Source organism: Lathyrus oleraceus, chromosome 2 (genome assembly GCF_024323335.1).
Source record: "Lathyrus oleraceus cultivar Zhongwan6 chromosome 2, CAAS_Psat_ZW6_1.0, whole genome shotgun sequence".
Lineage (NCBI taxonomy): Eukaryota > Viridiplantae > Streptophyta > Magnoliopsida > Fabales > Fabaceae > Lathyrus > Lathyrus oleraceus.
In genome coordinates this window covers 389,383,655-389,455,743 of record NC_066580.1, presented here as the reverse complement: position 1 = coordinate 389,455,743, position 72,089 = coordinate 389,383,655, and positions in this window count along the sequence as shown.

Genomic DNA, 72,089 nt, shown 5'->3' with positions numbered 1-72,089 from the left:
ACAATACATCCACTTTGAAATTGATACCACGAACTACGAGACTTTGATCCCTCATTTTTATGTTGGTATGTACGCACAATTCCAAAGGTCTTGTCAAACACAAAAATGTAATTAATGAATTCTCTTCTCATCCCCACACTCTATTTATTGCAAACATCACTTTGTAGAAAAACACATATGCACACAAGAAAGGGCTCCCTAGGAGTACCTAGGACACTTTGGGTGTTAACCCCTTCCCTCTGTGTAACCAACCCCCTTACCTGTAATCTCTGGCATTTTATTAGTTTTGATTTGAAAACTTCTTATTTGTAGGTTTTGTTCGTACTTTTTCCTTTTCCCTTGGAAACAATAAAAGCATGGCGGCGACTCTTGTTATTTGCTGTCCAGCTGACCCATAGCTTGATGATCATGAATTCACCGCTACAGTTTGCACCTAATTTTGCTTCCATGCTGACATCTAGCCCGATCATGTCTTTTCCGCCTCTAGTGGTTCATACTCTGCCTCATGTTGAGGACACCATCTACCATTCTGAGTCGTCTGAGGGGCCTGATGTTTATGAAAAGATGGACGAAATGAAAGACAAGTTCCTTGAGCTGCGAAAGGAATTGAAGACCTTGAGGGGAAAAGATATGTTCGGTAAGAGTTCCGCTGAATTTTGACTAGTGCCGAATGTCAAGATCCCGATGAACTTCAAAGTCCCTGACTTTGAAAAGTTTAAGGGAAATACCTGTCCACTTAGCCATCTCGTCATGTATGCCAGGAAAATGTCAATAGAAACTGATAATGATCAGTTATTGATTCACTACTTCCAAGACAGTCCGACTGGTGCCGCTCTGAGGTGGTACATTTGATTGGATAGTGCAAGTATTCGCACATTCGATGATTTGGGCGAGGCTTTTGTGAAGAAGTACAAGTACAACGTGGACATGGCGTCCGTTTTAGAGTAGCTGAGGTCAATGTTGGTTCTATGTGTTGGCATCAATTTTGGTAAAACTTAGAGTTATCACAAGTTGTCACGCGTGTTGCCTTGACATGTGATATCAGCCTCCTGCAGGATGTTTAAATATGGTTGTGTAGGATTTAGCTAAGATGTCAGACCCGATGTTAAGACATGTGTATACAGAACATTCAGTCTGAATGTTATGTATTTTAATGTTGCGTTTTTCATGCAAATCTGTGTGTAATTATATGGAAATTGGATGCGCTATTCAAGGAGTAATTTGATTTAAAACCAGAATGATCTATGTTCCAATAAGGGATGATTAGCTGTCGTTAATAAGAAGATACGCAAGGAAAATAGATTTAGGGTTTTATGCTGCCCAGGCCCATTCAAAAGCATCTATTTAAAGGCCATGTTAAACCTGGTTTAAACACACAAGAAAAGAACGAAAGAGTGATAGAGTTTTAGGGTTTTAGTCTTGTGTGAGCTTGTGTATTGTGAGCCATTCATTCATCTTATTGATGTTTGAATTGGACTGACTTTTATGTTGTAATTTGTCCACTCTAAGCTTTGAAGCACGAGTGTGTGTTTACTTGGTTGAAGCTTTTAAGCAAGATCAAGTATGTGTCTTTGAAGAGTGTCTTCTTTCTTTGTAATATTTGTTTTTATATCACTGCTATGATTGAGGGGGAGTGAGTAGGGTCTCATATCTAAGAGTTCTTAGGTAGAAGTCACACGGGTAGAGATTAGGTGAAAAGACTGTAACTTGAAGTTGTTTACTGAGAGTCTTTGAACTAATTCTGTTTAGTGGATTTCCTTCCTGGCTTGGTAGCCCCCAGACGTAGGTGAGTTCGCACCGAATTGGGTTAACAATTGCTTGTGTCACTTGTTCAATTGTTTCTTTGTCTTTTATCCTATTTATATTTTAGTTGTTGTTCAGATATTAGTATTGTGACATTACCTTCGACATCTCATATCTGATACCAGAATTTCAGTCAATGTCTCAGAACGATAAAGAGACATTCAAAGAGTATGCCTGGAGGAGGAGAGAGCTTGCCGCTCATATCAATCCCTTGTTGGAAGAGTAAGAAATGACCAATATTTTCCTTAAGACCCTGAGATTGTTTTATTACAAAGGAATGATTGCTAGTGCCCCCAGTGATTTTACTGAAATGGTAAACATGGGGATGAGGTTAGAAGAGGGTGTTCGTGAGGGACGTTTGTCTAAGGAATAAGTATCATTGAGTAAGAAGTATGGTAACAGTTTCGCTAGGAAGAAGGAAGGCGAAACTAATGCAGTATCAGTGGGGAGGCAGAGGAGGCCTCGTGTCAAAAGAAGTTCGCAAACGCATCAACATCATCATCGAGTTTCATCCATTATCCCGGTATTTTCTAACAATCTATCAGTTCCAGTTCAACAACAACGTCAACAGCAGCCACAACAAAGAACAAACAACTACAACAACAACACCAATAATCAGCAACAATAGAATTTCGAGAGTAAGAAGGTCTCTTTTGACCCTATTTCTATGACCTACACCGAATTATACCCGTCTTTGGTTCTCAAGAACCTGCTTCAGCCAAGGAATCTGCCACAAATTCCAGAACCACTTCCATGTGGGTATAAGTCTGAACTCCGATGTTCCTTTCATCAAGGAGCTCCCGGTCACGATATAGAGAACTGCTACCCTTTGAAGTATGAGGTCCAAAAGCTAGTAAATAGTGGGATGGTATCCTTCGAGGATCGTGCGCCGGATGTGAAAGCTAACCCGTTGCCCGCTCATGGTAATTCCTCTGTTAATATGGTAGATGGTGGTCCGGGAAGTTTCTGAGTGTTTGATGTGAGACATATCCGTAGGTCCTTGGTGGAGATGCATAGGACTTTGTGTACCATCAGTGATTGTGAGCACGACCATGACGGTTGTGCAATTTGCAGTGTAAACCCCCATGGGTATTCAATCGTCAAGAGAGATATCCAGAAGTTGATGGATGATAATGTAATCCAGATTCAACAGTCGAAGGATATAGATGATGTCATTGTGATAGTACCAGTGTTTTAGACCTCTGAGCGGGTAGTGATTCAATTTGATAGTAACAGCAGCAACAACATCAATAGATCGGTATCGTCGTTGGTAATACGGTTAATGGGCCCAATCCCGTATGCATCCGATAGACCTGTTCCATATCAGTATAATTCTACAATGGTGGAGAATTGTCAAGAGGTTCCGTTTCCTACGACCAATTTTGTTGTGAACATTGTCGATATAGCGAAGGTGACTCGTAGGGGTCGTGTTTTTGGTCTCGTTTTCCCAAAAAATGTAGAAGATGTTGGTAAGAAGGTTGAGGTACCTGTAGCAAATCCAATTAGTGCTCAATAGTGTCAGCCTGGTGAGTCTGGAAATTTGAAGCCTAGTGATAATGATGAGGTACTAAGATTGATAAAGAAGAGTGAATTCAATATGGTGGATAAGCTGCTCCAAACTCCTTTAAAAATTTCAATGTTGTCTCTGCTTATGAATTTTGAAGCGCACAGAGAAGCATTGCAAAGAGTATTGGAGCAAGCTTATGTTGAACATGATGTAACAGTGGATCAGTTTGACCATATTGTGGCTAACATCACTTCCTACAACAACTTGAGCTTCTCTGATGAAGAACTTCCCGAGGAAGGCAGAAATCACAACCTAGCACTGCATATATCGATGAATTGTAAGGAGGATGTGTTGTCAAACGTGTTGGTTGATACCGGTTATACGTTGAAGGTACTCCCAAAATCATCTTTGTCCAGATTATCACATCAAGGCGATCCTATGAGATACAGTGGTGTGATCGTCAAAGCTTTTGATGGTTATCACAAGACCGTTATTATTGAGGTAGGCCTTCTAGTGAAGATAGGTCCGAGTGATTTCCAAATTACTTTTCAAGTAATGGACATCTACTCGGCCTATAGCTGCTTGTTGGGAAGGTCGTGGATACATGAGGCTGGGGATGTAACATCCACTCTGCATCAGAAGTTAAAGTTTGTAAAGAATGGAAAGCTTGTCATCGTGGGAGGAGAGAAAGCATTGTTGGTGAGTCACCTATCGTCTTTCTCATATGTGGAAGCTGAGGATGAGATTGGAATTCCGTTCCAAGATCTATCTATTGCTGAAGAGAAGAAAGTTAGGGCACCTATGTCCTCTTTTAAAGACGCTCAGAAGATTATCGAAGATGGTAGTTCTGACCAGTGGGGTCGTATGGTAGAGATCGCCGAGAACAAGAACCGAACCGGTTTGGGTTTCCAACAAGGGATGTCTGTTGTCAAGGCTGAAGATATACAACCTAGTTTCCATAGCGGAGGGTTTATCCATGGTAATGAACAACACTCAGCTACAGTGATCGGGGAAGATGAAGATGAAGACTGCACCAATCTTGTGACGCATGGAAAGGCTTACAATAATTGGACCGCCGTTGATGTTCCTGTTATTGTTTATCGCTTTAAGTAATTGTTTTTATTATTTTTGAAAATCCTTCTCCTATGCCTAAGGGAGAAGCAAACATTGTTGGGCATATTTCAAATTAATCATCAATAAAATGCAATTCTATTCATCCACATCTATGATGTTTTATTTTTACTTTTTACTTTTCTGAAAAATGGTAATCATATAAAACATAAATAAATAAATAATAATTATCCATCTGCATAATATTTGGCCATAATTCACTTCTCTAAAATCAAAATATCAAATCATTATGCAGGTTGGTTTCTAAACCCATTGAATACAATGATCATACTCCTTCTCCAAACTTTGAACTCCCTGTGTTTGAGGCTGAGGAAGAAAGTGATGAAGAAGTGTCTGATGAATTGCCTTGTCTACTTGAGCACGAGGAAAAAGCCATTCAGCCATTCGATGAGCAGATTGAGCTAGTCAACTTGGGTTCCGAAGATGATGTGAAAGGGTTAAGAAGGGGTTGATTGATCTTCTCCGAGAGTATTCAGATGTATTTGCATGGTCTTATCAAGACATTCCATGTTTGGATTCTGAGATTGTGGAGCATAGATTTCTGTTGAAGCCAGAATGCCCGCCAGTCAAGTAGAAGTTGAGGAGGACTCATCCCGATATGGCAGTAAAATCAAAGAAGAAGTGCAAAAGCAGATCGATGCCGGTTTCCTTGCTACTACTGAGTATCTGTAGTGGGTGGCCAATATTTTGCCCGTTCCAAAGAAGGATGGAAAAGTCTGTATGTGTGTTGATTATAGAGGTTTAAACAAAGCTTAGTCCGAAAGATGATTTTCCTCTGCTACACATTGACATGTTGGTAGACAATACAACTAAGTTCAAAGTCTTTTCATTTATGGATGGATTTTCCGGATATAATCAGATTAAAATGGCACCCGAAGATATGGAGAAGACCACATTCACTACACCCTTGGGAACATTCTGTTATAGAGTGATGCCTTTCGGTCTAAAGAATGTTGGTCCAACATACCAGAGAGAAATGACCATTATTTTTCATGATATGATGCACAAAGAGATCAAAATCTATGTTGATGATATGATTGCTAAATCCAGTGATGAAGAAGAACACGTTGAGCATTTGTTGAAACTATTCCAGCATTTGAGGAAGTACAAACTCTGCTTGAATCCCAATAAATGTACATTTGGTGTTCGTTCTGGTAAGTTGTTGGGCTTTATTGTCAACGAGAAGGGTATTGAAGTTGATCCTGCCAAGGCCAAAGTAATACAAGAGATGCTTGCACCCAAAACTGAGTAGCAAGTCAGAGGTTTTCCTAACCGCTTGAATTATATCTCAAGATTGATTTCGCATATGACTCCCACATGTGCACCTTAATTCAAGCTTCTTTGGAAAGGTCAGTCTTGTGATTGGACCGAGGATATCCAAAAAGCTTTTGACAGTATAAAAGGGTATCTGCTTGAGCCTCCGATTCTGTCTCCGCCTATAGAAGGAAGACCATTGATCATGTATTAGACTGTACTTGAAGAGAGTATAGGTTGTGTTCTGGGTCAGCAAGATGAGACTGGAAAGAAAGAATATGATATTTACTACCTCAACAAGAAATTCACCGACTTTGAGACTCGGTATTCTATGCTTAAAAAGACTTGTTGCGCATTGGCTTGGGCTGCTAAGCGTCTGCGTCAGTATATATTGAAACACACCACTTGGTTGATATCCAAATTGGACCCAATCAAGTATATTTTTGAGAAGCCTACTTTAACTGGGAGGATTGCCCATTGGCAGATGTTGTTATCAGAATTTGATATTGAATACCGAGTTTAGAAAACAATTAAATATAGTGTCTTGGTTGACCATTTGGATCCCCAACCGATTGAAGATTATCAGTCAGTGCAATATGATTTTCTTGATGAAGAGATATTGTCCTTGAAGATGAAAGATTATGATGAACCATTGCTAGAAGAAGGGCCAGAACCTAGTTCCCGTTGGGGCATGGTATTTGACGGAGCTGTTAATCAGTACAGTAATGGCATTGGGGAAGTGATTATCACTCCTCAAGGCACTCATTTTCCATTTACAGCTAGATTAACTTTCAAGTGTACAAATAATATGGCTAAGTATGAAGCTTGCATTTTTGGGCTTGAAGAGGCCATTGGTCTCAGAATCAAATATCTTGACGTCTATGGAGATTCAGCTTTGGTTGTGAATCAGATCAAAGGTGAATGGGAGATGAATCAACCCGGTTTGAGACCATATAGAGATTATGCGAGGAGGATTTAAACTTTGTTTACAAAGGTTGAGTTTCATCATATCCCTCGAGATGAAAACCGGATGGTAGATGCTCTTCTAGCATTGGATTCAATGATAGTGGTGAAGTTTTGGAACGAGGTTCCTAATTTGACTGTGATGCGTCTTGATAGGGCAGTGCATGTGTTTGCCGTTGAAGAAGCTAAAGATGAATAGTTGTGGTATTTTGATATCAAATGTTTCCTCCAAAGTCATATTTACCTGCCTGGGGCATTTTAAAAGATAATAAGACTTTGAGGAGATTAGCTGGAAATTTATACCTGAATGGTGATGTGCTTTTCAAGAAAAACTTCGATATGGTTCTGCTCAGATGCGTGGATAGACGTGAAGTAGACTTGTTGATGACTGAAGTCCATGAAGGTTCCTTTGGTACTCATTCCAATGGACATGCTATGGCTAAGAAGATGTTGAGATCAAGTTACTATTGGCTGACAATGGAATCTGAATGTTGCAAGTTTGTGAAGAAATGCCATAAGTGTCAAATATATGCAGATAAGATTCATGTTCCTCCGAAATTGTTGAATGTCATTTCCTCTCCATTTCCCTTCTCCATGTGGGGAGTTGATATGGTTGGCATGATTGATTCCAAAGCTTCAAACGAACATCGTTTCATTCTGATGGCTATTGACTACTTCACAAAGTGGGTTGAAGAGGCATCATATGCAAATGTAACCAAGCAAGTTGTTGTGAGGTTTATCAAAAATCATATTATATGCTGGTATGGTGTGCCAAGTAAGATTGTTACTGATAATCAATCTAACTTGAATAATAATATGGTAGAAGCTCTTTACAAATACTTCAAGATTGCACATCATAATTCTTCTCCCAACATACCTAAGATTAATGGGGTTGTTGAAGCTGCAAACAAGAATATTAAGAATATCATCCAGAAGATGGTTGTGACGTACAAGGATTGGCATGAGATGCTCCCATTTGCTTTGCACGGGTCTCGTAGATCCATCCGCACTTCAACAGGGGCAACCCCTTTCTCACTTGTTTATGGTATGGAAATTGTGCTCCCATTAAAGGTTGAAATCCCGTCATTGCGTGTTTTGATGGAAGCTAGGTTGATAGAGACTGAATGGTGTCAGACCAGGTATGACCAGTTGAATTTGATCAAAGAGAAGAGGTTGACTGCCATGTGTCATGCTCAGTTATATCAGCAAAGAATGAAGAAAGCATTTGATAAGAATGTCAGACCTCATGTGTTCAGAGAAGGTGACCTTGTGCTCAAGAAGATTTTATCCTTTAAACCAAATTCTAGGGGAAAATGGACTCCTAATTATGAAGGCCCATATGTTGTTAAGAGAGCCTTTTCAGGCGGTGCTTTGATTCTTACAACTATGGATGGTGAAGAGTTCACTCGTCCTGTGAATGCCGATGCAGTCAAAAAATACTTCTCCTAAAAAAAGAAAAGAACAACTCGCTAAGTTGAAAACCCGCAAGGGCAGCTTAGGCAAAAATGAGCGTCTCAGTGAATTGAAAACCTGAAAGGGCGATCAAGGCAAAAGTTAGAGACATAAAACAAAAAATTTATCCCGATAGATTAAGTAACCCACCTTGGGGAAATTTATGCAAAATTAGGGATCATGGCAAGCAACTGGATCCTACTGATCTTCAGTATTGAAAACTTTCTTGAGCATAATATTTGGTTCTAATTCTTCTTCAACCAAAGCCAAGAGCATAGCGGATATTGAAGGCGGTAGAAAGACTAGTGATCATTGTATTCAATGTAGCCCTTTTCCATGTAAACTACCATTTTTAAACTTTCGTAAAGATCTATGGAGTCTTGTTATTTGCAGACTACCATTCTATTAAATAAATTTGAGCTTTTTATCCAATTGTTTCTACTCTTGCTTATTTCAGCTAAATAGATTTAAATTTTTATGGTGATCATTTTTAAATTAATTTTTAAATCGAAATCATATTTTCTTAAATAATAAAAGCTAATACTTTAAGAGCAATTGATTTTATTTAAGGAATATCAACAACGGTCTGAAAAACGGTAAGCCTTAAAATGCGAAGCATTTTTTGGTTTTCCCTAAGCAGTTGGTGTCATCTCTGTTTCACCCCCAGCGGCATTTCAGCATCTCCAACCGGATTTTTATTGGTTTCTCCATCTGAGTCAGCATTTGGCCTCCCGTGAATTGTAGGCACGTTTTCTCAGTTTGCGTAGATCCGGAACCAAAGTCTGGTTTCCCTTCAGGTCTCCAACGGATTTCATGCAGCACTGATTCTAGAGAAGTATGTTGGATCCTCTAAAAAGTTGTCTCCTATTAGATATGGTATTGACTTAAAATTCCCCGCAGAGTTGGTAGTGCAGCTCCTCAACAGATCTTCCCTCTTCTCCAACCAGGGTTGAGCCTTTGATAATGTTAATTCATGTTCGTCCTTTACCTCTCTTTCACCAGTTGATTCCCTTCTGTTGAAATTGGCTGAGTGTTGTATTGATGATTCAGATCGGTGACGTTTGTATCCTTTGTGATCGTTTTGTCAATATAATCATCATATATATAATTATATATATATATATATATATATATATATATATATATATATATATATACATATACATATACACATACATTCATAGATTTCGTTATTACATTATTACGCTTTGTGATTCATTATTTCTCTGATCCTCTACTATGGTGGTATCCTTTCCCCCGCGCAGATTTGGTATGTCTGTCCTCTTTCAATTATAGAGTGTCATCCCCCTAAGCAGAATGATTTTTAACCTTTCTCATTCCCCACTAAGTTATTTCCTCGTGGATGATTATTATTTAAGTTTCCTCACTAGTTGGTTATATGGATGGAACCACTCCCTCTAAGTTATGTCCTCATTGGGTTGAGTGTTTGATTGACCGTTTCTCTCTAGATCTTACCTAGATAGATGCTTTTGGTCCCCTTGAGAGTCTATTACCCAATAATTGGTAATATTCTTCTCGATTTGCGAGTATTTTACTTTTACCCAATACCCGACAAGAGTAATCTGTTTCCCCAGCAGGTCTGTTTTCACGTTTCTCTAGGAAGTTTATCCTTGATATGTTCATCCTAACCGATGACGGATATTTTCTTCCCCTGCTTTGAGTCTATCCTTGATATGTTCATCCTAATCAGTGACGGATACTTCTCTTTATGGTATTCTACCTAGAAAAAAGGTAGTTGTAATCCCTATTTCATCCCTAGAGGGTTAATCCTTAATATGTTTATCCCAACCAATGACAGGTTTCCTCCTCTTTGCGGTATTCTACCTAGTAGTCGGTAGTTGTAAATCCTGCTTCCCCTTGCGGAGTCTATCCTTGATATGTTCCCTTTAATCGACGACGGATATTCTATCTTTTGGTTTTCTATCCAGTAATTAATAGATGTAATTCCTATTTCTCCCCTCAGAGTCTATCCTTGATATGTTCATCCTAACCGATGACGGTTATCCTCTTTTAGGTATTCTATCTAGTAATTTATAGGTGTAGTTCCTGCTTTTATCGGCAGTCTATCCTTGATATGTTCATCTTAACTGATGATGAATATTCTTCCTTTTAAGTTTATCCTTGATATGATCACTTTAGCCACTGAAGGTTATTCTCTCTCATTGGTTTTCTGCCCAGTAATCGTTAGTTGTAAACCTTATTTTGGCTTTTCCTAGCAAATTATTCTTACCCAGTAACTGGTAATGAATACACCTCTTATTGCCCTTAATGAGTCATCCTTGATATGTTTACCCTAACCAGTAACAAATGTCCTCTATGTCAGAACTTGTCATCCCCGTACCCAGTAACCGGTAGTGGATAATACGTTTTTGTTACTCCTGTGTTAAAGATTATCTATTCCCTAGTTGAGTTTTGTAGCGGTAAATTCATGACCATTAAGCTATGGATAAACTTAACGTCAATAAAACCAGAGTCACCACCGCGCTTTTATTGTTTCCAAAGGAAAAGGGAAAAGTACGAACAAAACCCAAAGATAATAAGTTTTCAAATCAAAACTAATAAAATGCCAGAGATTACAGGTTAGGGGATTCGTTACACAGAGGGAAGGTGTTAGCACCCAAAGCATCCTAGGTACTCCTAGGGAGCCCTTTTTTATGTGTGTATGTGTTTTGGTATAAAATGATGTTTGAGAAAAACAGAGTGTGGGGATGAGAAAAGAATTCATTGATTATATTTTTGTGTTTGAGAAGACCTTCATACTTGTGCCTATGTACCAACATAAAAATGAGGGATCAAAACCTCGTAGTTCGTGGTATCAATTTCAAATTGAGTGAGTTGCTTTGAACAAAAATTTAAGTTTAAGAGAGGCACAAAAGGCCTAAAATAGTTTTAATAAGTGTTAGTTCTTTTTTTCTTTTGAAATTTTATGTCAAATATGGTTAAGTTCATTTACAAATTTGATTAAGAACAGAGGTTTAAAAAAAATCAATGGCATAAGGCCAAAGTTTCTAATTTGCAATAAAGTCAAAGTTTAGAAATCACAAACAAAGAAGGTTTTTTAAAAGAGGGAGAGATTTGAAATTTAAGAAATGGGAGGAGATGAAGAGACTAATCCTAAGCAAAAATTTAAAAGTTAAGGGTTGAAAAGATCTGACCAATGGGACGCAATCCAATAGACAAGAATGTCATATAGAAACCCAATTTTCCCTTGGACTTTAGGATCAAGCAATATCAATACACAAATAGAAAGATGAAGATCAAGGTATCAAATAAAGATAGCCACGTCCAAGTTAGCAACTTCATAGTCTTCTTCATAATCTTCCCCATGTATCAGATGACATACTCCTTGAATGGCTCAGAAATAGGCATTAGACACAGGTTAAAAGTAACATTTGCATCAAGACCGTGTAGCAGATGAACTCAAAAGGGATCTCAATACTTGCAATCATATGAAAGTTCAATTCACAATGACTTGGCTTCAGAAAAGTTGGCATTGGCCAAGTCCTTTTGCATAAGGAGTGTTGCTTAATTCTAAGTCCAAAGCTCAGATCAAATCCAACAGTCCACACAAACATTTTTTAGGATTTTTGTTGTTATTAGGTATTTTAGGGGTCCTAAGACCACAAACACAAACAAGATACACAAACAAATATATGCAATCACAATATATGGCTCAAATGAGCAAAGGGAAAATGGCATAAACATAAACAAGTTAAATGATATGTGTAAGACCCCAATTTTGACCCTAAGATCCCTCATGGCATCATAACATTGCATTTGCATTGCCTCAAGGATCTTTAGCATCTTGGTTTCCTTTGCCTTTGGGTGGGACTCCTTGTGATTGGTTTGAGATGACCAAGCATGCTTGAATTATATATCATTGTTTCTCTTACTTTTGTTTACTAACCAAAAGCACAAAAATGTGTCACTAACATCTTTTGTTTGAAGCTTGAGTATCATCCAAGACGCTTTGTGGATTCTATTCGGGTGATCAGTCAATACAAGGGAATGACGTGGGTCACTTCCAACATGTTCCAATGGGGTCTATTCATCATTCAAACACTAATCTTGAAGGAGCGAAAAGAAGAGCCTGAGCTGTCATGCTCGCTAGGCGAGCAGAATGGTTCGCTTAGCGAAGAGAACTGTCATGCTCGCTAGGAGAAGCGCGCACATTTTGGGAAAATAACAGAAAATTTTGGGCTTGATTCTGAGCCCACCAAGTCACCAATATTAGGCTATAAATACTAGAGTTTCATTGAGACAAAACCCGAGAGGAAAAGAGAGAGAAAAGAAGAGGAAGGGAAACCTGCGAACAAATTTGCAGCAACCTCCAAACAGCTCTGAAAAGTTCACTCTGACTCACACACTTCACCTCCATCACACGCAAACGCTGACATTGCCTTGCAAACCCAGCCGTGCCGTTCGAGTTTTATCGGTCTCTCTAATCAGGTTTGCCCTTATCCCCATTACTCTATGCTTTTAATTTGAATACTCTGAATGTGTGAGGTATCGTTCAGTTTTTGCCCATGGGTTTAGATATGCATGAATATGTAAAATAATGCTTTGAATGTCTGATCACTTGATTTCTGAAAGGGATACCATAGGGTTTGGAGTCCCTAAAATCATACTGTTATCAATGGGAAATCTAGAACCCGCAAGCCTTCGCTAGCCGCTTCGCTAGGCGAGCTTGCAGCGAAGCCTCGCTAAGCCTTCGCTAGGCGATGCAGTAGCGATCGCGACAGTAGTTTCTTTTTCCTGTTTACTCTAACCTGTTTTGTGTTTGTTATGGCTTTGTTTTCTCCTGATTCCATCCCGTTGCTTTAACCTGTTCGTTGAGTTTTTGTGAGGACTCACATACTTTTGCAGGGATAGCTTGTTTGGTGTTCCACTTTATTTGTGGGATACCACCTGGAGGTTTATTCCGATTACCTGTACTGACTGACTTTCTTTGACGGTGCCAGCTTGAAAGATCTTTGGTTTTCTTACCTCTTAAATTGTTGTTGCTTCGGATCTTTATCCGCGTGGTACTTTTACATCTTTCCTGCATTTTACCGCTTTCCTAGCTGGAAGACCTCGATAGGAGGCAATGTTTTGTGTGTTTATTGTTGTGCCTAAAGACCTCCAAAAAGAGGCACCAGTGCTAAAGACCTCCACGGGGAGGCAATTTACGGATAAAAGGGATTAGTAATCAATCCCCCGTTATTCGGTGCGTCGTTCTTTAAGATCACACTACGTGTCGATGCTTCAGAACAAGAGCCCCAGATCTTTTGTCCGGTCGTCAGTGGAGAGGGTTCCACCTTTCTGAACCCCCACGCCTTGTCATGAGCTCACCCAGTCCAGGGTTAAGAGCTAGGAGGTCTTATCCTCATTACCCTTTTGATCTGCTCACTCTAAAGGTCAATGTCAGTGGTTAAGAGCCCGTTTGATTACCCTTCCATGCCTTGTTTATCGAGGTTGATATGACCCCTCTTGACTAAAGCCCTACCCATGTATGTTTGAGCCCCTGCTGGCGTGTTTACTTTATGCATGTTTGTTTTGTATGGTTTGATAGTCTCCCGTTTGCATGTCTATTAAGGTAGCGCGGTTCCTTCGTCTAGGACTGCCTTTTTGCATGAGCATCCCCAGAACACCCCAACTCATTGATTTTTCTTCTCCTAAGAACACGTTATCTCCTTCTACTACAGGCGAGTAAGTCTCCAAAGGTCGAGCATCCGGTAGATTGCGTAGTAACGTCGTTCACCCTAAAACACACCCCTCTTTAACCCATAGGTAGTCGAGCTACGAAGACTCTGATTCTCAGATTCAAATGAGATACGTATGAAGTGGATGCGACATCCGTGCGAGTCATTTTCTTTTGACCCTTCTTTTAGTAAGTAGTACATTAGATAAACATACACGCTTTTCTCATCCCTTCAGTCATGTTTGCACAAATAAATTTTCACAAAAACAACAACCTTTGCAACAAATGTGAAAAGGGCTCCCTAGGAGTACCTAGGATGCTTTGGATGCCTAACACCTTCCCATTGCATAACCAACCCCCTTACCCCGATCTCTGACATTTTTACTAGTTTTTGATTCGATAAAACTTTTAGGTTTTTGTTCGCTTTCTAACCATTCCTTTGGATAAATAGAAGTGCGGTGGAGACTCGACTTGTATGATTTACCTTGGATTTAGTCAATATCTCTAATGGTAACGAATACCCCGCTACAGAAAAGTGGCGACTCTGCTGGGGACTTATTTTCCCTAGTGGGTTTTACCTACTTTTCATATTTGTTGTATTGTATTGTATATTTTTTGTGTGACATATTTTTGTGCAATTTGGGATTACTGTATTGTATGTAATGATTGAATTGCTTGAATATTAATTCCTTGTATGCTTTGTGACCTTTGTGAGATGAGTTCTATACTCGAACTCGAGTGCACTCAGGATAGGAGAATCGCATAGTCTTGTTGACTTGTGTGGAGTTATTCCTTAGCAAGTTGACTTGCAAGCCCATTCACTTGGTGGAGGTCATGTTGGGATCAATAATGTCACACAAGTAGTTGTGGTTAGACATTACTTTTTCCAATATAGACCTTAGAAGCCAAGGACCTTAGTTTACCAAACCCATCTTGGCCTATTTGTAGGAAATAGTGCGAAAGTCGTTCAAGTGTAAGATTTGATACGATTGTTACGTGATACTACACTCATAAGATTCTCTCTTGAGAATATTTTTGGAATACGAGTAGTCGTTTCTCCGATAACATCCAAAAGATGGGATGATGACTATGGGCACCTTTTGTAGAACATGTTTGGCAGGTTTAAACCTTAGTACACTCTCTTTTGTTGGTTCTTAACCTAAACTCCATGCTCGTGACTTGCAACAAACCCTTGATACATGGTTGATCCATTCAGGTCTCCTTAATATCAATGGAACTTGGGTGTTGATAAGGTGTAAACCATAATCTACCAAAATGGATGGTTGATATTAAGGATAACATGACCCATCCCATGACCTTTGTTTGGGGTGCTTTGCTTGATCCTTGAGTGTGATTGTTGCATTCATGCATTCATGCACCCATTTGCATTCATATCATCAAAATAATGAGAAACTTTTCAAGGAACTTAAGAGGTCTATTTGCAAAATTTTCAGACATGGAAAGACAAAGAAGGAATACAAAGAAGTACAGTTTCAGACAAACAGACTTGAAAGAGTTAAGGAATTTGACATCTTATGTATTAGATCCCTTGGGTTTCAAAGCTCGTTTTGGGAAGCTTCTTCCTCTTCTGACTACTCAGGTGGATGAAGGATTGATGAGTGTATTGGTGCAGTTTTACGATCCTTTGTACCGTTGCTTCACGTTTCCGGATTTTCAGCTTTTGCCTACACTTGAGGAGCATGCTTATCTTGTGGGTATACCTGTTCTGGATCAGTTGTCGTTCAATGGCTTGGAAAGGGTTCCCACTTCTCAAGAGATAGAAGACATGTTACACATAGATGAATCTCTGGTTAATGCTCATATGACAACCAAAGGGGGAATTTAAGGTCTCCCTTCTGAGTTCCTCATTGCTCAAGCTACTATGTATGGGAAGGCCATGAGTGAGGACGCCTTTGAGGCCATATTTGTACTTCTCATCTATGGGCTAGTGTTATTCCCCAACATCGACAAGTTTGTGGATGTGAACGCTATTAGGATTTTCTCTACTCTTAATCCCGTTCCGACTCTGTTGGGCGATACCTATTTCTATTTGCATATGAGGAATGCAAAGGGTGGTGGCGCCATTGTGTGTTGTTTGCCTCTGCTGTATAAGTGGTTTATTTCTCACTTACCTCAGACGGTCGCTTTCAAGGAGAACAAGGAATGTCTACGGTGGTCCACGAGACTTATGTCTCTCACTAATGATGATATCTCTTGGTATAACCGTGTGTATGATGGTGTGCAGATTATTGACTTTTGTGGCGAATTCTCCAATGTACCTCTTCTTGGTACATGTGGTGGGATTAACTACAATCCTGTTTTGGCACGTCGGCAGCTAGGGTTCCCCCTAAAGGATAAACCCAATAACATTCTGTTAGAGGGTGTATTCTTTCAGGATGGTAAAGATCCCCAAGGCTTGAAAGCTAGGATGGTCCGCGCTTGGCGCAAGATTCATAGGAAAAGAAGGAAAAAGTTGGGTCCTAAGAATTGCATCGCTTTGGAGCCTTACACTGTTTGGGCTAGGAAAAGGGCGTCTGAGTATCTCATGCCTTACGAGTATCCGAGACCTACACCTATGATTATGGTTGGGCCTTCAACCCTCCCTAATCAAGGAGTAGAGGAGTTGAGAGACGAAGACCGTTCACGTGCCTGGATCCGTGAACGTGAAGAGTTGCTTCAGCAGATTAAGAAGAAGGATGCGTTGATTGAGTTTATTGAGCATCAGGTTATTGATGACCCTGATAATGTATGGACTTCTCTACTTCCTCAGTCTTCTAAGTTCTGGAAGAGGAAGTATGATCGACTCGCCAAAGAGAAGGCCGATATGGAGGCAGCCTATGAGAGGGAGGTGAAGAGGCTTCGCGCATCTTATCTTCCTGTGTCCCGAGCTTTAGATGATTGTTTCTAGGGATCCATAAGACGATTATTTTCCTTTTCTCTTGTATCTGATCGACGATGCTGCACTTCTTTTCCCTGATATTATTTGATAAGATATTTCCATATGTGATAAAATGCTTAATATTTCCAGAATTTGCAAATAAAACTCTAAAGTTCCTTTGAAATAAAAAAACAAATCATATGCACAAGCATTGCATGCATCATATGCATAAGAAGGTTTTGTTTCTGGTCCCTTCCCCTGTGGTCTAACTCTATGTCCTTCATTTATTTTGAAGACAAGCTGACTCACCGATACTACACTAGAGCCAACATTTCAAGACTAATGGATCACTTAGAGCAAGAGAACCGCGAGCCGAAAGAGGAAGTGGCCAGATTGACTGCCCTAATGGAGTCATTCATGGCTGCCCATAGCCAGTCTTCTTCGACACCTTCAACTCCTCCCCAGAGGACAGTAATCTCTGAGATTGTCTCCTCCACTGTGCCTGCTGCCAGTGCACACTTTGTTCCAACAGCCATGCCAACCGGGTTCCCGTGGGGGATGCCTCCCAATTTCATGCCTGAGGGTCCTGTTCCCACCTTTGCTTCTCTGCCGGCATCTAGCCCGGTCCTTGCCGTTCCTCCTCCTGTCGTGCATACTCTGCCCGGGGTAGACGACACCATCTATCATTCTAAGCCGTCTGAGGGTCCATATGTTTATGAGAAGATGGATGCTATGAATGATCAATTTCTTGAGCTTCGCAAGGAATTGAAAACTCTCAGAGGGAAGGATCTTTTCGGCAAGTCTGCCGCCGAACTCTGCTTGGTTCCAAATGTGAAGATCCCTGTGAAATTCAAGGTCCCTGATTTTGAAAAGTACAAAGGAAATACTTGTCCTCTCAGCCACCTGGTCATGTATGCCAGGAAGATGTCGACTCAAACCGATAATGACCAACTACTCATCCACTACTTTCAGGACAGTCTGTCCGGTGCCGCTTTGCGTTGGTACATGGGTTTAGACAGCGCGAACATCCGATCCTTCAATGATCTCGGTGAAGCCTTCATCAAGCAATACAAGTACAACGTGGATATGGCTCCCGATAGAGATCAATTGAGAGCCATGTCCCAGAAGGATAAAGAAACATTTAAGGAGTACGCCCAGAGGTGGCGAGAGGTGGCAGCACAGATCGTGCCTCCGCTAGAAGAGAAAGAGATGACTAAGATCTTTTTGAAGACTTTAAGTTCCTTTTATTATGAGCGAATGATTGCTAGCGCTCCATCTGACTTCACCGAGACGGTAAATATGGGGATGCGTCTAGAAGAAGGGGTCCGTGAAGGATGGTTAACCAGAGAAGAAGGCTCTTCTGCCAAACGTTATGGGGCATTTGCAAAGAAGAAAGATGGAGAGGCACATGTTGTGACTTCCCATGAGAAACCAAGAAGACCCTCTATGAGGAGGAAGACTGTGCGTCCCGCCAGTAACTAGCACCAGGTGGCTCATATAGCACCTGTCTTTAGAGATAATCAACAGTACCAGCATCACAACAACAATCAGCAACCACCTCAGCAATATCAGCCACAACAGCTCCGTCCACGACAGCAGGCCTACCAGCCTCGCAACAGTAATCAGACCAGCACAAGTCACGAGAGGAAAAGGGTCACCTTCGATCCTATTCCTATGACGTACGCAGAGTTATAGCCCTCTTTGATAGAGAGGAAGCTGATTACTCCGAGAGACCCACCGGGTATACTCGCTAACCCCAAGTGGTGGTATAAGCCCGAGTTACATTGTGTTTACCATTCTGGTGTTCCCGGCCACGACGTGGAGAATTGTTACCCTTTGAAGACCAAGGTTCAAGACCTTGTGAGGTGTGGTATTCTATGTTTTGAGGACGTATGCCCTAATGTGAAGAAGAACCCATTACCCGAACATGGGAAATCTGTCAACATGGTCCAAGGTTGCCCTGGCAAATACAAGGTCAAATATGTCAGTCATATTCAACAATCGCTGGTCGAGACGCACCGTTTATTATGTAACTACAGTTATTATGAGCATGACCATGATAGATACCGAGTCTGCTCTGTTAACCGATTGGGTTGTTGCCAGGTGCGCAAGGATGTACAGGAAATGTTGGACGAAGGAGTCATTGAGATCCTTCAAAACAGGAATGTTGATGAAAATGAGCCTGAGGTCAATGTGATCTCCCCAGTGTTCCGGATACCCGAGCCTGTTATCATCAAGTACAATGGTAGCAAGCAGAAGGCTTCTCCCGCTCTGATCATTAAGCCTACTGGTCTTGTGCCTTACTCCTCTAAAAAGGCAGTTCCCTATCGCTACAACGCCGTAGCAGTAGAGAATGGGAAAGAGGTGTCCTTGCCCTCTTCTTCTGTTGTGAATATTGCCGATGTTAGCGGTTTGACCCGTAGCGGCCGTGTATTTTCAGCACCGCCGAAGCCTCAAATTAATGCTGATTTTGTTGAACGCCCGATTGGGAACGTTGTGAATTCTCCGAATCCGAAACTTACCGTTAAGCCCTCCTCCGTACTGAAAACTCCTACTTCTGTTGGCCCTAGTGGCAATAAGAAAGAAGACTATGATGAGATGCTGAGACTCATCAAAAGGAGCGAGTACAATGTTGTAGACCAGCTTCTACAAACGCCATCCAAAATATCTGTGTTATCCTTACTCTTAAATTCAGAACCACACCGAGAGGCTCTGTAGAAGGTGTTGGATGTGGCATATGTGGATCAGGATGTCACTTTGGAGCAATTCGATAGCATTGTTGCAAACATTACTGCTTGTAACAACCTGAGCTTTTGTGACTCTGATCTCCTTGAGGAGGGAAGAGACCACAACTTGGCATTACATATATCTATGGGTTGTAGAGACGATGCCATGTCCAATGTACTGGTGGACACCGGGTCATTATTGAACGTATTTCCAAAGTTCACTCTCTCAAAGCTATCATATCAAGGGCCTCCCATGAGGCAGAGTGGAGTAGTTGTGAAGGCTTTCGATGGGTCTCGCAAAACTGTGATTGGGGAAGTTGATCTCCCAATCAAGATCGGACCAAGTGATTTTCAGATTACCTTCCAGGTTATGGACATTCACCCATCGTATAGTTGTCTCTTAGGTAGACCATGGATTCACGAGGCAGGCGCCGTGACGTCCACCCTACACCAGAAATTGAAATTCGTGAAAAACAAGAAGCTGGTGGTGGTAGGGGAAGAAAGGGCTCTCCTGGTTAGCCATTTGTCTTCCTTCTCTTATATAGATGCTGAGGTTGAAGTTGGAACTCCTTTCCAAGTGTTATCTATTGCTGAGCCTATTGAGAAAAGAGCTCCTTCATTTGCTTCCTACAAAGATGCAAAGCTGGCCATTGAGCGTGGTGCAACCACTGGCTTAGGAAAAATGATTTAGTTAGAAGACAACGAGTCCCGGGCTGGCATAGGTTTTTCTTTTAGTACTTTCAACAAGCAAGGGTTATTCAAGAGTGGAAGTTTTATCCACACCGGTCAGGATGAGGAGGCTGCTGTCTTGGAAGAGGATGCAGAGGATTCTGGTAATTTCATCATCCCTGGAGGGGTCTGCAACAATTGGGTCGTTGTGGATATTCCAACAGTTGTCCATAAGTCAACATAATGATCACTTTGTTTAAAAACCCTTCTCCCATGCCAAAAGGAGAAGTGATGACATTGTTGGCGCATAAATACAATGATATTTTCATTCAATAAATTCATGTTAAATGTTTGTTTTTCCATTTATTTTCCCTTTTCGCTTTTCGCATGAAATTGGTGATCACATAAAACCCTAAAAAAAATAGAATAAAATCGATCTTTTCATATGCATAATGATTTGCCTTGTTTGAATTCTAAAGCTTTTCATATCCAAAAATCATTATGCAGGTTGATCTCTAAACCCATTGAACATAATGACCCAACACCATCTCCCAATTTTGAATTCCATGTATTTGAGGCAGAGGAAGAAGATGTTGAAGAGATTCCTGATAAGATCACCCGGCTACTTGAGCATGAAGAGAAGATCATTCAGCCGCATCTTGAGAATCTGGAAACAGTCAACTTGGGGTCTGAAGATTGTGTGCGAGAGGTAAAGATTGGGGCACTTCTGGAAGAATCTGTTAAGAATGGGTTGATTAAGTTGCTACGAGAATATGTTGACGTCTTTGCCTGGTCATATGAAGACATGCCTGGTCTAGATACTGATATTGTGCAACATTTCCTACCTTTAAAGCATGAGTGTGTGCCTGTGAAGCAGAAACTCAGAAGAACTCATCCTGATATGGCAGTAAAGATCAAAGAGGAAGTTCAGAAGCAAATTAATGCGGGGTTTCTGGTGACTTCTACATATCCTCAATGGGTGGCGAATATTGTGCCTGTGCCTAAGAAAGATGGAAAAGTCCGGATGTGTGTGGACTATAGAGACTAGAATAAAGCTAGTCCGAAAGATGATTTCCCTCTACCACATATTGATATGTCGGTAGACAATACAGCTAAATTCAAAGTCTTCTCGTTTATGGATGGATTTTCCGGATATAATCAGATTAAAATGGCACCCGAGGATATGGAGAAGACAACATTCATCACACCTTGGGGAACATTCTGTTATCGAGTGATGCCCTTCGGTTTGAAGAACGCCGGAGCCACGTATCAACGAGCTATGACCACCTTGTTCCATGACATGATGCATAAGGAGATTGAGGTGTACGTTGACGATATGATCGCTAAGTCAAGATCGGAGGTTGAACATGTAGAGCACCTATTGAAGCTTTTTCAGCGCTTGAGGAAGTACAAGCTTCGTCTGAATCCCAACAAGTGTACATTTGGAGTCCGTGCTGGCAAGTTATTGGGCTTTATTGTCAGTGAGAAAGGTATCGAGGTTGATCCTGTAAAGGTAATAGCAATACGAGAGATGCCTACGCCCAAAATTGAGAAGCAAGTCTGACGCTTTCTTGGCCGCTTGAATTACATTTCCAGATTCATATCCCACATGACTGCCACATGTACGCCAATATTCAAGCTCCTCCGGAAAGATCAGTCTCATGATTGGACCGAGGATTGCCAGAAAGCTTTTGATAGTATTAAAGAGTATCTGTCTGAGCCTCCGATTCTGTCTCTGCCCGTGGAAGGGAGACCATTGATCATGTATCTGACTGTTCTTGAAGATTCTATGGGTTATGTCCTTGGCCAGAAAGATGAATCAGGGAAGAAAGAGTATGCTATCTACTACTTGAGTAAGAAGTTCACCGATTGTGAGTCTTGATATTCAATGCTTGAGAAGAGATGTTGTGCTTTGGCTTGGGCCGCTAAGCGCTTACGTCAATATATGTTGAACCATACCACTTGGTTGATATCCAGAATGGACCCAATCAAGTATATATTTGAGAAGCCTGCCCGTTGGCAGATGTTGTTGTTTGAGTATGATATTGAGTATCGAGCTTAGAAAGCTATTAAAGGTAGTATTTTGGCTGACCACTTGGCACATCAACCAATTGAGGACTATCAGTCAGTTCAGTATGACTTCCCAGATGAGGAGATTCTGTATTTAAAAATGAAAGATTGTGATGAACCCACACTTGATGAAGGGCCAGAGCCTGGTTCTAATTGGGGTATGGTATTTGATGGCGCTGTAAATCAATATGGAAATGGTATTGGGGCGGTAATCATTACGCCTCAGGGCACACATATTCCTTTTACAGCAAGGCTAACTTCCAAGTGCACGAATAATATGGCTGAGTATGAGCCCTGTATTATGGGATTGGAGGAATGCATTGATCTTAGAATCAAGCATCTTGATGTATATGGTGATTCGGCCCTCATTGTTAATCAGATTAAGGGGGAGTGGGAAACGAATCAGCCTGGCCTCATTCCATATAGAGATTATGCGAGGAGGATTTCAACGTTCTTTACTGAGGTTGACTTCCATCATATTTCTCGAGATGAGACCCGGATGGCAGATGCCCTTGCTACACTTGCTTCAATGATTGTGCTCAGACTTTGGAATGAAGTTCCCAATATTATCGTGATGCGCTTGGAAAGGCCAGCTCATGTGTTTGTGGTAGAGGAAGTAAAAGATGACAAACCATGGTATTATGATATCAAGTGTTTCCTTCAGAACCAGACTTACCCACCCGGGGTGTCTGTGAAAGATAGGAAGAATTTGAGGAGATTGTCAGGCAGTTTCTACCTCAATGGTGATGTGCTTTATAAGAGAAATTTTGATATGGTTCTGCTCAGATGCGTGGATAGACACGAAGCAGACCTGTTAATGACTGAGGTCCATGAAGGTTCATTTGGTACTCATTCCAATGGACATGCCATGGCTAGAAAGATGTTGAGAGCAGGCTACTATTGGCTGACAATGGAGTCTGACTGCTGCAAATATGTGAAGAAATGCCATAAGTGTCAGATTTATGCGGATAAGATTCATATTCCTCCGACACTTCTGAATGTGATTTCATCACCATGGCCTTTCTCTATGTGGGGAATTGACATGATCGGCATGATAGAACCGAAAGCGTCCAATGGACACAGATTTATTCTCGTAGCAGTTGATTACTTCACCAAGTGGGTTAAAGCGGCATCGTATGCAAATGTGACCAGGCAGGTGGTCGTGAAGTTTATCAAGAATCAACTAATATGCCTATATGGTATGCTAGATAAGTTCATTACTGATAATGGATCTAACTTGAATAACAAGATGATGAAAGAACTGTGTAGTGAATTCAAGATTGCACATCATAATTCTTCTCCGTACAGACCCAAGATGAATGGGGCCGTTGAAGCTGCAAACAAGAATATCAAGAAGATTATCCAGAAGATGGTTGTTACGTATAAAGATTGGCATGAGATGCTACCATTTGCTTTGCACGAATATCGTACATCTGTCCGCACTTCAACAGAGGCAACTCCTTTCTCTCTTGTTTATGGCATGGAGGCTGTACTCCTAGTAGAGGTGGAGATCCCGTCAATGAGGGTCTTGATGGAAGCCAAGTTGACTGATGTTGAATGGGTTCAGAGTCGTTATGACCAGCTGAATTTGATTGAAGAGAAGAGATCGACTGCCATGTGCCACGGTCAGTTATATCAGCAAAGGATGAAGAAAGCTTTTGATAAGAAGGTCAAGCCTCGTCTGTTCCGAGAAGGTGACCTTGTGCTCAAGAAAGTCTTGTCTTTCGCGCCTGATTCCAGGGGCAAGTGGACTCCAAACTATGAAGGTCCATATGTTGTTAAGAGAGCCTTTTCAGGCGGTGCTATGATACTTACAACTATGGATGGGGAGGATTTCACTCGTCATGTGAATTCAGATGCAGTCAAGAAATACTTCGCCTAAAAATTAAAACTGAATAGCTCGCTAAGTTGAAAACCCGAAAGGGCGGCCTAGGCAAAAATGAGCGTCTCGGTGGATTGAAAACCCGAAAGGGCGATCCAGGCAAAAGTTAGAGACACAAAAAATATATAATAATGATATATGTATCCCGCTAGATTGAGTACCTCATCCTGGGGCAATCTAGGCAAATATTAGGGATTTGGCAAGTAACTGCATCCTGACAAGTCTTTGTTCTACAACTGTCGTCCGTCAGAGATTCTTGCTCATTATCAACCAAAGCTTCAAATACATCGGATTCAGAATTGGTGGAGAAATGGTCATTATGTTCAATGTAGCCCTTTTCCAATATATATCACCAATTTCAAATTTGTAAAGATCTATGGAGTCTTGCCATTCGCAGACTACCATTCTATCAAATAAATTTGAGCCTTTTATCCAATTATTGGCACTCTTATCTGTTTCTATTCAACAAATGTTTTGCATGTTTTGATTAAGAAAATATCATTGTTTTAAACAATCAAATTTTTCATCATTTATTTTTAAACAAAGTGAACATTCACAATGACGAAAGGATACTTAGGAGATCCTCAGTGCTCTCCCAAGGATGGTACGATCCCCAACAGGGTAAGATTTTTGTCCATATTCCTGGCATGACTGTATCTCCTCCCTCCGGAACCTTTTGTGGTTTATCCTACCAAGTGGATTGCTTGTTGAAAGTCACCTCTCTTCCCTTCAGCAGAGTAGCAATCTTTCTTCCTCAGCAGTTGGGATCTCTTTGGGCAAGAGCGGTATTTGGTGGTTGATCCCGATAAATCCTTTATCTCCTCGGATAAATTCCCCAGTAGAGTTGTTGGTGTGGTGGACCTTGTCTGTGATAACTCTCGTCCCCAACTAGAACGACTGATGTTCGTCCCCTGCAAGGATAGTCGCCCTTAGGGGACTTGGCTTTCTCTCTTGAGATGTAGTACCGGGTGGTTCATTCCTGGACCTGGTTATGTTAGATATGTCTGTTTGTCAGCATACATCATACATAAACCACGCATATACATGCATAATTATAACATTCAGATATTCATGTTGCATTCTTTGCCATATATCGTTGTTTGTTGTCTCCTGCTATTTGGTGATATATTTCCCCAAGCAGATGTGTGTGTCTGATCTCTCCATATAGAGTCGACTCCATAGGCAGAAAGCGTTTATCCTTTCTTCCATATTCCCCACCGGGTTATATCCTCGTGGATGTCGATTGTTTTTGTTCCTTCCCAACACATATATTGGGATGGTTTTCCCCATCGAGTTATATCCTCACCGGGACAAGTCTTGATTTGGTGTGCCTATCTAGTTTGATCCTAGATCGGTCTCTTGAGACTCTTTTCCTGTTTCCCCGTGGTAAATGAATAATTGCTCAATGATTAGTAATTATTATCCCCGGCGGGGTCTGTGGTTCTCTACCCTCATACCGGTAGTTGTAAACCCTATTTCTTCCCTTTTTGCAGAGTAACTATTTTTGCTCATCTTTAATCGGTGACAGTTATCTTCATCCAATATTCAGTGATGATATCCCCTCATCTGCTTGGATAATTGCCCTGATTATGCAATTTATCCACAGCGGGTCATCTCTCGTCTACCCTGTTGTTGTTGGTGACGATTGTTTCTCTCCTGAATTGGTCATCATTATATACCTAGTTTCAATATCCTGATGCCTTTTCTTTTCTTTCGATTTATCCTTTATTAACCCAGTAACCGGTTGTGGATAATCGCCCATGCGAGTATATTATCTACGTTCTGAGGGTAATAGATAGTATATCTCATGCACTCTCAGGTCTGAAGCCTTTTGTTCTTCCCCAATTGAGTAAGATCCGTATCCCCTTTACGGAGTCGAATATCCATCCCATAATCGAGTTTGCTTTTTAGCCCTCTTGTGGATGATGAGTGTCTTGGGAATATTCCCCAATTCACGTCTTGGTTGGTCACCTATTATATGCCCAGTAACCGGTATCCCTGGTGTTCCTTCCTCTCTGCTCCCTATTATGACTTTTTGTCCCCTGTGGAGTCAGAATCCCTGAGTTGAAGTATACCTTTTTGGTTTTCCTCAGACGTTTTGAAGTTTTGATATCTCTCACCCATATACCGGTCTTAGATATTCATTCTTCCCGAGCATGTTGTATCTCTCGCCCTTTCGTCGGTGTTCAGATCCCATGTCTCGTTGAGCTTATTACCCAGTAAACCGGTCATACCTCATCTCGCTACTTCCCCAGGAGAGTCTTTGTAGACATCCCCAGCGAAGTCCCTTAGTGGATTGTTTTCATCCGGATTTTATCTGAAGTATCCGTTGTGGATAGTTTTTGCTGTATTGGCATACTCCCCAATACATGCATCTTCGAGTCAGCTCGAGTCTTTCCATTGGATCTTTTCCCTTTAGAATTCTGTTCCCCACGCTTTGAGTCGTGACCTGGTCGCGCATTTTTATCCCTTTTCTATCCCCAGGAGAGTCCCCAGGGTCTTGGTCCCATGGAGTGAATTGCTCATATGGATTATCAGTGGCTTCTGATTTCTTTGATTTTGTGGACACATATCTCCATAGAGTGTTACCATTTTTCATACCTACAATTGCATCATGAGGTCTCTTAGGGACCAAAATTCGTCTCTTTGTTATTATTTAAGCCCATTCTACCCCGTCAAGACGAAGATTTTTACCTCCACTTCTCCGGCTAGAATGACCTTAAATAGGGGCATCTGTAAGACCCCAATTTTGACCCTAAGATCCCTCATGGCATCATAACATTGCATTTGCATTGCCTCAAGGATCTTTAGCATCTTGGTTCCCTTTGCCTTTGGGTGGGACTCCTTGTGATTGGTTTGAGATTACCAAGCATGCTTGAATTATATATCATTGTTTCTCTTACTTTTGTTTACTAACCAAAAGTACAAAAATGGGTCACTAACATCTTTTGTTTGAAGCTTGAGTACCATCCAAGACACTTTGTGGATTCTATTCGGGTGATCAGTCAATACAAGGGAATGACGTGGGTCACTTCCAACATGTTCCAATGGGGTCTATTCATCATTCAAACACTAATCTTGAAGGAGCAAAAAGTAGAGCCTGAGCTGTCATGCTCGCTAGGCGAGCAGAATGGTTTGCTTAGCGAAGAGAATTGTCATGCTCGCTAGGCGAGCAGATCCTTCGCTAGGCGAAGCGCGCGCATTTTGGGAAAATAACAAAAAAAATTGGGCTTGATTTTGAGCCCACCAAGTCACCAATAATAGGCTATAAATACTAGAGTTTCATTGAGACAAAACCCGGGAGAAAAAGAGAGAGAAAAGAAGAGGAAGGGAAACCCACGAACTAATCTGCAGCAACCTCCAAACAGCTCTGAAAAGTTCACTCTGACTCACACACTTCACCTCCATCTCACGCAAACCTTAACATTGCCTTGCAAACCCAGCCGTGCCGTTCGAGTTTTATCGGTCTCTCCAATCAGGTTTGCCCTTATCCCCATTACTCTATGCTTTTAATTTGAATACTCTGAATGTGTGAGGTATCGTTCATTTTTTGCCCATGGGTTTAAATATGCATGAATATGTAAAATAATGCTTTGAATGTCTGATCACTTGAGTTCTGAAAGGGATACCATAGGGTTTGGAGTCCCTAAAATCGTACTGTTATCAATTGGAAATCCATAACCCGCAAGCCTTCGCTAGCCGCTTCGCTAGGCGAGCTTGCAGCGAAGCCTCGCTAAGCCTTCGCTAGGCGATGCAGCAGCGATCGCGACAGTAGTTGCTTTTTCCTGTTTGCTCTGACCTGTTTTGTGTTTGTTATGGCTTTGTTTTCTCCTGATTCCATCCTGTTGCTCTAACCTGTTCGTTGAGTTTTTGTGAGGACTCACATACTCTTGCAGGGATAGCTTGTTTGGTGTTCCACTTTATTTGTGGGATACCACCTGGAGGTTTATTCCGATTACCTGTACTGACTGACTTTCTTTGACGGTGCCAGCTTGAAAGATCTTTGGTTTTCTTACCTCTTAAATTGTTGTTGCTTCGGATCTTTATCTGCGTGGTACTTTTACATCTTTCCTTCATTTTACCGCTTTCCTAGCTGGAAGACCTCGATAGGAGCCAATGTTTTGTGTGTTTATTGTTGTGCCTAAAGACATCCAAAAAGAGGCACCAGTGCTAAAGACCTCCACGGGGAGGAAATTGACGGATAAAAGGGATTAGTAATCAATCCCCCGTTATTCGGTGCGTCGTTCTTTAAGATCACACTACGTGTCGATGCTTCAGAACAAGAGCCCCAGATCTTTTGTCCGGTCGTCAGTGGAGAGGGTTCCACCTTTCTGAACCCCCACGCCTTGTCATGAGCTCACCCAGTCCAGGGTTAAGAGCTAAGAGGTCTTATCCTCATTACCCTTTTGATCTGCTCACCCTAACGGTCAATGTCAGTGGTTAAGAGCCCGTTTGATTACCCTTCCATGTCTTGCTTCTTGAGGTTGATATGACCCCTCTTGACTAAAGCCCTACCCATGTATGTTTGAGCCCCTGCTGGTGTGTTTACTTTATGCATGTTTGTTTTATATGGTTTGATAGTCTCCCGTTTGCATGTCTATTAAGGTAGCGCGGTTCCTTCGTCTAGGACTGCCTTTTTGCATGAGCATCCCCAGAACACCCCAACTCATGTATTTTTCTTCTCCTAAGAACACGTTATCTCCTTCTGCTACAGGCGATTAAGTCTCCAAAGGTCGAGCATCTGGTAGACTGTGTAGTAACGTCGTTCACCCCAAAACACACCCCTCTTTAACCCATAGGTAGCTGAGCTACGAAGACTCTGATTCTCAGATTCAAATGAGATATATATGCAGTGGATGCGACATCCGTGCGAGTCATTTTGTTTTGACCCTTCTTTTAGTAAGTAGTACATTAGATAAACATACACACTTTTCTCATCCCTTCAGTCATGTTTGCCCAAATAAATTTTCACAAAAACAATAACCTTTGCAACAAATGTGAAAAGGGCTCCCTAGGAGTACCTAGGATGCTTTGGGTGCCTAACACCTTCCCATTGCATAACCAACCCCCTTACCCCGATCTCTGACATTTTTACTAGTTTTTGATTCGATAAAACTTTTAGGTTTTTGTTCGCTTTCTAACCATTCCTTTGGATAAATAGAAGTGCGGTGGCGACTCGACTTGTATGATTTACCTTGGATTTAGTCAATATCTCTAATGGTAACGAATACCCCGCCACAATATGTAAATGGAAAAATGATAAATGACTTGAATTTTAAATGACATAAAGTTAATGACTTGAAATTAAAAGCAAATAGAATAAAGGTTAGTCAAATGTTAGTTGATTAGATATTAGTATTGTTTTTGCTTTCCAATTGAGTAAGTCATTCTTTGGAGAACACTCAACCCTCTATTCACAAGCATGGATCCTTGAACTAATACATCTTCCAATCGAACGTAAAAAGGTCAAGTTTCCACACAATACCATGAAAGGGGGGAGACTTACAATCCCTCTTACTAGAATGATATGTCTTTTGGGTCAAAATTTAGCGTTATGTTAAGCAATCGTAATTGGACTTATGTAGAAGTCACAACTATCTGAGGCCGGACAATAGAAATTTTAGTGTTAATGCATGTTAGAGATATGGTATAAGGAACCATACTCCTAAAACATACCTCACATAAAAGAAAATGATCAAAGGATGGACCTAATCTCATCCATACTTGTATTGGTTCATCTAACATGAAGTTATTGATGAACCAATTAGGCTTAGGATATTGAGACTTCATTGGTCAATGAAATATATGGGATAGAAAGGGATTGAAGATGGAGAGGGAGGGGAGATGAGACAAACACAAATTGGTCATGGGAGGAATTTTATCAAATTAAAATCATTCATTCATTTTGGGAGATGAAATGTACATTTCATCAATCCCCTAAATCCAATGATTTTAATCCAAAAAAGTCAAATCAACCTTGACCAAGGCCCAAATACAATAGTCAAACTTCTCAAGTCAATAAAATAAATAGCTCAACACAACTTATTTCAATTAAACAAATTAGAAATCAATTAAAAATGCATTAAATTAAATTATGTTTTATCAAAAACCTAAAATCTCTTCAAAACACCAAATAAATGGCCAAGAGATTTATCCTAGGTCAATGAAGGTCAAAGGACCTTAGACAAAAAATTTCATAATTTTTGAAAAGTTAAAAGTATTTTTAAACAATTAAAAATATACACACACAAAATTAAATCATGAAAAATATCAATATTGATCCAAAAAATAATTTTAATTCAGAAAATGGAAGAGGAAAATTTTTGAAATTTTTTGGTGAAAGTCCCATATTTTTTGGATCAATAATGAAATTAATATGAATTAATGAAAATAAAGCAATAAAAATGAAAAATCAGAAATTCAAAAATACATGGACCATCTGATCTCATTAATTGAGGTGGCAGATCAAATGGTCCAAAGCGCGTGTTCCATGTGATCTCTAGTCAACTGCGTAGCACGCGTGGTAATCACAACCAACGCTCAAGATTAAAACATTTTGAATGGATCATGTGGTTTAGAAGCTTGCCAACACATTGCCGTAGCCAAAGCTCCGGTCTTCTTCTCCAGTGGATCTCACCGGACTGGTCCACCTTCAACCATCACCAAAATGAAAAAGCAAGACATGGATTTAAAGAAAAAATGCTCAGGAGCTTGAATTTGGCCTCAATTTTGTCTAACTGCAAGTATATATGAATATACAGGGAGTTGAATTTTGAGGATCATGATCCGAGTTGCTTCGATTTGACCTCTAAGAAACTCAATCCTTTTGCCTACATTGGTAGGACTTCAGACAACCAAAAATCAACAAGAATAGTAGAGAAATAAGATATAATTAAAGAGTGGAAAATCTAGAAAGTCACCTTCAGTTGAGCTTCAAATTGGCATGATCTTGCTCTCGATTATGCTTGGCCTTGCTTCAGTTGCTTGATAGAATGGAAATGGATCAAGGAAAGGGATGAACTCTTGGAGTTTCAATCTCAAAAAAGTTGGAGATTTGAAACTCGATTTTTAAAGAAAATCTTCAAGCTTATCCTTTAATGGTGAGGGTTAGGGGTTGTTGAATCAAAGCTTGGGCATGAGGTCCCCATTTTTGAGCAAGAGAGGTCTTATTTATAGGCCATGAGATTGATAATTGCACACTTCCATTTTTGGCAAAAGTTTGAAATATGTCTTACATGCTTGCATGGGCGTGTGATAGGCCCATCAAGTGATGTACTTGAGTCCAAAATTGAGTGTAAGCCATGCTGAAATCATGTTGTCAATCCATGCATTCGTGTATGAAAAGTGGAACTTGAAATCATCCAAATGGTCCTTCAACTTTAACCCATGCCCAAGCGCCTCATAGTTTGTCCAAATGAGATTGTTTTGGACTTTTTAGTAAGGTTAGATCAAGAGGAACAACTTTCATGTTTAACACTTTTTCATTTGAAGCTTGGATCGTGATGAATTTTGAGGTGGAAGTTTGGAAAATCAAACATATCAAAAACATTCTAAGTACCAAATCATATGTTCACTTCTTCCACCTTAGATAACTTTTCCTATGGACTTCAAATGAGAAAAGTTCCTTCATAAAAGTTGTAGCTCTTTTAAATCCCTTAAATTTGGTAACAAATTTTACCTCATTGGTATTTAGAATGAAGACGTTAGGCATTTTAGAAGTTGAGGAAAATCATTTGTTCAATGGTATTGGCCCAAAATGACCTATAATGTTTCCTCTTGGCACATTCATTTTCAGGTTAAATTTGAACTTCCTACAAAAATAAAAGTTTAATTAGGCATCTTCAATTTGATCATACAATTTTAATGGATTTTATCTCATAAAAATTGGGCAAGTTATGATCTTGGGAAGTTTACCTTCAAACTAGGGTTTAGACAAAATGACCTATAATCTTTCACCATAAAAAATAACTTTACAAGAAAAACTAGCTCTTGACTTCAATATAAAAGTTGTTTAGGACGTCATTTAGAGTAACATTTATCTTGGAAGCATTTTCATATGACAAAAAGTGTAGGAGATAGGATCTAGGGAACCCCGATTTTGACTAGTTGAATTTCTCTAATCAACCACCATGAACCAACTTGCAAACATGACATTCTCTTGACTTTTGGGACCCATGGAGGACCATATATGCATAAGATGATGTATTATGAAGTATCCCTTGAAATATTTGATCAATTGTTGAAGAAACTTGTTGAAGAAATCACATAAGATACCCAGATGAATTAGGGTTTCCAAGGCAAACCAACTCCAAACTCTTGATGAATTCTTGATCAAAATAACATGTGAAGATAACGGGGATCCATGTATGATACTTATAGCCCATGTGAACCATTTATTGATTGAGCTCCTTGCATTGAGGGTCTTAAACCCTAGATGTGAGCTTGATAGAGCATAGGTGAGCATACACACTACCCACAAAAGAGTTAAACTATACAATGACATATTTTTGGTATTTTGGTTAGTAAACAAAGAAAAATGAAGTATGATACAATCAAATTTGCTTGGTGATCTCTCCCAATGCAAACCCAATGAATGAGGGGTAAGGAGAATGCCAAGGTGTGATCCCAATCCCAAAGCATATGATGAGATATCATGAGGGATCTTAGGGTCAAAATTGGGGTCTTACAGCTGCCCCTATTTAAGGACGTTCTAGTTAAGGATATTAAGGTTAAAATATTCGTATCAACTTATTAGAACGGGCTTAAATAACAACATATGGAAATAAACTTTGGTCCCTAAGAGACCTCATGATGCATATGAATGTTAAAAATATCTCCATGGGGAAAATGTTGCCACAAAGGAAAAGAATCCGGAGAGACCGAAAGTCCGTAGAAGTTTAATGCATTTCGTAAGGAAAAATAACTGGGGATACAAAGACTCTGAGGGATAAAAAGGTTGCGCACAGGCCAGGCTACAACTTAAAAACTGCTGGGGGGATACGAGGGATTCCAAGAAAATAAATCTATGGAATGACTCAGCCGGGGATAAAAGGGGAATTCTGCAGGGGAAACGAGTAGATCAAAACAAAGTTGAAATACTCAAACCAAGCAAGAAACGTAGATCTCACTGGGGAAATACGCACTCAAACTCAAATGTGGAAGAAAAGATCTTCAATATAGGAGCAACAAAAGTATATTATCCACTACCGGTTACTGGGTAAGGAGATAACATAATCTGTCAGAGAGGACATCTGTTACCGGTTTGGGTAAACATATCAAGGATGACTCACTGAGGAAAGAACCAAATCAAAAATAGGATTTACATCTATAGGCTACTGGGCAGAACACCACAAAGAAAGAGAATATATGTCACTGGTTAAAGTGAACATATCAAGGATAGATTCAAAGGGATAAATATTCGTCATCGGTTAAGATGAACATATCAAGGATAGACCACCTAGTGAAATAGGAAGAATATTCGTTACCGATTAGGGTAAGCATATCAAGGATAGACTCCGAGGGGAGAAATAGGAATTACATCTATCAGTTACTGGATAGAATACCGAAAAGAGAATATCCGTCACCTGTTAGGATGAACATATCGAGGATAGACTCTGCAAAAAATGGGGAAGCAGGATTTACAACTACCGGTTACTAGGAAGAAGACCGCAAAGAAGAGGAAATCTGTCACCTGGTTAGGATGAACATATCAAGGATTAACCTTCTAGGGAACAAAATATGGATTACAAATACCTTTTTACTGGGTAGAATACCGAAACGAGAATATCCGTCATCGGTTAAGATGAACATATCAAGGATAAACTTAGAAAGGAAAGAGTATCTGTCATCAGTTAAGATGAACATATCAAGGATAAACTTAGAAAGGAAAGAGTATCTGTCATCGGTTAAGATGAACATATCAAGGATAAAGTTCCTGGGTGACGTGAAAACGAATCCGCTGGGGAGGAAAAGGTTACTTTTGCCGGGTATTGGGGTAGAAGTGAAATACTTGCAAATTGAGAAAATGTTACCAGTTACTGGGTAATAGACTCTCAGGGGATCAAAAGCATCTGTGTAGGTAAGATCTAGAAAGAAACGGTCAATCAAAGACTCAACCCAACGAGGATATAACTCAGGGGGAGTGATTCCATCCAGATAATCAACTAGGAGGAAACTAAAATAATGATCATCCACGAGGAAATAACTCAGTGGGGAATGAGAAAGGTTAAATTCTTTCTGCTTAAGAGGCTGACACTTTACAATTGAAAGAGGACGGACATACTAAATCTGTGTGGGGGAAAGGATAACACCGTAGTAGAGGATCAGAGAAACAATGAAACACAAAGTGGATTATTAATGCAATGATGAAATCTATGAATGTATATGTATATGTATATGTATATGTATATATGAGGATTATGCTGACAAAACGACCACAAAGGATACAAGTGTCACTCGTCTGCATCACCAATACAATACTCAGCCAATCCTCACAATAGGGAAGCATCTGCTGGAGAAAAGGGTTGCAAAGGACGAACAGGAATCGCCCATCTCAAAGGCTCAACCCTGGCTGGGGAAGAGGAAAAGATTTGCCGAAAATATGCACCATCATCTCTGCGGCGAATTTTAGGTCAACACCATATCAAATGGGAGACAACCTTGCAGAGGATCGAAAATACTGCTCAAGAATCAGGGCTAATAGGGTTCAGGGCTAACTCCGCTGGAGACTTGAGGGGAAACAAAATTTGCTGAATCTATGCAACCTGCTGCGATAATGCGCCTACAACTCGAGGGAGGCAATTACAAACTCAAATGGGGAAACCAACGAAATTCGGCGGAAGATGCTGAAATGCTGCTGGGGAAATAACACAGAACACACCAATTGCTTGGGGAAAACCAATAATGCTTCGCATTTTAGGGCTTACCTATTCTCAGACCACTATGGATATTCCTGAAATCGATTGCTCTTTAAAAAGTAATTGCTCTTATTATTTAAGAAAACATGATATTTATTTTAAAACTTTAATTTCAAAATGATCACAATAAAATTTAATTCTATTTAGCAGAATAAATAAGAGTAAAAACAATTGGATAAAAAGCTTAACTTTATTTAATAGGATGGTAGTCTATAAATCACAAGACTCAATAGATCTTTTCAAAAGTTAAAAAATGGTAATTTACATGGAAAAGGGCTACATTGAATACAATGATCACTAATCTTTCTACCAACTCTAATATCCGATGTGCTCTTAGCTTTGGTTGAAGATGAATCATAACCGAACCTTGTGCTCAAGAAAGTCTTCAAGACAGGAGATCAACAGCTTGCAGTTACTTGCCATAATCCCTAATTTTGTGCATAAATTGCCCCAAGGTGGGATACTCAATTTATCGGGATAATTCCTCTGTTTTATGTCTCTAACTTTTTCTTGGATCGCCCTTTCGGGTTTCCAATCCACCGAGATGCTGATTTTTGCCTAAGCCGCCCTTTCGGGTTTTCAACTTAGCGAGTTGTTCTTTTATTTTTTAGGCGAAGTATTACTTAACTGCATCGACATTCACAGGACGCGTGAACTACTCACCATCCATAGTTATAAGAATCAAAGCACCACCTAAAAAGGCTCTCTTAACAACATATGGGCCTTCATAATTAGAAGTCCATTTGCCCCTAGAATCTAGTTTGAAAGATAGAATCTTCTTGAGCACAAGGTCACCTTCTCTGAATATACGAGGTCTGACCTTCTTATCAAAAGCTTTCTTCATTCTTTTCAATCAAATTCAATTGATCAAATCTGGTCTGACATCATTCAGCTTCAGTCAACTTGGCTTCCATCAGCATAATCAATGATGGGATCTCGACCTCTACTAGGAGCACAACTTCCATGCCATAAACAAGTGAGAAAGAGGTTGCCCCTATTGATGTGTGGATGGATGTACGGTACCCGTGCAAAGCAAATGGGAGCATCTCATGCCAATCTTTGTACATCACAACCATTTTCTAAATGATCTTCTTGATGATTTTATTTGCAGCTTCAACATCCCTATTCATCTTAGGCATGTAGGGAGAAGAATTATGATGTGAGATCTTAAAGTCTTTGCAAAGAGCTTCCACCATGTTATTGTTCAAGTTAGATCCATTATCGGTAATCATCTTACTCGGCACACCATAACGGCATATAATATGATTCTTGATAAACCTCACAACAACTTGCTTGGTTCCATTCACATACGATGCCGCTTCAAACCACTTTTTGAAGTAGTCAATAGCCACCAAAATGAAACGATGTCCGTTCGAAGCTTTGGGCTCAATCATGCCAATCATATCAATTCCCCACATGGAGAAGGGACATGGAGAGGAAATGACATTCAACAGTGTCGGAGGAACATGAATGTTATCTGCATAGATTTGACACTTGTGATATTTCTTCACAAACTTGCAACAGTAAGATTCCATTGTCAGCCAATAGTAACCCGCTCTTAACATCTTCTTTACCATAGTATGCCCATTGGAGTGAGTACCAAAGGAACCTTCATGGACTTCAGTCATCAATAAGTTTGCTTTGTGTCTATCCACGCATCTGAGCAGAACCATATCGAAGTTTCTATTGTAAAGCACATCACCATTCAGGTAGAAATTGCCATCTAATCTCCTCAAAGTCTTCTTATCTTTCAGAGATGCCCTAGACGGGTAAATCTGACTTTAGAGGAAACACTTGATATCAAAATACCACGGCTTCTCATCTTTGATCTCTTCAACAACAAAAACATGTGTTGGCCTATCAAGACACATCCTAGTAAGATTAGGAACTTCATTCCAATACTTCACCATGACCATTGAAGCTAATGTTGCAAGAACATCTGCCATCCGGTTTTCATCTCGAGGGATATCATGAAACTCAACCTTTGTAAAGAAAGTTGAAATCCTCCTCACATAGTCTTTATATGGTATCAAACCGAGTTGATTCATCTCCCATTCACCTTTGATCTGATTCACGACAAAAGTTGAATCTCCATAGACGTCCAAATACTTGATCCTGAGATCAATGGCCTCTTCAAGCCCCATAATGCAAGCTTCATACTTAGCCATGTTATTTGTACACTTGAAATTCAATCTAGATGTAAACGGAAAATGCGTGCCTTGGGGATTAATAATCCATGCCCCAATGTCATTACCATACTGATTAACAGCTTCATCAAATACCATGCCCTAATGGGAACCAGGTTCTGGCCCTTCTTCAAGCAATGGTATATCACAATCTTTCATTTTCGAGTACAAGATCTCTTCATCAGGGAAATCATATTGTACTGACTGATAATCTCAAATAGGTTGATGAGCCAAATGGTTAGCCAAGACACTACCCTTAATCGCTTTCTGAGATCGGTATTCAATATCATACTCAAATAACAACCTCTGCCAACCAGCAACCCTCCCAGTTAAAGCAGGCTTCTCTAAATTATACTTGATTGGATCCATTTTGGATATCAACCAAGTGGTATGATTCAACATATACTGACGCTGACGCTTAGCAACCCAAGCCAATGCGTAACAAGTCTTTTCAAGCATAGAATACCGAGTCTCAAAGTCAAAGAATTTCTTACTGAGGTAGTAAACATCACATTCTTTCTTTCCAGTTTCAACTTGCTAACCAAGCACACAACCCATACTCTCTTCAAGCACAATCAAATACATGATTAACAGTCTTCCTTCAACAGGTGGAGACAGAATCGGAGGCTCAAGCAGATACTCTTTGATACTGTCAAAAGCTTTCTGGCAATATTCGGTCCAATCACAAGACTGATCTTTCCGAAGAAGCTTGAATATAGGCGCACATGTGGCAGTCATGTGTGAAATGAATCTTGAGATATAATTCAAGCGGCCAAGAAAACCTCTAACTTGCTTCTCAGTTTTGGGCGCAGGCGTCTCTTGTATTTCTTTGCCCTTGGAAAAATCAACCTCAATACCCTTCTCGTTGACAATAAAGCCCAACAACTTACCAAAACGAACACCAAAAGTACACTTATTTGGATTCAAGCGGAGTTTGTACTTCCTCAAATGTTGGAATAACTTCAACAAATGCTCGACATGTTCTTCTTCATTACTGGATTTAGAAATCATATCATCAACATAGACTTCAATCTCTTTGTGCATCATATCATGAAAAAGAATGGTCATTGCTCTCTGGTAAGTTGCACTAGCATTCTTTAAACCGACAGGCATCACTCTATAACAGAATATTCCCCAGGGTGTAATGAATGTGGTCTTCTCCATATCCTCGGGTGCCTTTTGATCTGATTATATTCGGAAAATCCATCCATAAACGAAAAGACTTTGAATTTAGTTGTATTGTCTACCAACATATCAATGTGTGGCAGAGGGAAATCATCTTTTGGACTAACTTTGTTCCAATCTCTATAATCAACACATATACGGACTTTTCCATCCTTCTTTGGAACTGGCACAATGTTGGCTACCCACTACGGATACTCAGCAGTAACAAGGAAACCAACATCAATCTGCTTTTGCACTTCTTATTTGATCTTTACTTCCATATCAGGATGAGTCCTCCTCAATTTCTGCTTGACTGGCGGGCATTCTGGCTTCAACGACAATCTATGATCCACAATCTCATAATCCAAACCAGGCATGTCTTGATAGGACCAAGCAAACACATCTGAATACTGTCGAAGAAGATCAATCAACCCCTTCTTAACCTCTGGACACAGTCGAGAGCCAATCTTGACTTCCTTCACATCATCTTCGGAACCCAAGTTGACTAACTCAATTTGATCTTCGAACGGCTGAATGGCTTTTTCCTCGTGCTCAAGTAGATGAGACAATTCATCAGACACTTCTTCATTATTTTCTTCCTCAGCCTCAAACATAGGGAATTCAAAGTCTGGAGAAGGAGTAGGATCATTGTATTCAATGGGTTTAGAAACCAACCTGCATAATGATTTGATATTTTTATTTTAGAGAAGTGAATTGTGACCAAATAAAATGCAGATGGACAATTATTATTTACTTGTTTATGTTTTTTGTGATTACCATTTTTTCAGAAAAGCAAAAAGTAAAAATAAAACATCATAGATGCAGATGAATAGAATTGCATTTTATTAATGATCAAATTGTAAGATGCTTGACAATGTTCACTTCTCCCTTAGGCATAGGAGAAGGATTTTCAAAAATAAAAAAGCAATTACTTAGAGCGATGAACAAGAATAGGAACATCGCCAGCGATCCAATTGTTCCAAGCTTTTCCATGCGTTACAAAATTGGTGTAGTATTCGTTTTCATCATCCTTAATCACTACAGCTAAGTGTTGTTCATTACCATGGATGAACCCTCCGCTACAGAAACTGGGTTGCACATCTTCAACTGACGACCCTTGCTGAAAACCCAAACCAGCATGATTCTTATTCTCGGTGACCTCTACCATTTGGCCACTCTGATAAGAACTACCATATTCAACAACTTTTTGTGCGTCTTTAAGAAAGGACATAGGCACCCCAACTCTCTTTTCTTCAGCAATAGATAGAGCTTGTAATGGAGTTCCAATCTCATCCTCAACTTCAACATATGAGAGAGACGACAGGTGGCTTACCAACAAATCTTTCTCTTCACCCACAATGACGAGCTTACCATTCTTTACAAATTTCAATTTCTGATGCAGAGTTGACGTAACAGCTCTCGCTTCATGTATACATGGCCTTTCTAACAAGCAGCTATAGGCCGGGTGGATATCCATTACTTGGAAAGTAATTTGGAAATCACTCAGACCTATCTTCACTAGAAGGTTCACCTCACCAATAACAGGTTTGCAAGAACCATCAAAAGCTTTGATGATCACGCCATTGTACCTCATCGGAGCTCCTTGATACGACAATCTTGACAGAGTTACTTCGGGAGTACATTCAATGAAGAACCGGTATCAACCATCACATTTGATAATGCATCCTCCTTATAATTCATCAATATATGCAATGCCAGATTGTGATTTCTTCCTTCCTCGGGAAATTCTTCATCACAAAAGCTCAAATTGTTGCAGGAAGTGATATTAGCCAATATATGGTCAAACTGATCTACTGTCACATCATGTTCCACATAAGCTTGCTCCAATACTTTTTGCAATGCTTCTCTGTGCGCTTCAGAATTCATAAGCAAAGACAACACTGAAATTTTGGGGGGGAGTTTGGAGTAGCTGATCTACCACGTTGAATTCATTCTTCTTAATCAAACGAAGCACCTCATCATCATCATTAAGCTTCAAACCACTGGATTCACCACACTGATACTTTGGAGCACTAACCAGATCTACTACAGGCACTTCCACCTTCTTACTGACATCCTCTACATCCTTTGGGAAAACAGGACCAAAAACACGACCACTACGGGTCACCTTCGCTATATCGGCAATATTCACAATAGAATTAGTCGTAGGCAATGGAACCTCTTGACCATTGTCACATTATACTAATATGGAACGACTCTATTAGATTCATACGGGACTGGACCCGCTAACTGTATTACCAACGGCGATACCGATTTGTTGTTGATGTTACTGCTGCTGCTATCAAATTGAATTACCACCCGCTCAGGGGTCTTGAACACTGGCACTATTACATTAACATTATCAATATCCCTCGATTGTTGAATCTAGATTACATTCTCATCTATCAACTTCTGGATAACTCTCTTGACAACCGAACACCCACGGGGGTTCACACTTCAAATTGCATAACTGTCATGGTTGAGTTAACAATCACTGATAGTGCACATGGTCTTATGCATCTCAACCAAAGATCGATGAATTCGTCGCACATCAAATACTCAGAAACTTCCTAGACTGCCATCTACCATATTAACAGAGGAATTACCATGAGCAGGCAATGGGTTTGGTTTCACATTCGGCGCACAGTCCCCAAAGGACACCATCCCACTCTTTACTAGCTTCTGGACCTCAGTTGAAGAAGGTTCTCGAGAACAAAATATGGGTACAATTCAACATAGGACATAGGAATGGGGTTGGAAGAGACCTTCCTCCTCTCAAAATTATGTTGTTGTTGATTATTATTGGTGTTGTTGTTGTTTTAGTTGTTTGTTCTTTGTTGTGGTTGTTGTTGAACTGGCATTGATTGATTGTTGGAAAACATTGGAAGAACAAATGATACTTGATGATGATGTTGACGGGATTGCAAACTTCTTCTGACATAACGCCTCCTCTGCCTCCCAACTGACACTGCATTGGTCTCACCTTCCTTCTTCCTAGTGAAACTGTTACCATACTTCTTGCTCGAAGATACCTCTTCCTTAGACAAATGTCCCCCACAGACACCCTCTTCTGAAATCATCCCCATACTTACCATTTCGGTAATGTCACTAGGGGCACTAGCAATCATTCGCTCATAGTAAAATGAGCTTAGGGTCTTGAGGAAAATCTTTGTCATCTCTTTTTCTTCCAATGGCGGGTTGATCCGAGCAGCAAGCCCCCTCCACCTTTGGGCATATTCTTTAAACGTCTCCCTATCCTTCTGAGACATCGACCTCAACTGGTCCCTATCTGGCGCCATATCAGTGTTCTACTTATATTGCTTCACAAAAGCCTCACCCAAATCATTGAACATGCGGGCACTCGCACTATCCAAACCCATGTACCACCTCAGAGCGGCACCAGTCAGACTATCTTGAAAGTAATTAATCAGTAACTGATCATTATCAGTTTGTGTTGACATTTTCCTGGCATACATGAGAAGATGGCTAAGTGGGCAGGTATTACCCTTATACTTATCAAAGTCAAGGACTTTGAACTTCATCGGGATCTTGAAGTTGGGCACTAGGAAGAGCTCAACAGCACTCTTTCCAAACAAATCTTTTCCCCTCAAGGTCTTCAACTCCTTTCGCAGCTCAAGGAATTGATCTTTCATCTCGTCCATCTTTTCATAAACATTTGGACCCTCAGAGGACTCAAAATGGTAGATGGTGTCCTCAACATGAGGCAGAGTGTGAACAACTGGTGGCGGCACAGACATGACCGGGCTAGATGCCGACATGGAAGCAAAAGTAGGCACGAACCCTTCAGGCACAAAGTTAGGCGGCATTCCCCACGGGAATCCGGAAGGCATAGCAGGCGCAAACTGAGTAGCAGGCACGGTTGAAGTAGCAACCTCTGAAATGACATTCCTCTAAGGAGGAGGAGTTTCAGGCGTTGGAGAAGACTAACTTTGAGCAGCTAACACAGACTCTGTCATGGCAGTCAAGCGAGCAATCTCGTCCTTCAACTCTCGGTTCTCTTATTCTAGGAGTTCCATGATTCTCGGATGATTGGCACGAGTATTGTATCGATGAGTCAACTTAGCTGAAGCACAGAAGACCTGCTGTACAAATGATGCATGAAATGCAATGCGTTGTCTGTTTTTATTTTCAAGGAACATACTATTTTATTTGCAAATATATATAATAATAACAATTGTAACAATTTGATTGACCATAAAAAATCTCTTTTATTCATATAATTGGAAGGATTACACTGAGTACAATTTCAGAAACCAAAGATACAAAATTCAAGAGAAAAGGAAAATAATCATCCTAAGGATCTTAAAAAAGAGTAGGATCAAAACCTCGTAGTTCGGGGTAAAAATCTCAAAAGAAGTTTGTGAATTAATTGGTGAAAAACCTTAAGGTCTTTTGTTATCAAAGGGCGAAAACTCAACCTAAAACCACAAATCCATCATGTGAGGAGAGCTTCAACATGCTAGTGAGGGGTTAACCCTATAATAAGCATGGAAGACTTATAGTCCATCACTAAGGATATAGGTGAGTATTATATCAACCTCTAGGGTAACTCAAACCTAATAGCTAATGTTTATGAAAAGCTTTAACACAAATGGTCATTGGAAACACAAAACAATTGAGTGAGTTGTATTTACAAATGAAAAGTATTCACAAAATAAGGTCAAAGTTGACTTAAGGATTCAATTCAAAATAAGTGTTATGAAAAGAGTTTGAAAAGTCAAAAGCATAGTGCTTAGGTTTCTAATTTTTTGAAAACAATGTTAATGTTTGCACAAAAGTTTGGCTTGGTTTAGAGTGGAGAGAAGAAGAGAAGGGCTAGGTCCTAAACATGCAAAGATGAAGGAAGAGAAATAAAACCACTTGGAGTTCCCTTCTTGAGATCATAAAGATGATCCAAGTTGCTCCATTATTTTGGATTTAGCAAGCAATAAGCAAATGACTCAAGCAATCAAACAAATATCAATCAAGCTCCTAAGAATCTTCCAATTGGCTTTTGTATCTCTTATCGTGGATGCCCATGACAATGGTTCTTCTAATTGGTTCAAGTTTGGGATCCCTAGCACACAAGAACACACAAATCAAAAAGTTCCACAGTGAAAATAAAAGAATGGACAAGAGTGAGTTTAGAATTAGGATCCTTTCAATGTCATCTTCAAGATTTAAGCATTCTAAAGGCATGAGGCCTAGTTGCTCTTTGACCATTTTAGCATTCTAAAGGCATGAGGCCTAGTTTCTCTTCAAACTCCATTAGCATAGGTATGGTCCTAAATCTAAGTCCTTTCTCCATTTGCATTGGGTTCACACAAACAAAAAAACAAGCACAATAGTTTATATACAATAATGTGTTCAAGTGAGCAAAAGGAAAATTGCATTAACATAAACATGAGCTCAAGTGAGCAAAGGGAAAAGGCAAATGAATTAATGTGCAAGAAATTAAATTGCATTAAAGTAAATTGCAAGAATTAAATGCTTGAATTAAAAGTTAGTGTTAGTATGCCATAAGGCAATTTAGCGCTATGTTAAGCAATCGTAAGTGGACTAATGTAGTAGTCACACCTATCTGAGGCCGATCAATAAAACTATAGGCAACAAACACAAGTTAGAGACCATGACTAGTAAGCCAAGCTCCGACAACTTGCCATGCCAAAAGAAAAGAAGAATGATCTTGTATGGATTTAGGTTTTTTGCTTGACCAAGAAGTAACCTATCCTTAATGCAAAGCAATTCACTTGATCTTTGATCAAGATGAATTTGATTTGAATCAAGGAAGGTTAAGCCCCTCATATGTCAAGGCTAACCACCAATCATTAACTCATTGATCAAAAAAAGAAAAAAAATAAGAAGAAGAAGGAGGAATGGAATGTACATAAATGGAATTCAAATGACGTAACCAACACACATTGATCAAACATGAATGGAATGAACATCAATCAATGGTAAACAGAAGTGAGATGAAGGTTAGAAGTCAAGAAAAATAAAAATATTTTTGGTATTTTTTGGAATTAAAATAATACTTGAATTAAAATAAACAAATAAAGGTCAAACTTCAAATCCAATTCAAATCAACTTGGAAAAGTCCAATTGGATCATCATAAGTTCAACATGGTTAAACAAGGTTTGACAAAAAATTTCATCATTTTTTGATAACAGGAACTAATTAAAAACAATTAAAAATGAAGAAAATATAACATAATTGAACTAAAATCTCAAACAAATCTTAAATCAATTAAGAAATTGATGAGAATATTTTTCATAGATTCATCATCATTCAAAGATGTTAAGAAAATATTTTTGGCATTTTTGAATATTGGAAAGTATAAAAATTCACAAAAACAATTAAATGGACTTATAAAAATATTAAAAATCATTTTTAGAAACTAAAATTAAAAAGGGAAATAATGCAATTGGTCCCATATTTTTTGGATTAAAAATGAAGAAGTTATGAATTTTTAAAATAAAATGGAATTAAAGAAAATAGAATGGAAAATCAGAAAATAGAAAAATCATGGAGCGTCTGATCTTGTCTCATTAAATGACGTGGATCATCACATGGTTGAGAGATGCACGCGCACCATACACATCAATCAAACACGTGGTAGGATGCCTTAAATGAAGTCAATACAACACACGTCCAAGATTAGATCCCAGGGTCCATATCCAAGGGCTTGGAACTCAGCCATGTGGGGACGGTGGTGGAAACCACCGTCTTCTCCGGTGAGCTTCACAGTTCCGGCAAAAAATTACAGGTTCACAAATCTCCACCAAAATTCAAGATATATATATCTTTAGAAAGCTAGGGTGATGTACATCACCCCTGTGCCATTGGTTTCCACTCAAGATCTCTATATAGAGAGAAATCTGAGATAGAAATTTATGGTGTTCATACTGAACTTGCTCAATTCATGAAATTAAATGCACAGATCAATTGCCTCTCACATGAGGACTTCAGAGGTACCGACAAACAAAAGAAATGATCAATATCCAAGGAGTTTCTAATGAAAACAGTTTGAGGGAAGGCCTTTGAAGAGCATCTTTCAAACACTTGATCAACTCCAATTCTTTGATGCAATGTGTTCTTGAGATGGCAAGGAAGCAAGGTTTAGGAATTGAAGTTCAATGATCAACCAATGAAGTTGAAAATTGAACTTTAGAATTGAAAGAGAAAAGCAAAATTCCTTTTAATGGAGGTTGGGATTTTACTTCTGCAGCAATTCAGGCGCCTTGAGGTTGGATTTTGAAGAGGAATGGAGCTTCTATTTATAGGCAAGCATGCTGCAAGCAATGAGAAATTCGTGTGTGCATGAGCTTGGGTCCTCCATGCATGGGCCTATACAGGCGCATGTGAGGCCCAATCTCAGTTGGTTTTACATGCTGATGATGAAACAAATGAATTTGGACGTGTACATGGCAAGGCAATGTGGTGTGTAAGCAATTTAATCACGTTATGCATAAATGAACACAAATCTTCACCTCTTCGAAAATGCCCTTTGCCAAATTGGAACATAGCCATATGGGTAATGGTTGGAAAGGTATTTACATGAGGAACAAATGTTATGTTGAACAAAAATTAATTTGGAGTTTGGAAATGATTGAAAATAGGCCATGAAGTTCAAGGTACAAAACATGTATATGGAAAATTTGCTAAAATGGACCAACTTCAAGCCCTTCTGTTTAAATGATGCAAGACTCAAACTACAAAACCTTCAACCTAAAAGTTGTATATAGTTTCAAGACAATTAATTTGGACTTAAATTTTGCATCATTTGGAGTTTTGATAAGAGAGTTATAAGCACTTGAAGTTGGATTTTTTCACATTTCAATGACTTTGGTCCAAAGTGACCTATAATGTTTTATATTATCACATGTGGTTATTTTAGGATTATGAAATTTTGTTCAACATAACAAATGAAGTAGACATCTTAAAATTTCCAATGCATTTGATCCCACATTAAAATCATAAAAAATGAAGGAGTTAGGTCCTTGCTAAGTTGACCCAAAATTAGGGTTTCAGTCAAAATGACCTAAAATGTTTTGAAATGTATGATGACCTTACAAGATTCAAATAAATTTTTGATGAACATGAAAGTTGTTCATAAGGTTCTTAAGAACATTTTTTATCTTGGGGTCATCTTGATTTGACAAACACATCAAAAGTCAGGTCTCAGTGGATTTCAAAATAGTCAGATGAATTGACTGATCAACTTCTCAAGTCCAAACTTCAAATCTTGATGAATGAATGATTGAGGGCACTCAAATAAGCTCACATATGCATAAAATTATGAATGAAATAACTTACCTTGATTGTATTTGATCATGGGTTGAGGTTGCTTCATGAGCAAGGCATAGTCAATGCATAGTTGAATTAGGTTTTCCTTGGGAAATAATCCTCAAGCCCTTTGGTTTATCTTGATCAAGTTGACAAATTGAGATACTTGGGAGGCATATATGATGATAGAGAGCTTTGGGAACCATTGTTATGCTTGCTTTCACTTTCATCTGGCCACTTCAATGAGTATAGGGGTCTCCTAGGAGCCTTGGATCATATGATTGCTCAAGCTACAAAACAAACAAAGTTAGTGACATATTTTTATGCATTTGGTTAGTAAACAAAATAGGAAAAGCAATAATCTATAATTCAAGCATGCTTGGTGGTCTCAAACCAACTCACGCAAGTTCCAAACTTAAGGTAAAGGAGCCAAGATGCTATGATCCTTGAGGCAAATGCAATATGCAATGATATGATGCCATGAGGGATCTTAGGGTAAAAATTGGGGTCTTACATCGAGGACAAGCTGATCTATAATCTTCTTCCAAGCAACGGAAGGCTGAGGCATACTAGGGGAAGATGGAACCTTTGGTCCTCTCTGTGTCTTCACTACTCGGTCTTCAAGAAGTACAATCAGTGCATCCTTATCCTTAGACTAAAGTTGAAACTCCTCATGCTTTCTACTTAAAGCATGAAACCACTCTCCCCACATATCCTTCTATTGCTTCATCTTGGCGAGTGCGTCTTCCAACTCCTCTACGTCTTGGTTAGGGAGAGTTAATGGCTCAACCACAACCATGGACATAGGTTTTTCACAACCATACGACATCTTCAACTCTAAATCTCTCTTTTTCACCCAAGAAGTGTAAGCTTCCAAAGCTGCACAGTTGCACGGACCAAGCGCGGATCTTCCTCTCCTATGCACATTATGCCAAGCATGCACTATCTTCTGCTTTAAATGTTGGAGATATTTACCCTCTTGATAGAAAAGACCTTCTAACTGAGTGTTATTAGGTTTTTCTCTCAAGGGGAACCCAAGTTGACGAAGAGCTAAAGCAGGGTTGTAGTTAATTCCTACTTGTGTGCCAATGAGAGGTACATTAGAGAATTCACCATAACAATCAATAATATCCAAGTTACTCAATAAATAATCATACCAAAATATATTATCATTAGTGAGATAGATAACTCTCTAAGACCTTAGACATTATTTGTTCTCCATAAAAGCAGGCGTCTAAGGCAAGTGCGAAATAAACCACTTGTACAAAAGAGGAACACAACATACAATAGTTCCGCACCTTTAGAATTCCTCAGATGCAAAGAGAAGTACATATCATCTAACAGAGTAGGCAAAGGATTTCCAAACAAGAAGATTCTAATGGCGTTAACATCAACAAAACCATGAATGTTAGGGAACAAAGCCAACCCATAGATGAGCAACACAAAGATAGCTTCAAAAGCATCCACACTACCGGCTTAAGAAAACGCAGTAGCTTTCCAAATAAGGAACTCAGAAGTCAGTCCAGACTTCTTCAGATGAAGAGCTTCGGCTATAATATGAGATATGGGAATCTCTTCCAATCCACTAAAAGGCACTTTGTCAGAGACAGGTATTCCTAAGAGATGGGCATACTCCTCCAATGTAGGCACAAGCTGATAATCGGGAAAAGTGAAGCAACGGTAGAGAGGGTCATACAACTGAACCAACACACTCAAGAGTCCTTCCACTACATCAGCAGACAACACAAACAGAAGCTTCCCATGATGTTGTTTGAAGTCCAAGGGATCTAATATAAAAATATGATAACTTCCTCAACTCTTTCAAATCCGTACATCTGAAAATGTACTTCTTAGTATTCACAATCCATGGTCTGAAAATATTTGCAAATAAAACCTCAGTTCCTTGAAGTTATTTTTCATGTGATGAATGTTATGATGCGCATGAATGCATGAATGCAACAATCACAAATAAGGTATCACACACAAGGCAAACAAACAAAGGTCAAGGGATGAATCAAGTCATTGTCAAGATCAATCATCCATTTTGTTGGTTTATGGTTTTCACCTTATCAGCATCCAAGTTCCATTGATATTGACAAGACTTGATTGGATCAACCAAGAATCAAGGGTTTGTTGTGAGTTACGAGCATGAAGTCTAGGTAAGAACCATCGCAAAGGAGTGAACTAAGGATAAAAACCTGTAGATCATGTTCTAAAAATTTGTGTGACATTCATAACTCTAAAAGGGTCTCCACTGAGTAGATGGATCTCAAGCCAACTTTTTAAGAACTACTCCACACAAGTCGAACATGACTATACGATCTCCCTATCTTAATCGCACTCAAGTTTGGATTAGAACTTATCTCACCACTCAGAAATTACCAAGAATAACAAGCAGATTATATCATACAAAAAAATATACAAACATCAAATACACAATTATATACACACAAAAAAGTAGGCTAAACCCACTGAGGGCTACTCCCCAGCAGTGTCGCCACTTAATTTCTATAGCGGAAAATTGATGACCATTAAATTATGGATAAACTTAACGTCAATTAAACCAGAGTCGCCACCGCGCTTTTATTGTTTCCAAGGGAAAAGGAAAAAATACGAACAAAACCCAAAGATAAGAAGTTTTCAAATCAAAACTAATAAAATGCCAGAGATTACACGTAAGGGGGTTGGTTACATAGAGGGAAGGTGTTAGCAACCAACGTGTCCTAGGTACTCCTAGGGTGCCCTTTTTTGTGTGTACATGTGTTTTGGTATAAAAAGATGTTTGCAATAAATAGAGTGTGGGGATGAGAAAAGAATTCATTAATTATATTTTTGAGTTTGACAAGACCTTCGGTTTTATGCCTATGTACCAGCATAAAAATGAGGGATCAAAACCTCGTAGTTTGTGGTAACAACTTCAAAGTGAGTAAGTTGTTTTTAACAAAATTTTAAGTTTAAAAGAGGCACCTAAGGCCTAAAAGAATTTGAATGGGTGTTAGTTATTTTTGTCTTTTGAAATTTTAAGTCAATATGGTTAGATTCATTTACAAATTTGATTAAGAAAAAGAGTTTAAAAATCCAATGGCATAAGGCCGAAGTTTCTAATTTGCAATAAAGAGTCTAAGTTTAGAAATCACAGGCAAAGAAGATTCTAAAAGGAGGGAGAGATTTGAAATTGAAGAAGTGGTAGGATATGAAGAGACTAATCCTAAGCAACAATTTAAAAGTTAAGAGTTGAAAAGATTTGGCCAATGGGATGTAATCCAATAGACAAGAATGTCATATAGAAACTCAATTTTCCCTTGGACTTTAGAATTAAGCAATAACAATATACACATATCAAGATGAAGAGTAAGACATAAAATAAAGATAACCACATCCAAGCAAGAAACTCCATAGTCTTCTTCATAATCTCCCATGCATCAGATGGCATGCTCCTTAAATGGCTCTGAATAAGGCATCAGACATAGGTTCAAAATCACATCTTCATCAAGACCATGTAGCAGATGAACTCAAATGGGATCTCAATACTTGCATTAGATGGAAGTTCAATTCACAAGCACTTGGTTTCAGAAAAGTTTGCATTGGCCAAGTCCTTTTGCATAGGAAATGTTGCCAAATTCTAAGTCCATGTCTCAGATCAAATCCAAAAGTCCACACAAATCTTTTTTAGAGCTTTTTGTTGTTATTATGGACATTAAGGTCAAAAGTCCACAAATACAAACAAAGTACCCAAACAAGTATATACAATCACAATATATGGCTCAAATGTGAAAGTGAAAATGGCATTAAGATAAACAAGTTAAATGGTATGAATAATGGCAAATGATAAAAGACTTGAATTTAAAGTGCATAAAAGTAAATGACTTAAAATTAAAAGTTAGTAAAATGTTAGTTGATTAAAAGTTAGTATTGTTTTGCTTTTCAATTGTTTAAGTCATTCTTTGGAGAACACTCAACCCTCTATTCACAAGCATAGATCCTTGAACCAAGACATCTTTCAAAGAAAGGAAAAAGAGCAGAGTTTCAACATAATATCATGAAAGGGGGGAGACTTACAATCTCACTTACTAGAATGATATGCTTTTGGGTCAAATTTTAGCGCTATGTTAAGCAATCGTAATTGGACTTATGTAGAAGTCACAACTATATGAGGTCGGGCAATAGGAATTTTACTGTGAATTCATATTAGAGATATGGTATTATGAACCATACTCCTAAAACATACCATACTTAAAAGGAAATGGAAAAAGAGTGGACATAATCTCATCCATACTTATATTGGTTTATGAGCCAATTAGCCTTAAGATGTAGAGATATCATGGGTCAATGGAATGGATGGGATAGAAAGGGATTGAAGACGAAGAGAGAGGGGAAATGAGACAAACACAAATTGTTCATGGGAGGACTTTTATCAAATTAAATCATTCATTCATTTTGGGAGATGAAATGTATATTTCATCAATCCCCTAAATCCAATGATTTTAATCCAACAAAGTCAAATCAACTTTAACCAAGGCCCAACAATAATAGTCAAACTCAACAAGTCAATAAAAATAGCTCAACACAATTTACTCACAATTAAACAATTAAAAATCAATTAAAAAATACATTAAATTAAGTTATGGTTGATCAAAAACCTAAAACCTCTTCAAGACACCAAATAAATGGCCAAGAGATTTATCATAGGTCAAACAAGTTCAAAGGACCTTGGATAAAAAATTTCATAATTTTTGGAGACTTAAAAGTATTTTTAAACAATTAAAAATATGTACAAAAACAATTAAATCATGAAAAATATTAATATTGATCCAAAAAATAATTTTAATTCAGAAAATGAAAGAGAAAAATATTTGAATTTTTTTGGTGAAAGTCCCATATATTTTTGGATCAATATTAAAATTAATATGAATTAATGAAAATAAGGCAATTAAAATGAAAATAAGAAATTACAAAAAAAACGTGGACCACTTGATCTCCCTCATTAATTGAGGTGGAAGATCAAGTGGATCTGAGCACGCGTTCCACATACACCAAGTCAAATTTCCCACACGCTTGGTAATCACTTTGAACGCCCCTGATTAAAATAAATTAAAAGGATCATGTGGTTTAGAAGCGTGCAACACACCGTCGGAGTCAGAGCTCTGGTCTTCTTCTCTGGTGGACCTCACCGGATTGGGCCACCCTCAACCATCACCAAAATAAAAAAGGAGGACAAGAATTTAAAGAAAAAATGCTCAAGAGCTCGAATTTGGCCTCAATTTTGTCTAACTCCAAGTATATATAAAGATACAGGGAGTTGAAATTTGAGGATCATGATCTGAGTTTCTTCGATTTGACCACTAAGCAACTCAATCTTGTTGCCTACATTGTAGGACTTCATACAACCAAGAACCAACAAGAATAATGGAGAATTGAGTGAGAATCGAAGAGATGAAAAATTCTGAAAATCACCTCTAATGCAGATTCAGATTAGCACGATCTTCCTTTCAATTATGCTTGGCTTTGCTTCAGATGCTTGATGGAGTGGAAATGGATCAAAAAGAAGGAAGGACTCTGGGAGTTTCAATCTCAAAAACAGTGTGAGATTCAAACTCGATTTTCAAAGAAAATATTCAAGCTTATCCTTTGAATGTGAGGGTTTAGGGTTGATGATTCAAAGCTTGCGTGCCAGGGTCTTTAATTCAGAGCATGAGGAATTATATTTATAGCCAAGGAGATTGATAATTGCACACTTCCATTTTCGGCCAAAGTTGGAAATCTTGCTTGCATGCCTGCATGGGCATGTGATAGGCCCATCAAGTGATGCACTTAGGTCCAAAATCATGTGTAAGCAATACTGAAATCATGTGGAAAGGCCATGCAATCGTGTATGAAAAGTGGAACTTCAAATCTTCCAAATGGTCCTTCAACTTTAAGCCATACGCAAGTTATTCAGACTTTGTCTAAATGAGATGAACTTAGACTTTTTGGAAAGGTTAGATCAAGAGGAACAACTTTCATGTTGAATAATTTTTCATTTAAAGCTTGGATCATGATGAATATTGAAGTGGAAGTTTGGAAAATCAAACATATCAAAAAAAAACTCTACGTATCAAGCCATATGTTCACTTCTTCCACCTTGAGTAAATTTTTCTATGGACTTCAAATGAAAAATGTTCCTTCATAAAAGTTATATCTCTCTCAAACTCCTTCAAATTGGTCACAAATTTGACTCATTTGGGTTTAACATGAAGGAGTTATGCATTTTAAAAGTTGAGAAAAATCACTTGTTCAATGGTATTGGCCCAAAATGACCTATAATGTTTCCCTTTATCACATATATTTTCAAGTTGAATTTGCACTTCCTTCAAACATAAAAGTTTAATTAGACATCTTTAATTTGATCATGCAACTTTAATGTCTTTCATCTCATAAAAATTGAGCAACTTATGGTCTTGGGAAGTTGACCTCCAAATTAGGGTTTAGACAAAATGACCTATAATCTTTAACCATAAACAATGACTTTCCAAGAAAAACTAGATCTTAACCTCAACATGAAAGTTGTTTGGAATGTCATTTAGAGTAACTTTTATCTTGGAATCATTCCCATGTGACAAAAAGTGTAGGAGATAGGGTCTAGGGAACCTCAGTTTTGACTAGTTGAATTCCTCTGGTCAACCACCATGAACCAACTTGCTAGCTTGATATTCTCTTAACTTTTGGGGCTCATGGAGGATCATATAATTAATATATATATATATATATATATATATATATATATATATATATATATACATATATATATATATATATATATATATAATATGATGAAATATGAAGTATCCCTTTAAATATTTGACCAAGTGGTGAAGAAACTTGTTGAAGAAGTCACATAAGATACCCAAATGAATTAGGGTTTCCAAGGAAAACCAACTCCAAACTCTTGATGATTTATTGATCATAATAACATGTGAAGATCATGGGGATCCATATATGATACTTAGAGCCATAGTAAACTATTTCTTGACTGAGCTCCTTGCAATGAGGGTCTTAAACTCAATATATGAGCTTGATAGAGAAAAGGTGAGCATGTGCACTACCTACAAAACGATTTACACTATACAATGACATGATTTTGGTATTTTGGTTAGTGAATAAAGAAAAAGAAAGTATGATACAATCAAATTATGCTTGGTGATCTCTCCCAATGCAAACCCAGTGAATGAGGGGTAAGGAGGATGCCAAGGTGTGATCCCAATGTCAATGCATATGATGAGATGACATGAGGGGTCTTAGGGTAAAAATTGTGCTCTTACACAATGCTTTATTAGTTTTTAATTTCAAGGAACATACTATTTTATTTGCAAATTTATAATAACAATTGTAACAATTTGATTGACCATAAAAATCTCTTTTATTTATATTATTTGGAAGGATTACATTGAGTACAATTTCAGAAACCAAAATAAAAATACAAGAGAAAAGGAAACTAATCATCCTAATGATCCCCTAACAACGGTGTCAGATGATCTGGCTGTAGGCGCATACTTCCTTCGGATGTGTCGGATCTTGGACTCAAAAGAGGTTTTCATCTGAGCCTTCTCAAGGACAAGGTGATCAATAATCTTCTTCCAAGCACCGGAAGACTGAGGCATACTAGAGGAAGATGTACCCTCTGGTTCTCTCTATCTCTTCACTACTCAGTCTTCAAGAAGTTCAATAAGCGCTTTTTTGTCCTTAGACTCAAGCTGTAACTCCTTATGCTTTCGACTCAAAGCATGGAACCGCTCTTCCCACATATCCTTCTCTTGCTTCATCTTGGCGAGTTTGTCTTCCAACTCCTCTACATCTTGGTTAGGGAGAGTTAATGTCTCAACCACAACCAGAGACATAGGTCGCTCACAAGCATAAGGCATCTTCAATTCCAAAGCTCTCTTCTTCATCTAAAGAGTGTAAGCTTCCAAAGCTACACAATTGCGTGGACCAAGCTTGGATCTTCCTTTCCTATGCACATTATGCCAGGTGTGAATCATCTTCTGCGTCAAAAGTTGGGGATCTTTACCCTCTTGATAGAAAAGACCTTCTGACTGAGTGTTTATAGGTTTATCTCTCAAGGGGAACCCAAGTTTATGACAAGCCAAAGCAGCGTTGTAGTTGATTCTTCCTTGTGTACCAATGAGAGGAACATTAGAGAATTCACCACAACTATCAATAATCTCCAAGCTGCCCAATGAAGAAACATACCAAACTATATCATCATTAGTGAGAGACATAAGTCTCTAAGACCACCGTAGACATTGTTTGTTCTCCACAAAAGCAGGCGTCTGAGGCAAGTGCGAAATAAACCACTTGTACAAAAGAAAAGTACACATCACCCAACAAAGTAAGCACATGATTCCTCAACCATAGTTCCACCACCTTTAGAATTCCTCAAGTTCAAAGAGAAGTAGACATCACCCAACAAAGTAGGCACAGGATTCCCAATCAAGAAGATTATAATGGCGTTAACATCAACAAAACCGTCAATGTTAGGGAAAAATCCAAACCATAGATGAGAAACACAAAGATGGCTTGGAAAGCCTACTTACTATATGCTTGAGCAAAGGAAGTAGCTTTCCCAGTAAGGAACTCAGAAATCAACCCAAACATTCCTCCTTTCTTCACCCAATGAGCCTCAATCTCAGACTTCTTCAAGTGAAGAGCTTCAGCTTTGATATGAGATCTGGGAAATCTCTTCCAATCCACTAAACAACACTTTGTTAGAAACGGGTATTCCCAAGAGATGGGCATACTCCTCTAATGTAGGCATAAGCTGATAATCGGGAAAAGTGAAGCAACGGTAGAGAGGGTCATAGAACTGAACCAACATACTCAAGACTCCTTCAACTACATCATCAGATAAGACAGATAACAACTACCTATGATGTTGCTTGAAATCCAAGGGATCTAATACAAAAGATGATAGCTTCCTTAGCCCTTTAAAGTCAGGACACCTGAAAATGTAATTCTTAGTGTTCCTTCCTCCCCTATCCATGGTCTGAAAATATTTGCAAATAAAACCTTAGTTCCTTGAAGTTATCTTCCGTGTGATGAATGTTATGATGTGCATGAATGCATGAATGCACCAATCACAAATAAGCGATCACACACAAGGCAAACAAACAAAAGTCATTGTCAAGATCAATCATCCATTTTGGTGGATTATGGTTTTCACCTTATCAACACCTAAGTTACATTGATATTGATAAGACTTGATTGAATCAACCAAGAATCAAGGGTTTGTTGTGAGTCACGAGCATGGAGTCAAGTTAAGAACCATCCTAAAGAAGTGTACTAAGGATAAAAACTTTTAGATCTTATTCTAAAAATTCCCATAATCTTAATTCCATCTATCGGATATTACAGGTTAGGATGACTGACTCATCAACCCATAATATTCTCAAGAGAAATGTGTAACAACTGTTATCAAGTCTACACCTGAGCAGTCTCCACACTACGTCCTAAATAGGCCAAGTTGGGTTAAATGTTCTACGGTCCTTAACTTCTCGGACCCCAAATGAGAGAAAGTAATGCCTATCCACAATTAACTTGTGTGACATCAATAGCTCCAAAAGGGTCTCCATTGAGTAGATGGGTCTCAAGCCAACTTGTTAAGGACTACTCCACAAAAGTTGAACATGACTATACCATCCTCCTATCTTAATTGCACTCAAGTTCGGGTTAGAACTTATCTCATCACTCAGAGATTACCAAGCACAACAAGCAAATTACATCACATAAACAAATATACAAATATACCCACTGAGGACTACTCCCCAACAGAGTCGCCACTTAATTTCTATAGCGGTAAATTCATGACCACTAAGCTATGGATAAACTTAATGTCAATGAAACCAGAGTCGTTGTAGCGGTAAATTCTGATCATCAAGCTATGGATAAGATAGAGATTAAATAACAAGAGTCGCCACCGCGCTTTTATTGTTTCCAATGGAAAAGGGAAAAAGTACAAACAAAACCCAAAAATAAGAAGTTTTCAAATCAAAACTAATAAAAAGTCAGAGATTACAGGTAAGAGGGTTGGTTATACAGAGGGAAGGTCTTAGCACCCAAAGTGTCCTAGGAACTCCTAGGGAGCCCTTTTTTTGTGCATATGTACTTGGTATAAATTGATGTTTACAAACAAATAGAATGGGGGGATGAGAAAAGAATTCATTAATTATATTTTTGTGTTTGGCAAGACCTTCGGTCTTATGCCTACGTACCAACATAAAAATGAGGTATCAAAACCTCGTAGTTCGTGGTAGAAATTTCAAAGTGGATGCATTGCTTTTAACAAAAATTAAGTTTAAAAGGAACAAAGGCCTAAAAATGGTTTGAATGAGTTAGTTCTTTTTGGCTTTTTGAAAGTTTAAGTCAAGTATAGTTAAGTTTATTTACAAGTTTGATTTAAGAAAATAAGTTTAAAAATGCAATGGCATAAGGCCAAAGTTTCTATCTTTTTGCAAAATGGTCAAAGTTGAGAACAAAATAAGTTCAATCAAAGAAGATTTTGAAAAGGGAGGGAGAGATTTTGAAATTAAAGAAATGTGGAGAAGATGAAGAGACTATCCTATGTACAAATTAAAAGTTTAGAGTTGAAAAGATCTGACCAAATGGGTAGCAATCCAATAGACAAAAATGTCAATAGAAACCCAGAATTCCCTTGGACATTTAGAATCAAGCAACACAAGAATGCACAATTATATCATCTTGAATAGCAAGGCATCAAATAAAGATATCCGCATCCAAGCTTATCCATTCCATGATCTTCCTCAAAGTAGTCCATGTAACAGATGAATTTCACAAGTCACAGGTTTAAAATAACAACTTCACAATGATCATGTTACAGATGAACTTAGAGAGATTTTGAATAATGTATCAGATGAAGTTTCAAATTGCAAGAACTTGGTTTCTCAATAAGTTGGCATTGGCCAAGTCCTTTAGCATAGGAATGTTGCCTAAGTTCTAAGTCCATTTGTCCAAGATCATGCCAACAATCCACACAAAGTTTTTTAGGGTTTTTGATATTATTATGTACATTAATGGTCAAAGACCACATAAACAAACAAATTATACACAAACAAAATATATCACACAATATGGTCCATATGGACAAAGTGAAAATTGCATTAACCTAAACAATAAGAATGATATGAACAATGGCAAAATGAATTAAAGCTATAATTAAATGGAATTAAATTAAAGGGCTTGAAATTAAAAGTTAATAGTTAATTGGTTAGTGTAAGACCCCAATTTTGGCCCTAAGATCCCTCCTGGCATCATAACATTGCATTTACAAAGCCTCAAGGATCATGAGCATCTTGGTTCCCTTTGCCTTTGGGTGGGACTCCTTATAAGTGGTTTGAGATCACCAAGCATGCTTTAATTGTATATTATTGCTTTTCTTACTTTTTTTACTAACCAAAAACACAAAAATATGTCACTAACATTTCTTGTTTGTAGCTTGAGCAATCACAAGGTCAAGGGCTTCAAGGAGATCCTTTGTGCAAAGATATGGCCAAGAGAAGATGAAAGCAATCATGGTAATGGTTCCCAAATAACTCATACATCAAATATTCCTCCCTAGTCTCTCAATTCATAATTTTGGATCAAAGCAAGTCAAAGGCTTTGAGGTTTTGTTTCTCAAGGAAGCCCTAATTCCTCTGTGTACCAAGTGTGCCTTGCTCATGAGGCAACCTCAGCCCATGGTCAAATACAATCAAGGGAAGTTCTTTAATTCATCATTTCGTGCATATTTGAACTTATTTGAGTGTCCTCAATCATCAATTCACCAAGATATGTGTTGTGGACTTGAGAAGTTGATCAGTCAATTCATTTGACTATTTTGAAATGCACTGAGACCTAAATTTTCATGTGTTGGTAAAATGGAGATGACCCCAAACGCAAAAATGTTCTTAAGAACAATATAAACAAATTTCATGTTCATCAAAAATTGATTTGAAGCTTGGAAGGTCATCATCCATTCCAAGACATTATAGGTCATTTTGACTGAAACCCTAATTTTGGGTCAACTTCCCAAGAGCATAACTCATTCATTTTTTATGCTTTTGAGGTGGGATCAAATGAATTGGAAATCTTAGGATGTCTACTTCAAATGTTATGTTGAACAAAAGTTCAAAATCGCAAAGTTAATACATGTGATAATGCAAAACATTATAGGTCACTTTGGGCCAAATGCATTGAAAGGCAAAAAAGTCCAACTTCAAGTGCCTATACCTTCTTCTTCAAAAATCCAAATGATGCAAACTTTAAGTCCATCTTGATTGTATTGAAGATATCTACAACTTTGATGTTGGAGGTTTTTCCATTTGAGGCTTGAATTGTCAAAACATAAGGGCTTGAACAATGGCAAAACTTGGAAACTTCACTTTTGCATGTTTTGCACCTTACACTTTAAGCTCAAAATTCACTAATTTCCACACTTCAAATGAGTTTTTGCTCAACATAACATTTGTTCCTTACATCAAGACCTTTCCAACCGTTACCCACATGCCTATGTTTCATTTTTTCAAGTGGCATTATCGAAGAGGTGAAGTTTTAGGCATAATTGTGCATAACATGTTGAAACTCATTACACAAGCCATTGCATTGCCATCTGCATGTCCAAATCCATTTGATTGATCATCAGCATGCAAATGCAATTGAGTTTGGGCCTTCTACATGATCATGCAAGCCCATGCAAAGAATATCCACTTGCCATGCACACGAGTTTTCCACCTCCTTGCATCAGCTTCCACTATAAATAAACATGCTTGCTCACTTCCAAAATCAACCTAATGGCACCTGATATGCTGCACGACTGAATCCATAGCCATTACCAAAGGAACTAAGTTCAATTTTCTTCAAATTTTCAGATCTGAAATTTAACTAAATCTGGTTGAATCTTTAGATCTAAAGTTCCTAGACCTTATTCCTATGATCCATTGAACTTCTGTTTTGCAAAAGGAAGCAAGGAAATCAGCTCAAATCTTCACAATCCAAAGGTATGGTTCAACTGATTTTTGCTTCGAATCTCCTTGTTCCATGATCTATTTGTCTGGCCAATGTGTTTTCTGAAGTCCTCTCTTGAGAGGCAAGCCAGTGGTGGCTTTAATTTTGTGTTTTAATGGACTGTAATTTTTGTACATGAATCTTCCAGCTCGAATTTCTTATTCTATAGAAAGTTTGAGTGCAATTCAAGGTTACAGGGGTGATGTACATCACCCCAGCTTCATTTTGATATAAGGATCGTGTGGTTTGGTTGAGGTTTGAAAACCTGCAACTGGTGGCCGGATTTTGGCTTCTCACCGGAGAAGACGGTGGTTTCCACCATCGTCGACACGTGGATGGCCTCATGGCCCTTTGATCCATTGACCACGATCTAATCCTGGCCTTTGCTTCATATGACTTATTTTAATACCTTGTGTTTCGCTTTGACTTGGACGTATGGTGGAAGCGCACTTCTGGAGCATTTGATCAGCCACGCCAATTAATGAGGCTTGATCAGACGCTCCTTGTTTTTTTGTTTTTTTTTAATTTCTGTTTTAATTTCTTTTATTTCTTTTATTTTCAAAAATTCATAACTTCTTTATTTTTAATCCAAAAAATATGGGACCAATTGCATTCTTCTCCATTTTAATTCTAGTTTTTTAAATTGATTTTTAATATTTTTTATTTTGTCATTTGATATTTTTTGTGAATTTTGTCTTTTCTGGTTATTTTTAGATCATTTTAAATAGTTTTTGATATTCAAAAAATACAAAAATATTTTCCTAACCTATTTGAATGATGATGGATCTATGAAAAATATTCTCATCAATTTTTTAATTGATTTGAGATTTAATTGAGATTTTAGTTCAATTAGGTTATTTTTATTCATTTTTAATTGATTAAAAATAGTTTCAGACTTTTAAAAATGCTGAATTTTTTTGTCAAACTTTGTTTGACCTTGTTGAACTTAGGATAAATCACTTGGACATTTCAAAGTTGATTTGAAATGATTTTGAATTTTGACCTTTCTTTTGTCAAGTTTATTTTAATATTAAAAAATGCCAAAAATAATTTTGTTCATTTCTTGACTTCCAATCTTCATCTCACTTCTGTTTTTTAGTGTTTGACCTTGATCCTCAATATCATTGGTCAACATTTGTTAATTGGTACATGCCATTCGACTTAATACAGTTTGTTCTTTCATCTTTCCATTTTCATTTTCCATTGTTCATCTCCTTCTTCTTTTTTTCTTTTTTTCTTTTTGATCAATGAGGTAAAGGTTGATAAGTTAGCATTGATTAGGGAGACTAAATCTTCCTTGATCCAAATCTAATTCATCTTGATCAATTTATCAAGTGAATGGCTTTGCATTAAGGATAGGTTGTTTCCTAAATCATGCAAAGGACTTAAACCAATACAAGATCAATTCCCTTTTTTCTTTTGGCATGACAAGTTGTTGGAACTTGGTTCACTAATCAAGACTTCTAACTAGTGTTGTTGCCTACATTATTATTGACCGGCCATAGATAGTTGTGACTTCTACATAAGTCCAATTACGATTGCTTAACATAGCGCTAAATTTGCCTTATGGCATACTAACTACTAACCACCAACCATTAACATTTACTTTTTGCACTTTACATTTATGCAATTTATTATTCTTGCACATATTATTCATTTGATTTTTCCTTTGCTCATTGGAGCACATGTTTATGTTAATGCCATTTGCCTTTTGCTCACTTGAGCATATAATTGTGTATATATCTTTTGTGCTTGTGTTTGTCTGTTTGTTGTGAACCAAATGCAAAGAATTGGACAAAATGGACTTAGACTTTAGGACTTTACCCAAGCTAATGGAGTTTGAAGAGCAACTAGGCCTCATGCCTTTAGAGTGCTTAAATGTCAAAGAGCAACTAGACCTCATGCCTTTAGAATGCTTAAAGTTGAAGAAGAACATTGAAAGGACCATATTCTAAACTCCCTCTTGTCCATTCTTTGATTGTTAATAGAACCTTTTGATGTGTGTGTTTTTTTGTTAGGGATTCCAACTTGATCCAAATGGAGGAACCATTACCATGAGCTCCTAAGAGAGAGAGATCCAAGATACAATGAGGAACTTTCCAAGAGCTTCATTTGATTGATTGATTTGCTTGAGTTTACCATTATTGTGATTGCTTATTCCAAAGGATGGGAGCTACTTTGATCATCACTATGATCTCAAGAGAGGAACTCCTTTTGTGGTTTTGTTTCTTATCCCTCACCTCTTGTATGCTTAGGACCTTAGCCATTCTTCTTCTTCTCTCCACTCTAACCCAAGCCAAAACTTTTGTGCAAACATCTAACACTTCTTTTCAAACATTAGAGGAGAATACTCAACCCACTTATCACAAGCATGGATCCTTGAACCAAGACATCTTCCAAAGGAAGGAAAAAAGGCCAAGTTTCCACACAAGACCATGAAAGAGGGGAGACTTACAATCTCACTAACTAGAATGCTTATGCCTTTTGTGTCGCAAATTTAGCGCTATGTTAAGAAATCATAATTGGACTTATGTAGAAGTCAAAACTATTTGAGGCCGCAATAGAATTTTGGTGTTAATGCATGTTAGAGACATAGTATAATAGACTATGCTCATGAAACATATCACACACAAAAAAGGATATACAAAAGGTGTGACCTAATCTCATCCATACTCATGTTAATTTTTCAATCAACTAGCATTAGGACTTTGAGATATCATAGGCCAAATGAGATGAATGCATAAAGAAGAGGAATGAGATGAAGTGGGAGGGGAATAGATCAAAACACAAATTGGTCAAAGGAGGACTTTTACCAAATTAATATCATCCATTCATTTTGGGAGATGGAATGTACATTCCATCAATCCCCTATATCCAATGATATTAAGTTGACAAAGTCAAATCAACCTTGACCAAGGCCCAACAACAATAATCAAACTCAAACAAGTCATCACAATCGGTCAACAAAATTATTTGGCATTTATTCAAATTAAAAAATAGTAAAATAGTGCATTTAAATTAAATATGGTTTGTCCAATTCCTAAAACTTCATCAAAACACCAAAGAAATGGCCATGAGATTTACCATAGGTCAAACAAGGTCAAAGGACCTTGTAGAAAAAAATTCATAATTTTGTACACTTAAAAATATTTTTAAATAATTAAAAACAAATGTAAAATGAATTAAATCATGAAAAATATTAATAATGATCCAAAAATTAATTTTAATTCAGAATATGAAAGAGGAAGTTATTTGAATTTTTTTGGTGAAACTCTCATATTTTTTGGATCAATATTAAATTTAATATGCATTAATGAATATAATGCAATTAAAATGAAAATGAAAATTTCAAAAAAAACGTGGACCCCTTGATCTCCCTCCTTAATTGAGGTGGCAGATCAAGTGGTCACAAACGCGCTATCCATGATGGACTCTAGTCAGTGCGCCATAACCTTGGTAATTTAAACCAACGCACGAGATTATTTCATTTTAAAAGGAACCCATGGCTCAGAACCATCTAGCTCACCACCGGCGTCCAAAGGCCGATCGTCTTCTCCGACGACCCTGGCTGGACTGGTCCAGTCATAACCATCACCAAAATTAAAAAGAAGGACATGATTTCAAAGTAAAAATGGCAATGAGCACGGATTTGACCTCAATTCATCCTAACTCCAAGTATATTGAGAGATACATGGAGTTGAAATTTGAGGTACATGAACTGAGTTGCTCCGATTTGGCCTCAAAGTAACTCAATCTTCTTGCCTACATTGGTAGGACTTCAAACAACCAAAGAATCAATAGAATTGAGCAAGATTTAGAGAGAATCGAAGAGATTAAAATTTCAGGAAAATACCTTCAATGTAGGTCTGGATCCAACCGTTCTTTCCTTGGCTCAGGCTCGATCTCACTCCAAATGCTTGCAGAAGAAGAATTGAACACACAAGAGGTCTTGGAACCCTGGAGTTTTGAATTTCAAAATAGTGAGAGTTCAAACTCAAATTCAAGTGAATTTATCAGGATTATCCTTTGGAATGTGAGGGTTAGAGGTTGGGGATCAAAGCTGGTGCGAATGTGTTTGTCAATGTTGGGCATATGAGGCTTTATTTATAGCTGAAACCATTGATATTTGCAAACTTGAAATCACTTTCCAAATTTGGTCATTGATGATGCATTTGTGCATGGGCGCATACAGACCCATGAAATCATTGCTTTAGGTCCATAAATGAGTGTGAGAGAGTGTGAAACCAACTTGGATTGCAAGGCAAGTGTGTGTGAAGATTTGAAGTTTGATCCTTGCCAAATGATGATACCGTGTTCAAGCCATGCGCAACCTATTCATTTCTTGTCCAAAATGGATGAATTTAGGCTTTTTGGAAAGGTCAGATCAAGAGGAACAACTCTCATGTTCAACACTTTTTCATTTGGAGTTTGTATCATGAAGAAATTTGAGGTGGAAGTTTGGAAATTTTTGACATATCAAATTTTTGTAAGTGTCAAGCCATATGTCTCAATATTCCACCTTGCTTAAATCTTTATCTGAGCTTCAAATGAGAAAAGTGTCTTCATAAAACTTGTAGCTCTTTCAAAGACCTTTAAAATGGTCACCAATTTCATGTCTTGTGGATTTGAAATGATAGAGGTATGCATTTTTGAAGTCTGGAAAAATCACTTGATCAAAGGTATAAGTCAAAAGTGACCTATAATGTAACCTCATATCACATGCTCATAAAAGTTTAATTAGCATTCACTACAAACATAAAAGTTGAAGTAGACATATTGAATTTGATTGTGCAACTTGAAATATTTCATCTCATAAAAATTCAGCAAGTTACGGCCTTGGGAAGTTGACTTTCAAATTAGGGTTTAGACAAAATGACCTATAACGTTTCAACATAGAAAATGATTTTTCAAGCAAAACTAGCTCTAGGTCTCAACATGAAAGTTGTTTGGAATGTAATTTATAGTAAGTTTTCTCTTGTAATCATTTTCATATGGAGAAAATTGTAGGAGATAGGGTCTAGGGAGACCCAGTTTTGATCAGATGAATTCATCTGGCCAACCACCATCAACCAACTTGATAACCTTCAATTCTCTTGACTTTATTGACTCATGGTAGATCATATATGCATAAGATGATAAATTTTGAAGTTCCCATTGAAACATTTGATCAATTGGTGAGATAGCTTGTTGGAGAAGTTACTCAAGATACCCAATCAACCCAGGGTTTCCAAGGAAAATCACCCTCAAACTCTTGAACAAAACTTGATCAATATAACATGTAGAAACCATTGGGACTCATATATGATGCTTATAACCATTCTTGGATAAATTCATGGTTGTGCTCTTTGTCATGAGGGTCTCAAACCCTATATATGAACTTTATAGATCAATGGAGATCATGCCCTTCCTACAAAAGAGTTAGGAAAATACAAAGAAATATTTTTGGTATTTTGGTTAGTAAAATGATAATATACAAGTACGAAACAATCACATATTGCTTGGTGATCTCTCCAAAAACAAACCCAATGAAAAAGGGGTAAGGAGGATGCCAAGGTATGATCCCAATGCTAATGTTTATGATGAAATTGCATGAGGGATCTTAGGGTCAAAATTGGGGTCTTACAACTACCCATATTTAAGGATATTCTAACTGAGGAGGCGAAGGTTAAAATCTTCATGTCGACTCAGTAGAATGGGCTTAAATAACAACATATAGAAACAAATTTTGGTCCCTAAGAGACCTCATGATGCATATGATATGAATTTAAAAGTAAATTATTTGTGGGGAAATATTGCCACAAAGGAAAAGAATTCAGAGAAACCGAAAGTCCGCAGGAGAATAATGCATTCCGTAAGGAAAACTCACTGGGAAGACAGAGACTTTGAGGGGATAAAAAGGAGTTATGCGTAGGCCAGGCTACGACTTAAAAGTACCTGGGGGACTCGAGGGTTTCCATGTAAAATGGAAAGACTTAGTAGGGGAACTAAAAACATCTACAGGGGATACGAGTAAGTCAGGATAAAACTGAAATACTTGAATCATGCAGGTGTAACACCCCAAAATTTGCCCTCCTCATTCATGCATTCATTTAGCATTTCATATTGCATTTCATCATGTCAATCAGAATTAGATCCAAGAAACTTTAAAAAAAAAGAAAAAAAATAAAAAAAATAAAAAAAAAAAAAAAAAAAAAGAAAAAAAAAAGAAAAAAAAAAAAAAAAAAAAAAAAAAAAAAGAAAAAAAAAATAATTTTTTACAAAAATAAATAAATAAATAAAAATAATAATAATAAAAAAATAAATAAAATATAATAAAAAAACTTGGACTTGGACCTCTCTCATTTGAGCCCACAAAGCCATGAAATTCAGTCTATAAATACCAAGGCTTCACTTGAGAAAAAGGAAGAGAAGCAAAAATACTCTGAGGTTTCCTTGGAACAAAACCCTGAGGAAAAAGATAGTGTGAGAAGAGCTAACAAAGTTCAGAGCAGCCTCCAAACCCTGAAGGGAACTCAACTGCACAGAATCACATTTGCCTCACATAAACCCTAAAGGTTGTTTTGTAAACCTCACGGGTGCAACTCAATTTCAATCAAGCTCTCCAATCAGGTTTGCCCTATATCCATCATCTTTATGCCTTTAATTTGAATGCTCTAAATGTATGAGGTATTATGGGTGAATTTGATACCCTTTTGATGCATGTGTTTGACAAGAGGTTTAGGCCTCCTACCCTTGGTTGCTTTTTGTGAGCTTTTTTGTGAATTGAAAGAGCATGATTCATGTGGTTACATTTTGATTTGGGGGCAACTCTTGGTTACCCTATCTTGTTTCACTAACCCTTTTGTTGAGTTTTTGTGAGGACTCACAGACTCTTGCAGAGATCGTTTGCTTGGTTTTCCCACTTTATTTGTGGGATACCCCGTGGAGGTTCATTCCGATTACCTGTACTGACTCACCTTTCTTTGATGGCATTAGCTTGGGAGATCCCTGGGTTTCTTACTCCTTTAATTGTTGTTACTTCGGATCTTTATCCGTGTGGTACTTTTACCTCTTTTCCGCATTTTATCGCTTTCTTAGCTGGAAGACCTCGATAGGAGGCATTTGTTTTCTTTTGTTTATTTACTTCTAAGCCCCTTGTTGGCACATTTACTTTATACATGTTTGTTTTGTATGTGTTCGTATCCTTGCAGGTAGCGCGGTTCCTTCGTCAAGGACTGCCTTTTTGCCCTTGAGCATCCCAAACCCTAAAACCCAAAGCAACACGTTAACTCCTTCTACTACAGGCGAGTAAGTCTCCAAAGGTCGAGCATCTGGTAGATTGCGTAGTGACGTCGTTCGTCCAAAACCCAATCCATAACCCCATAGTTAGCCGAACTACGTTTTGCTCTGATTCTCAGGCCAGATGAGATACGTAGGCATAAGACGCGATGTCTTAGCGAGCACAATTACCCTTAACCCCTAGGTAGCCGAGCTACGAAGACTCTGATTCTCATATTCAAATGAGATACGTATGCAGTGGATGCGACATCCGCGCGAGTCATTTTCATTTAACCCCCCTTTTTTAGTAAATAACACATTAGATAAACCCACACCCTTTAGACAAGAACTACAAAAGTGGATCCCGTAGAGTACTACGGATGCGTAGGGGTGCTAATACCTTCCCTTCGCATAACCGACTCCCGAACCCAAGATTTGGTTGCGAGACCCCGTCTTGTCCTTTCCTTTTTCAGGTTTACTTCGAGCGTTTCCTTTCCCTCCTTTGGGATGAATAACGCGCGGTGGCGACTCTTCTGTCATTTTCTTTCGCCGGTTATTTTTTCGCGCACTGTATTTTTCAGGTTGCGACAGCTGGCGACTCTGCTGGGGACTGAAAGAAGTTGACCTCTTGCTGGTCCATCTTCCCTAAGCGAGTCCCTCATAGCTTGTGTGATTTCTTGTTTATTGGGTGTTCATGCTTTTATACCTTTATTTGCTTATCTGCTTGCATGCATCTATTGTATCTGTTGGATATGTTTGTTTGTTTGTTGGGATGGGGTGTTCTATGAGAGATAAGCCCATTACCCAGGCTTGAGTGTACACACAGGTTTTAGAGTGGATAATCATGAGGCTTGCGTGGCGTGTTGCTACGTTAAGTCGTTCGTGAAGAACCACACCCAGACGAGGTTTCTTTTGGATATATCATGTCTTACGGGTGTTCCGTAACGGCAGGATGTTCCTCTAGAAATCGTCGACTCTGGTGACCATTTCCCGAGAACTCAGTCGAGGCCTCTCCTCCGAGACGTGATTATGTTAGCTCTGGTGGGCGCATTCTCGCTGCTCAATCCGAGGATCCCGAGACTGGGAATTTGCTATTAGGATGTCCTATTGAGGGGAGTCAATGGAGGTCTTTTGTCCCGTAATAATACCAAACCTTCAGTGGTAAACGTATTATTCGCGACTGAAGGGCTGAAGCTGACGAACTTCTGTTCTTAGAACCTACCAGTGAGGGGCGGGCTAAATTCAGGAAACCTTAACCTCCAACCAACCCGGTTTTCTAGAGCAGAGTTTTGGTCTTGTATTATATTCCTCAGTGAATTTCTCTCCAGGCAGTGCAACCTGACAGATGTTCAAGCGGATCCATCAATTCTGATTGACATGCCTTTGCATTGCATAACATCATCTGCATATTTGCATCCAACATCTCATGCTTATTCATTTGCAGGGTATTCCCTTTCAAAACGGGGGTGCCTTAAAACTGAACGAGCAGTGCATCGCATACCATGCATATTAACCCTTGTCTATTTTGCAGGTGTCACCACAGTGTCTAATGTTTGTTCCCTGTATCAGGCAGTTATTGGTCCCAAGCGAGTCCATAGGTACCCGACAAAGGAAAATCGTCCACAGCTAGCGATGGACCAAGTACAGAAAGAGCTGGCTGATATGCGTGAAAGGATGGATCAGTTCATGACATTGATGACTGGTATGGTAGAAGGCCAGGAAAAGCTGAGGGAATTGGTTGAGCAACTGAGACCCGATCCGGAGGTGGAGATACCAAATGCTGAGGGAAACACTGGTAACCCTGGGAACGCTGATGACCCTGTGAACATTGGTAACGCGGGTAACGCAAATGCTGATGAAAACCCGGGTAATGTTGGCAACACAGGGAATGTTGGAAATGGTATTGGCGGAAGGTACAATGTGAATCAAGGAATTCGGATTAACGGGCGCCCCGTTACTGAAGATTATCAGTATGATCAATTTTCTTTGCACGACGAGGCCCTCGAGACCACTCGTCGTATGGATGAGCTTGCTAAGAAGCTCAAATCTTTGGAGTCTCAAAATTCCTTAGGCTTTGATGTCACAAATCTTGGTTTGGTTCAGGGAGTAAGGATTCCTCACAAGTTCAAACCCCCTACTTTTGAGAAATACAACGGGGCTTCTTGCCCACGCACTCATCTCCAATCTTATCTGGGAAGGTTGGGAGCTCACACGGAAGATGAAAAGCTATGGATGTACTATTTTGAAGACAGTCTAACTGGAGCTTCTCGTGAATGGTATTCTCATTTGTCTCGTACTACCATCAAGAGCTGGAAAGACTTGGCAGAGGCTTTTGTCAAGCAATATCAATACAACTTGGACATGGATCCAAATCGGACCTTGTTGCAAGGTATGTCTCAGACTGCCAAGGAAACCTTTAGAGAGTATGCTCAGCGTTGGAGACAGATTGTTGCGTCCGTCCAACCCCCTATGTCTGAAAGGGAGATGGCAGACATGTTCATGAACACTCTTGAAGGCAATTATATTGAGAGATTGGCTGCTTGCCCGTCAATCAGCTTTGCAGAGATAGTAATTGCTGGAGAAAGAATCGAGATCTGTTGAAGATGGGCCGAATTCAAGACAATAGTGCTTCCAACTCATCAGGTCCCAAGAGACCGTTTGCTGGTAACGGTCAGCGAAGAAAAGAAGGCGAGGCAAGCGTTGTGTATGCCGGCATAGGCAGGGGTAGAGGACGCCCTAATTATTATCAAGATCAAGTGGCCGCAGTCACTATTCCAACACATGTTCCTCAACCGCAATATCATCCGCAACAACAACCCAAGTACAACAATCAACAACAAGGAGGTAATCCGGGTCAGCAGAGACACTATCAACAACGTCCAAGGCAGACGGACCGGGTCATCGAGCCAATCCCAATGCCTTATTCAGTATTACTTCCCAAGCTGATTGACATGAATCTGGTTACATTGAGAACTCTGGCCCACCCAAACGATCCCAATAATTTGCCTAGAGGTTATGATGTCAACGCCAGATGTGCTTTTCACTCCAACGCACCTGGCCATACTACAGATAATTGCAAGGCTCTCCAGTTAAAGGTACAAGATTTGAGAGATGCCCAGGCTATCAATTTTGCTCCGGTGCCTAATGTTATCCAGAACCCGATGCCGGCTCACGGCGGGCAGAGGATTAATGCTGTTGATAGTGGCGAAACTTTGAATTTGGTTTCTGATGTGACTAAGGTGAAGACTTCGCTATCGGTGGTTAAAGACCGACTTCTGAAAGGACAGATTTTCCCGGGCTATGGGGAAGAATGCAGAAATTGTCAAGCTGCCGAAAACGGATGTGACAGTTTGAGAAGGGGTATTCAGCAACTGATAGATGAAGGTTGTCTTCAATTCGAGCAGGCCCATCCAGTGAAGAATGATGTATCGACGGTGACGTTTTATTTCACTCCTGAAGAAATATGTGTTCCCGAGAGACTCGCTCCGACAACAATATATTTCCCAGAAAGTACAGAACCAGCAGCGGTGAACATCGAAAGTTCAGCACCAGTTGCAATTTACTCTGACAGCCCTCAACCGACTTTGGTTGGTCCGATCACCATCACAATACCAGGACCCGTTCCGTATGAGAAAGACAGTGCTATCCCGTGGCACTATGGGGCTGATATCTACTGCCAGGGGCAGAAAGTTAACGAAGAAGACATTGACATTGGTAGCTCCGCTGTAGACAATGTTGGAGGGGTTGGTGGCTTCACTCGCAGTGGATGCCTATTTGCACCATCAACATTACGCGCGAATACTGAAGCCGAGGCAGCTGCCAAGGCTAAAGGGAAACAGATGGCCGCCGAAGAGGTTACTACTAAGGAAGATCCTCCTAAGACCGCATTCGAGAAGGAAGTGGATGAGTTTATGAGGATTATCAATAAAAGTGACTACAACGTAGTCGACCAGCTAAATCAGACACCCTCAAAGATCTCCATTCTCTCACTATTGTTGTGCTCTGAGGCGCATAGAGCAACCTTGTTGAAAGTACTGAATATGGCCTATGTTCCACCGGAGATAACTGTTAACCAGCTGGAGTCGGTAGTTTCCAATGTAAACGCTAGCCGGGGGCTAGGTTTCACCGATAATGACCTGACATCTGAGGGCAGGAATCACAACAAAGCCTTGCATATCACAATGGAGTGCAAAGGGGTGATGCTTTCCCATGTTTTGGTTGATATAGGCTCTTCTCTGAATGTTCTTCCAAAGAAAGCCTTAATGAAGTTGGATTGCGATGACACCATCCTGAGGCCAAGTAACTTAGTTGTGAGGGCTTTTGATGGCTCTAAGAGAGCTGTCTTTGGCGAAGTTGAGTTTCCAGTTAAGATTGGACCGCAGGTGTTCAAGAGCACCTTTTATGTGATGGATATCCAGCCTACCTATAGTTGTCTGCTAGGTCGGCCTTGGATTCATGTTGCTGGTGTTGTTACTTCTACCCTCCACCAGAAACTCAAATATGAACTAGAAGGTCAGGTCGTCACTGTCTGTGGTGAAGAGGATATTTTTGTTAGCCACCTGTCTACATTTAAGTATGTAGAGATGGACGGCGAGATGCACGAGATGCTGTGTCAGGGCTTCGAAGCCATAAACATCAATGAGGTCGCGCCCGAAACTGTCTTTTCACCTGAGTCTAAGAAGGTCGAGACTTTTATCTCTTCATATAAGCAAGTTGTTGAAGTGGTTAAGGCTGGTAATGCTCAAGGCTAGGGCAAATTTGTGGAGCCAGTCATCAAAGAAGACAAGTTTGGATTGGGGTATGCTCTGGGGTCTCAGAAGAATGAAACCGGTACTCTCTCCAGCGGGGGTTTGGTTTCTCCCCACATCGTCAATGCTGCAGATGAAGACAAGGCTGACAGCGACTGTGACTTAGATAGCTGGATTCGCCCGTGTGTCCCGGGAGAAAAGCTCGACAATTGGTCGTCTGAAAAAACCGTCCGGGTTACTCTACTGAAAGAGTGATTTTTATTGTTTTCCTTTATTACATGCATAATAAAGTCTTACACTTTGCCCAAGGTGTAACGGCTCATTTGTAGGGCCATCCATTTAGTTACATTTCGCAATTATTTTTATCATCAATAAAGGACGGCTTTTGCAAACAATTTTGTGTTCTCTTTCTTTCAGTTTTTTCTACTTTTACAAAAAAAATGGCAATGTTTCTTTTTTAGTT